The 60948-nt window shown below is 36.1% G+C and overlaps 5 protein-coding genes and 1 long non-coding RNA gene across 6 annotated transcripts; 3 read left to right on the top strand and 3 right to left on the bottom strand.

The window, feature by feature from the left end:
- Positions 1 to 10619: 10619 nt before the first annotated feature.
- Positions 10620 to 12737, top strand: LOC113336920 (transcription factor MYB114-like). The gene is made up of 3 exons (XM_026582629.1): positions 10620 to 10887; positions 11108 to 11237; positions 11551 to 12737. Exons 1-3 carry the CDS (start codon positions 10761 to 10763, stop codon positions 11834 to 11836), a joined length of 543 nt encoding a protein of 180 aa, XP_026438414.1. The 5' UTR covers positions 10620 to 10760; the 3' UTR covers positions 11837 to 12737.
- A 1505-nt stretch (positions 12738 to 14242) lies between these two features.
- LOC113336783 lies at positions 14243 to 17395 on the bottom strand. Its single transcript, XM_026582459.1, has 5 exons — positions 17376 to 17395; positions 16580 to 16655; positions 15703 to 16483; positions 15191 to 15649; positions 14243 to 14398 (listed from the first exon to the last, which is right to left on the bottom strand). Exons 1-5 carry the CDS (start codon positions 17393 to 17395, stop codon positions 14391 to 14393), a joined length of 1344 nt encoding a protein of 447 aa, XP_026438244.1. The 3' UTR covers positions 14243 to 14390.
- Positions 17396 to 17599: 204 nt separating this feature from the next.
- On the top strand, positions 17600 to 22718 carry LOC113336881. Its single transcript, XR_003354040.1, has 6 exons — positions 17600 to 17775; positions 18276 to 18360; positions 20099 to 20252; positions 20315 to 20406; positions 20502 to 20571; positions 22100 to 22718. It is a non-coding gene; the product is annotated as an uncharacterized LOC113336881 (long non-coding RNA).
- On the bottom strand, positions 17934 to 20277 carry LOC113336879 (sugar transporter ERD6-like 7). The gene is made up of 10 exons (XM_026582572.1): positions 20138 to 20277; positions 19768 to 20041; positions 19565 to 19639; positions 19407 to 19450; positions 19267 to 19329; positions 19113 to 19172; positions 18972 to 19025; positions 18826 to 18885; positions 18631 to 18745; positions 17934 to 18338 (listed from the first exon to the last, which is right to left on the bottom strand). Exons 2-10 carry the CDS (start codon positions 19871 to 19873, stop codon positions 18196 to 18198), a joined length of 720 nt encoding a protein of 239 aa, XP_026438357.1. The 5' UTR covers positions 19874 to 20041; positions 20138 to 20277; the 3' UTR covers positions 17934 to 18195.
- Positions 20565 to 22093, bottom strand: LOC113336880 (sugar transporter ERD6-like 7). The gene is made up of 5 exons (XM_026582573.1): positions 21894 to 22093; positions 21735 to 21797; positions 21015 to 21104; positions 20838 to 20897; positions 20565 to 20745 (listed from the first exon to the last, which is right to left on the bottom strand). Exons 1-5 carry the CDS (start codon positions 21900 to 21902, stop codon positions 20659 to 20661), a joined length of 309 nt encoding a protein of 102 aa, XP_026438358.1. The 5' UTR covers positions 21903 to 22093; the 3' UTR covers positions 20565 to 20658.
- A 6887-nt stretch (positions 22719 to 29605) lies between the features above and the next one.
- LOC113336782 (cyclin-D3-1-like) lies at positions 29606 to 30188 on the top strand. The gene is made up of 2 exons (XM_026582458.1): positions 29606 to 29923; positions 30048 to 30188. Exons 1-2 carry the CDS (start codon positions 29606 to 29608, stop codon positions 30186 to 30188), a joined length of 459 nt encoding a protein of 152 aa, XP_026438243.1.
- The last annotated feature ends 30760 nt before the right edge of the window (positions 30189 to 60948 follow it).

Raw genomic sequence — 60948 nt, 5'->3', positions numbered from 1 at the left:
CTAGCTCTTGTTAACTCTTGGCCTCTTAAAGCAATATCGTCGAGAAAGACTTTAGTGTTACGTTGTTTGCACGCGGCGATCTCTTGATGTCTCTGGAAAGAGAGAAATCGTAGAGCCTTTCAAGATATTTGCATGGATGTGAATGGTATAATTGATTCTGTAAAGCTTACGGTGGTTATTGGTTACATAATAGGAGTGTGTTTCGGGGTATCTCCTTAAACCAGTTTGCTATCAGTTGGAAGGAAGTCTTATCCCAACCATCTTGATGTTGTAGTTGGGTATCTATAGGCCTTGTGTCATGTGGTTTTTGTTGTTATTTTTAGGGGCTGTGAGTTTGCGGATCATGTTCTTGTCTTGTTTTCTGTTTTGGGTTTGGAGTCTTCTTCTTCTCATTCCCTTTGGTCGGTCTTCCTTTAGAGTTCATATATCATGTACTTTATCTTTTTCTATAAAATTTTAATTTACCGATCAAAAAAAAAGAAGAGAAACTTAACTTGCAGCACGATTTTTACATGCAAAGGGCTAAAGAAAATGTACTTAGGTTTGATGATCCAAGTACTTAATATTTCCATGATAAAGTTAAATTTAGGAAAAGAAGAACTCGGATCGATTGTATTCAAAATAATCTAGGTCTTTGGTTGACTGAGATTGTTGTTGAACATAGAAAACATTTCTCTAAGATAAGTAAATTTTTTAATCCGCCTGATGTTGTTGATTTTATGAAAATTATTAACCATTGTATCACAGACGAGGAGAATGATTTCCTCATTCATTCTCCCACTGCAGAGGAAATCAAGGGTATAGTATGGCATATGCAACTGTGGACTTCTCCAGGGCCAAATGCAACCGTGGACTTTTACTAAAACAGATGAACCATAGTCTTGCTTCATTTATTCCTAAAACTAGTAATCCTAGGACTGCTGCCGAGTCAGGACGATTAGTTTAAACACTGTGTGTTACAAATAATTTCCAAACTTTTGGCAAGTAGGCTAAAATATGTGATTGATAAGTTTATTAGCCCATATCAAGAAGATTTTCTATCCTCTAGGAAGATCACGGATAATATATATAGTGTTAGCTCTTGAGATTGTGATACTATGAGAAAGAACGGATTAAAATATGGTAATCAAATTTGATATGTCGATGACAGAATCGAATGGAGTTTTCTGGTTTCTAATTAATGCAGCTAGGGTTCCTTGACCATTGGTGTAAGATGATAGAACATTGTATGTCCGCTGTGTCAACCTATATTGCTAAATGGGTCTCCGCAAGACGTGTTTTATCCTTGCAGGGGTCTACGACAGGGAGACCCCTTATCCCCACATTTTTTATAATTTGTATGGATGTGTTATATAGATTACTAAATTCAAGCAGAAAATGACAAATAGATTCTAGACACTAAAGTGACCAAAGTCAGTTTTTCTGTTAGCCTTTAGCTTTATGCTGACGACTATCTCATTTTTGCTAAAGCTTTTGTTGAACATACTAGGAATTTAGAGGGTATTCTTCAGATGTTTAGTAAATTTTCTTGGCAATCTATAAACTTTGAGAAACCAGGTTTGACTTTTAGTCCTACGACAGATAGTAGAAGGATGTCACAGATAGTTGTTAACATTAAATGTCATGGTTTTAGAATAAGTACTTAGGGGAACTTCTTGATTCAACAAAATAATGTGGACTCTTTTAGAAAAGTTTGACAGTACATGCGCTACTTGGAAGTGTAAACACATGAATCAGTCGGGTAGAACAATGCTTACACTATCAGGCCTAGGATCTTTCACCTGTAATGCAAAATTAAAATAAATTTATTGTTGGGGTTTGATAATTGTAGATCAAAAACAATTATTTTGTGGCTGGGAGTTAATCATTTTCCGTCCGTATTGGGTGGTTAACATTTGCGAGTTCTTCAATTCCTAACTGTATGTAGTTTAGAAATTGGTTTTTTCTCCTACCAAAAAGAAAGGTGGATTTTTCAATTGCTTGTCCTTCAAAGAAAAAAATTAGAGGAAAAGGAAAAATGATGACGAAGAAGAAGAAAAGAATGAGAGAAAATATATGAAAAAAATCAAAGGGTAATTTTTATATTTTTTACATATTATATTCCCACTATCCATATTTTGGATATCTAAATTCTACGACGGTCCTCAATAAATAAACTTCAACCTCGATAATACATTACTTATTTTTAGCAAGTTGGGAGAATAGTAACTAGTAAGGATATTCATATGTACCAGTCAAAAACATTCAGTTTATCACTTTGGCACTCACTATGGGTATGGCAAAGTGGCAAAGTAAGTGGTCAAGTGTCAAATTTTCCACTTTACGCATACACGAAAGATACTCTAGTGAGCAACAGAGACTCCATTGCTCGATGGTCTTTATAATGCCAGCGTTAGTCTTTCTATCGCTCGTCGTTATAATCACCGCTTAGTAGTTCATCATCTAACGACCAGGAATTCACCCTCTATAGATACTCAACTTCAAATTCATTTCAACATACACCATCTCAACTTCAAATACATTTCAGTATGGCTAGTACTCGCTACATCAAAGTTGTTAGTGCTCGCAGAAGATGTTTCTCTAGTTAGATGTAGGATATCAATTGCAAGCGATAAAGATTTGAACTTAGTCACTTTTATTTTGTGGGACACTATGTTTCAAAGGTTTATGGCGTTAGGTCATGTACATTTAATAAGAACGGATTCTTAAATAAAGATTTAGCTTTATCAATAACGATATGAGAAAGTATGCGCAAATTTTGTGGATAATAAAGGGGATCATCCTCGGTTGTCCATCGACGAATTAGTGAGTATCTTTTTTTTAACAGCTCAGTTTTATTTAATTTAAATCATATTAATTTATTATTATTTATCTGGTTTTTAGAAAATTAGAGCTCATACCAAATTTATTGAAGACTACAGAAGAAAGTTTAAGCATGTGAATGTTATCAACTCTATAGGATTCATGTGCATGGATTTAATTTGATTAAGTGTTATGTAATGCGATAGCATTTTTTTTTTAATTAAAATGTTGGAACTTAATGAAATGTAAAACTAGTTCTTTGAATTAAGATATTTTTCATTAATAAAAACAATTGAGAAGGATTCATTGAGTATAAAAACCTGGCCAAATTGGGGTAAACCCGATTTTAAGTTGACTCTTTTTAAGGGCTAAGGGGGGTGTCCTATTGGGAGAAGTTACAAAAATACCCTTTCCTATTATAATTAAAAGTAAACCTAATTCATATTCTCATTTCATTTTCATTTCATATTCTCCACTTCCGTCTTCTCCTCTACCATACCAGCTGAAATTGGTCCCCCCCCCCCTCTTCATCAAAAACCGATTGAAAACTCATCGATTAATTCGTTGATTCGAAAATTCCATCGTCGATTACTCTTTTCAAAAATGCATAATACGAAGCGCATGAAAAACACGCATAGAACCTAGTACTGAAGACTCTGGATTTGGAAAAGTAATTCAATACAAACGTAATACAAAAATATTTGATGAAGAAGAAATCACTGAAACTGCTAAAAACCAAAGAAATGACGCGATTAAGAGAAAGTAAGATTCACTCAAACTAGATCGAAGTATCGACGGTATCTTTAGAAATATTTTTAGATCTAAAGACATCTTGTGATAATCTATTATTAACATACTCCATTCTGTGTGTGGTTGATCACAAGAGATTCAAGTGGTGTTGTACAGGTATTCGAAGGCAATAGAAGATTTGAAGACGAAGAAGAATTCTTATTAGTTTTCGTATCTCGTGGATTTGGTGCACAAACCTTGATTGGCTGGGCCAAGTAGAATCGATTTATATTTGATAGATCTGATTGATTAGTTGCGTGAGATCGGCATTTTCTATATTTCTCTTTGAGATCTATATTAGTTGAGTGAGAATCTATACTTGACTATTTAGATAGTTATAGTTAGATTAATCTAACCAGACAAAGGAGTTTATTAGATTAAACGGAATAACATTTGTCAACGACTCATCTATATCTTGTAACAAGATTGATTAAAGTGGTTACCAAACAGATTCTTCATTTGTTGTTTGGAATACGATTCAAAGGACTTGCTATTCACGTGCGTGACTCTAGGAGTCTAAGGCGTAGGGATACTGAGGGAACTAAGTAGCTAGGGGTAGTATGCTTGGTATCAACTATACGAATTTGGTATTAGATTTTGTATATCGGCTTAATTCTGAGAGTACTCAAAACTGGACTAGGTTCCGGGATTTTTCTGCATTTACGGTTTTCTCGTTAACAAAATCTTGTTGTGTCGTTTACTTTACTTTTCCGCATTATAATTGTTTATTATAATTAAAATAAATTTCACTTTACGCTAACTCCGCAATACTTGATAGTGATCCTATAGAGTTTGGTTATTACCGAACCTATTATCAAGTACACACTTTATTGTTGCATTGACTCGATCTTGTATCTATAGTCAATCACACAAGTTCTCTTGTTGTTTTATTGTCTCGATATCGTATCCATATACGATCACACGAAGTGTGAACCGAATTGTCGTATTGTCTCGACTATGTCCATAGACGATCGCATATGGTAGAGGACTTATAGGTTGATAAATAAAAGATTGTGGCGTATTTGGGTACCCTCGTCTTTTCAGACTGATACTCAACTACATACTTCTAAATTTCTAATCCTAGTCAGAGACTTGACTAAATTCAGACTAAAAATCAAGGCATAATTTTGTGCAACTAAATTTGACAAAAAGCTTGAGATAACAAAACTTGTGATTTGATCGAGCAATGCTCTCACACAACCAAAAGGAAAGAAACTAGTTGGTTGCAGATGGGTATTTTCTTTGAAGATTAATCATGATGGTGTTATTGATAGATATAAGGAAAGACTTTTTGCAAGAGGATTTACTCAAACTTATGCATGAAACTTTTGCTACTTTAGAAAAAATGAATATCGTTCGTGTATTGTTGTTTATAGAAAATTTAGGTTGGCCATTGCAACAATATGATGTGAAAAATGTATTTTTACATGGAGTCTTAGAGGAAGAAGTTTACACATCATTGCCAACAGGATTTGGTGATTCAGATCCTAACGTCGTAGATTGAATAAAGTTTTGTATGGCTTGAAGCAATCATCACATGCTTGGTTTGGGAGACTTCGAAACGTAATGACTAAGTTTTGGTGTAAACAAAGTAATGCAGGTCATAATTTGTTCTTAAAGAAGTCTGACAACAATTAGTATTTCTGTTCATGATACGGTGGTAACTACTTATGATGCATATGAGATGCGAAACTTAAAGACATGCTTATTTTCAGATTTTGAGATGAAATATACGGGGTTCTCAAATATATTTTGGGAATTTAAGTTGTACGATTCGATTAAGGAATTTTCTTATCTCAACAGAAGTATGTACTTTATTTACTCAAGGAAACATGTGTGCTAGGTTGTAAACCTATTAGTTTTCCTATTGAGCAAAATCATAAACTAGATGAAGTTTCTGATCAATTACCAACATACAAAGAAATATATCAAAGTTTAGTAGGACGTGTGATTTAACTTTCCTATACTAAACCTGATATTGCTTATGCATTGAGTGTTGTTAGTGGGTTTATACATAATCCTAGTAAACAACATATGGATACTGTCATAAGAATATTTAGATATTTAAAGTCTGCACCTGGAAGAGGTTTGATGTTTTCAAATCATGGAAATTTGGATATTTTTGGGTATACTGACTAGGATTGGGGTGGAAAAGGAGATAAAAGAAGATCAATTACAGGTTATTTCACAATTGTTGGAAGTAACCTTGTTACTTGGAGAAGTAAAGACAAAAAAGTTATTTCCTTGTCTAGTGATGAACCCAAATATAAGGCAATGGTTAAAGGAATCTGTGAATTATTATGTCTTAAACAGCTCACGGGGAGCTTGGTTTATTTATTGAATGTCCTATGAAGTTATTTTGTGATAATCAGTCGACAATTAAAATTGCACAAAATCATGTTCAACATGATAGAACCAAGCATGCTGAGATTGATTGAAATTTCATCTATAAGAAGTTAGAAGTTAACGTAAAATTATTAAAGTACCATTTTATCGTTCTTCTGAGCAATTGGCCGATGTGTTAACTAAGACAATATGAAACACATCATTTTGTGATTCTATTATCACGCTGGACATGTATGATATCTGTGCACCACCTTGAGGGGTAGTGTTGAGTTATATTTCTTGTAATTCAAGTTTGTATAGCTTGTAGGTAAAGTATATGTGTGACTCAAGAATACTTGTAGGACAGGTATGCATAACTATAAATATATCAACATAAAATTGTAATTGTTATCGGCTAATCAATGAAAATCTCTGTTTTCGAGAACCAAAGTTTGTGTGCCTTGTAGTGGAGGATTTTATGAGTTACAAGTTGTCAAGTCCATTAATTTGGAATAGTAAGTCTGATGAGCATTGACAAGATCGCAAGTTAGTGCTCCAGCATTGTCAAGATCAACAGTCAGATAGAGCCTCGCGAGACAGTCTTAACATTGTATATCTTTCATTTTGATCATTGGAATGTAGCTTTTCGACTTAATCTTTCACTCTTCTTCCATGTTTTATATAGTTTGGATTCCTTAAATCTAAAATGTATCAAATTTGATGCAATTGAAACCAGAATGTTGGAAGTTAAACCAAGATATGGTGATTTGGTTCGTGGGTCAACAAGTATTGTTGACACAGTGCATGGATCAACAAACATTGTTGACATATTGTGTCATATTTGTAAGTCGAAGCAAGTTGCCGGTTCTAGAGAGTTCTACAAGAGTTCTATTTAGAGTTTATTATGTTAGGAAAGTGTTCTTTGTTTAGAGTTTTATTTTATTAGGAAAGTACTTTGAGTGATTGTCAAGTTTGTGAGACTATAAGTAGGCTGTTTAAGCCATGAGTTTATGTACACCAAACTGATTATCAATGTAATCCTTTTACTGCTTCCGCGTTGTGCTCTCCTCTCTCTTGCTCGATCATATATATGGTATCAGAGCAAGGTGAGAGGAAGAGGGAGGAAAGAAGATAGAGTTAGAGAAGTTTTTCGTTTTAGGTTTATGAGAGAGTCGTAAAAAAAAGAGAAGTGTTTGAAGGCTTATCAAGTCTTGTTGCTGTGTTGGTTTTTTTCGTCATCAAGGTTCGAGAAGTTGTGATAAATAAGGAAATATTTTGTTGCTGCTATATTATATTGGTGTTTCTCAAAAGTTTGAAGAATTCAGGAAGTTTAAAAAAAAATATAAGTTATTCTCGTGTACGGTGCCATGTACATGAAGAATTCTGGAAATTTTTTATTTCAGTTGAAACTACTTGGTGACGGTGATACCCTAACAAGTTATTGGAGGTTAAATAGCGGATTCTGTGGATGTTTGTGAGCTGGTTGCTGTTAATGGTTTGTTTGATCATGCTTATGTTGTTGTGAAGCTACGATGAGAAAATATCAGTTTGAATGCAATTGGCAGGCTATAGAATTGCTGGTGGTGACTGAATCGCAGCTATTTAGCTGAGATGGAAGACGTGTGAGTTGGGAAGAAGTTTTGGCCGTAAAAAGTTAACAAGAGAGGCTGTTTCCAATGATTGGTGGCATCTTTATCGGCAGTTGTGAACCATCGTGTGGCCGAGATTTAGAAGCTGATATAAAAGAAGGAAACTAGGCTTGTATCTCGGGAAGAAATTGAGCTGCAGAAACAAACTTGTTGCCGTTGTTACATGCTGGAGATATATGTGTATCGGGAGGATATAATTTGGTTGTTCTCGGATTTCTAAAAGCCCGAAAAAAAAAAGAATATGAATCTGATTGTTATGCTCGTGGTCCTGATAGGTATTCTTGAGGGTTTGGTCAGAAGAGTTTGAAGCTGTTTGGTTTGAGCTCGGTTTGGTTCCAAGATATAACTGTTTAAAAAAAAAATCAAGGGAATGTCGTCATGAACAAGATGTTGCTTCTGGTGTTCATGAGAAAGAATAGTTTGAAGCAGTGATGAATTGATAGATCCGCATGGGAAGATGGTGTCTACTGCTGTGGTGGAAGTTAGGGTTTGTGTGATTTAGACTCAGAGAAGGGTTTTGTTCGTGATCTAGTAGGAAGATGGAGATGTTTCCATGAGTTTGATTGTGAAAGAAGACAAGACTGACGGAGTTTGTAAACTGCAAGGAAGAATTGCTGCCATTAATGGTAGTTGAAGTAATCGAAAATATGGAATTTGTGGTGTGATGGTTAGGTTAATAGAGAAGATCGTTGACAGAGTTTTGCCGAGAAGAATTGTTTGCCAGGGATGAAAAATTTTTTGGTCGACATGAAAACAGGAAATAAGATGATGAAACAAAGTTATGATATGACGTTTGCTGGAGATTTTGGTTTCACGATCAAAATCAGGTGAGAACCGGTATTTGTTGTTGGGTGAACTGAAGATACAGAAGTGTTACTAAAGAGATGTCACAGTTGAACAGAAGTGTGAGAGAAAGTGTTATTTGAAGTTTGTAACAGTTTGGAGATTAAAAAATGCTACAGTTAAAAGTGTAACAGAGGAAAGGTCACAGTTTGTGGACAGTAGGCGTGACAAAAGGTTTTATAACAGTTGTGTAAGTTTCTGTCATAGGCGTTACAAAAAGCAGATTTGATGTTGGTTAAGGCATGAAGCTTTGGGTGAGTGGTGTTTAAAGGGTTAAGTCATGAATTAAAAATCAATGAGGATGGAGGATCAACTGATATTGCAGTCAAGAAGGATTGGTACAGTTTTGATGGAGGATCAAAGGTATTTCAGTAAAAAAGGACTGGTATGGTTTGATTAAGTTGACTCGAATTCAGAAGCTTAGAATGACAAGGTAAGTTGGGTGGTTATGTTTGAGCTTAAGGGAGGATGGTATCATATTAAGCTCAAACATGGTGTTTGAAGAGTTTGTGAGAGAAACTTGGAGAACCTACAAAGTGTGGCAGACTTTGTGTTAGTTATTGTTTGTGTCAGAAGCGTAACAAGAGAAAGATTATGAGAGAATCTTAAAGAACAAAGAAGTGTGAAGGTTTCACAACAACAACGTGACTGGAACAAGAGAAGAAGAAGAAGAAACAAGAACAAGGTTATGAAGAAAAAGAAGTTAATCACCAGGTGGTGATGAGAGAGTGTTGAGTTTGAGACGTCACAAGTTTGTGAGCGTGAAACAAGATTGTAGGCGAGTAAAGTCTACAAGTTGAGTGAAGCAATCCCAGTGTGGATTTGGCTAAGAGTTGTGTGAAGCAATCCCAGTGGGTATTTGTCCATAGTTGTGTGAAGCAATCCCAGTGGGTATTTGGCTTAGAGAAGTGAAGAAATTCCAGTGTGGAATTTGAGAAGTGAAGACAACAATAGTGGGTTAAACTCCCATGAGTTGTAAACTGAAATGATACATGTTAATATCGACAAATGAGGTGAGCTGGATCATTACAGTAAACTGAAAACGATACCTGTTAATATTGACAAATGAGGTGAGATGGATCATTATAGTAGTAATAAAAGAATAAACAAGAGTTGAGTTTGAGCTACAATGCTCAGTGAAGAAAGTTGAAGATGATCTATAATGCTCGGTGTTGAGTTAAAGAATTTGGTTTTGTGTTTGGTTAGCAAGTTGTATAGAGCACAGTGAGGTGTTTCTAGCTTGTTAAGGTTCGTGTTCCGCTGCGATAAAGAAGAAGAACGTGAAAGAAGTTTGTGACTGTTGCTATGATATGATAGCAATACGAAATGAGTTTGATAATGATGACAGAATTCCGGTATGAGAAAAGACAAGAACGTGTTAACGTTTATCAATGGAAGAAGAGGAATAGAAAATGATAAAAGACAAGGACGTGCAAACGTTTATCAATGGAAGAAGAGGGTTACGGATTTATTGTTGAATGATATCTTGGTTTAAGTGAGGATGTTGGAAGTTAAACCAAGATATGGTTATTTGGTTCGTGGGTCAACAAGTATTGTTGACACAGTGCATGGATCAACAAGCGTTGTTGACACACTGTGTCATATTTGTAAGTCGAAGCAAGTTGTCGGTTCTAGAAAGTTCTAGAAGAGCTCTATTAGAGTTTGTGTTATGTTAGGAAAGTGTGCTTTGTTTAGAGTTTTATTTTATTAAGAAAGTATTTTGAGTGATTGTCAAGTTTGTGAGACTACAAGTAGGATGTTTAAGTCATGAGTTTATGTACATCAAACTGATTATCAATGTAATCGTTTTATGGCTTCCGCGTTGTGCTCTCTTCTCTCTTACTCGATCCTGCATAGAAGTACATGAAGACTATCTCATTATTTTTCTTTTGTTAAGAAGTCTAGTCTATCTCATATCCGTAATTCATGACTTGCTAGATCTACTAATAAACTTCACTTGCTTAAACAATAAGCAAGAAGAATTTGATCCCAAAAAGTAATAAGTGGGGATGTTTCAACAGTTGCACGTAAGTTGTTGTTATACATACGTAATACTAGCACAAAGGTTTCAACATTTGCACGTAAGCTGTGGCAGCGCATGTACCTACTACCTATCTATATTGGTCACGAGAACAAGTGCACTATTGTAGCCATTATTAATTATATATACACAGATCACTTTCATTCTCTACATCTTAATTTATACTACTCACAATGCATGTCTGTATATGCATTCAGTTAAAACTGCTCTTTAGATTCTAGTAATCAATCCTCTCTCTCTCTCTCTCTCTCTCTCTCTCTCTCTGATATAATCGAAACAACCAGTATTAATACGGAATCTCTTAGCTAGATATGGAGGGTTCTTCATCCACAAGAGGTTTGAGGAAAGGAGCTTGGTCCGCAGAAGAAGATCTTCTTCTTAGGAAATGTATCCAAAAGTATGGTGAAGGAAAATGGCATCGAGTTCCTCTAAGAGCAGGTGCTCGTTAAACTTAATTAGCAGTACGAAAATAGAAAATTGTTCTAAGAAGAGTAAAATGTTTTGTCAGTTTTGATTTTGCTCGGCACCGGACTTTGGTACCTACAGTTGACATTTGAAGTAACTGTTTACCGTTAAAATTTACGTTTACCAACTTTTGTTGCATCATGAATTCTATACTCATATGCCACTCATGATGTCTTTGTATGACGCTTTTCAGGGCTGGATCGGTGTCGGAAAAGCTGCGGGTTGAGATGGTTAAACTATCTACGGCCAAATATCAAAAGAGGAGAGTTTAAAGCAGATGAGGTGGATCTCATCGTCCGGATGCATAAGCTTCTTGGTAACAGGCAAGCATATAATTTATAAATCCCGATGCATTTCCATTTCATGTCCGGTCTACATTCTTTAATTTGATCTCTGTTTCAATTTCATGACATCATGATCAGTTGTTTTAAGGTTTTTAAGGTCAATGGCTGTCCACAATGGGATGTCTGTATATTACGTATAGAGTGATGGCAGCATGCATATATATTGTCTTTGGTCATGCGTAATTAATATAGCACACACAAATAGGGTCCTTTCAATTTAAAGAGCTGGGCAAGTGTGTACTTTAGCCCTTGATAAACTTGAATTCTTTCTTCTTCCTTTTTTTACCGTCAGGTGGTCCTTAATTGCTGGTAGAATTCCAGGAAGAACAGCAAATGATGTCAAGAACTTCTACAACACTCACTTGAAGATGATTTATTTCTCTAAGCATATTAGTAATCGGCACTGTGACAGTCACCGCGGGGAAGCAGTTCCGAAAAGTAGGCGACAACGTTTGAACATCGGCCCCCCTGATGATAAAAGTCATACAACCATGGTGGTAAATGTTGTAAGGCATGTACCTCGAAACTTCTCCGATAGATATAAATCGACTATCCAAAAAAGCAGTTCCGAAAAGTAAGACGTATCCAGCAACCCCCACCACCCTTGTGGCTTGAGATAAAAAAATATCGATCAGCATTTTATTAGGGTTCATCACTTATCGTAGTGCGAACTGAATTTTATCATCGTGTGAGAATAAATGTTACAGGGAAGTAATGATGGTGTAAGATCGGGGGGAAGTGGATATGAGGTTCGTGGTTGTTGTCGTATTCTTTGTCTCTCGACCAATTGCAGATTTCTTCTTCCGATTCCAATAATAACAACAACAGATTTAGGGATTGCAGTGTCAACTTAGGTTTGCGTAAGAGTTTTTCGATTGTTGTAAATTGCAGCAGTAAAGTTTCTCGATCTGGATTTGCTTGGGAGTAATCTATTTAGTTCTGGGGTCGATTGAAACAAGAGCTATTGTTGACTTCGTTGATTTTCATGGATGGGTTCATATTCAATTTGAATTCGAAGTAACAGAAGATGGAATTTGGGGGTTCTACAGTTGAGTTCGAATTTGCAGAAATGAATTTTAGGGATTTCACCGTGTGTCTATTGCTAATTCATTAGTTGGGTAGTTGTAATTTTGAATGAATGATGATTTATGATTTTCTATAAATGAAAACCCAAATTGAATCTCCACCAGAGATTTAAAGGTCGGAGAAGGTACCGGTACCGGAGAAGAAGGAGAGACGTGGTGCAATTTTGGACACCCTTCAAAAGGTGGGTGATCCTAACCATTCATTATCTGGACGGGTTTGCAACCGTATGAATCAACTAGATAGTGTCTCGGGCAATGTAGTTAATATCGGATACCTGTTTGTCTCGGCTGAGGACCGGTACACTGGTACAACATTGTATCGGGGAGATTTCGGTTTTTAATATCGGTGCAATATCGGTTCTAAATTTATATCTATAATTTATATTGTTTCACACAAAATTAAACAACATTAAAATGCATCAATTTTAGAAAAACAAACAAGTTCATTCAAAACATAAGAGCCGTCATATGAAGTTCAAATTGGAAAAACGGGAGAATTCACAACCTTAAAGTTCACAATCTGGAAACATAATTAAACAGGGACATTACAATTTTAATCAAAATCATTTGATTCATCATAGATATCATAATCTTCCGTAGCTCTATCATCTCCACCAAGTAGTCCATAATTAGAGTCCAACATCAAGTCATCAGTATCATATCCACTATATTCAGAGTCAGTTGGATAAGTAGATTTGCGTTGAGAGCTACAAGCACTTTTACCAACAACTGGCGTACCTTTTTCACAAATAATATCTTGCAAATCATCCAAAATAACATTATCTCCTTGTACAGCCAAGTCATCCAAATTCTCTAAAGCCAACCATTCATCATTGTCATCACGCTCATCCAGAAAAATGGGATCATGAGCTTTCGAATCATCATTATATTGACTGATTTCTTTGTATCGACGTTCCAGTTTCTTGTTGTATTGGATAAAGACGCTATCATTTAATTTCTGTTGCTTTATGCGATTTCGCTTCTTTGAGTGCAACTGAAAGACCAAAGGATAATAAGTAAATGCAATGAAACACAAAAGATAAATAGGTTAACTAATTGTTTCATGCTTTGTTTCTTGTTGTGATAAGATGACAAAGGAAACATTGCATTAACCAGGCCTAGTGATGCAATTATGGTGAAGAATGCAACACTAAAACTAGTTCTGTTTTGGGATTTAAGAGCCAGTTGAAAATTGCCCTGCTCTTGCTCATATAGTGGTATACAATGGAAACACATTACACATTCACTACAACTTAATCTAAATTCAGGCATAATCCATGAAACCCATCATCAAAAAACTCCCAAATTCACAAAAACAACAAGAATTATGATCCAAGAATAAGAAAAAAAAACCAGTGAAGATACTTACATAAGTGTTGAGTTGGCGAATGAAACTAGAGAAATTACTGTGTTTAAAGTACTTGGGAAGAAGAGTAGTTGAGAAATCATGAGAATCCCAAACAACAAAACTGTTACGAGCTTTACTCCATGCAACAATTGAATTAGTATGTGGATCTTCAACCATATCATATGTTTTTGTCAAAAATGGTGGGGGACCAATTTCATGTAATCCTTCCATTGGCAGTACCACCATAGAAGAAGAAGATGTTGGTGGTGGTGGTGAAGCTGAATTCAATGAACACACTGCTATTACCATCACCAACTACTGTGGCAATATCATTCTCTTGTTTCACTGTAATCCCTTCCATATTGTTAAAGGGTTTTAGAGAATTTTGTTTGAGAAAGTCCAGAAATGTGAAAATTAGGGTGTGGAAGATATGGAATGCTGGAGAGTGGAGAGGAGGTTTGGTTTCTCTGTTTTTATAGGAAGAAGATTTATATGCCACATATGGTCTAAATACCTTTACAGGAAAATGGTAATACATGAAAAATAATCAGTGCAAGTAAGACTCAACAAGATTAGAATACTTACATTCTGAAATGTGCTCCAGTTTCGCTCACACGGGGAAGCAGAACAAGTAAGACTCAATACCCTTATTGCAAATTTTTGTAGGTTTGGGGTATCGATTCCTCCATATGTAATCCACTAATCATCTGTCATAAACACGGACAAAATAATTATACAAATGCATAGTTAACACAGATGTAATCAAACCTTCAACTTACATAACAAACAAACTTATGAGGTTGATCTTTATATCTTCTTTTTTTTGCAAACCGGAGTTCCTAAGATCCCGTTAGCATCACTGTAGTCTCTCAGTTCAGTTGTAGCCTTCTCAAGTTGTTCTTCATTGGGAATAAGCCTTTGCATTGCTGTATGAAGTCCCCTTTTGATTTCTATGTACTTAAGATCATTATCCATTACATGAGCAGGGACTTTGTAGAATATGGAAGGATTTAAACAATATGCAGCACAATGTAGAGCATGATTGAAGTTATTCTTCCATCTTGTATCTAAGATAGCCTTAATTACAGCCCAAGTATTATCATCTTGACTGAAATTCTCCTCGAGTTGCTCCCTTTCTATCCTCATTGCTTCATAAAAACAAGGCATTGTAGGTTTGCGCTCGATATCCACTAACCTTACAACCTTAACCAAAGGCTTTAGCACTCTACAAGAATAATCAACATCCTCCCAAAATGTACCGCTTGTGACAATTTTAAGTACATTAATTCCCATAGCTTCTTTTGCAAACCTCATTTTCAACCACTTATCATTCACAAACATTATTTGCAAATGGGTTTTATACTTTCCAAGATTTTCTAGTATGTACTACTGAGTTGCAAATCTAGTCTATGTAAACCTATGTAATTCACCACCGATCATATTCCTCATTAAGCTTAATACTTGAAAATGAGAATAAATATATGTAACGAGTCTCTTACCTAGAATGACGGTTGTCCTGATTCGTGGAAGCTTGTCACCAAGTTCTTCTAGCATCAACTGAACACAATGAGCACCACAAGGAGTCCAAAACATATTTGCGTATTCAAGCATTAAATCTTTCCCTGCCTTTTTAAAATTTGAACCATTATCGGTAATGAACTGAACTATATTTTCTTCCCCAACATCATTAATTACCTCCTTTACAAGCCCACGTATGAAATCAGCATCATTGGTTCTGTTTGACTCATCCACATACTTCAAAAAAACTGTCCCTTTCGGACAATTCACCAAAAAGTTAATAAGATGTCTTTTTTTCCCATCTGTCCAGTCATCAGACATGATAGAACATCCAAACCTCTTCCAATGTTCCCTAACTGTATCAATAAATTTCTTCATTTCTACTAACCGGTCCTTGAAAAGATTCGTACGAATCTGATGGTAAGATGGTGGGGGCAAAACTAACAAAAAAACAACAAACATAAAAAGCAAAAAGTAAACCAAATGAATATACGATAAGAAGAACAGATTAAAGCACGTATTATAGCTAAAATCAACTGAGCATATGACAACTGCTTATCTTTGCCATAGTCGCCTATTGCATATATCATTTCTTTGAAACTTGGGCAACGAAAAGTGTTAAATGATACTGAATTCTCAGTCATCCAAGCTGAAATGCATTTCCATGCAGTCTTCATTAACTTCTCTTTCACAGCTGAGTCTCTTTCAAGAGTGACCTGTTGAGTTTTCTGATGGTCTGTCTTCATATATAAATCAATTGGACCTCTACTATTACTTTGGCTTATCCTCTTTCTCTTTGTTTGATTCTGAGAAACTAGTTGACTAGCACCCACACCAGCACCAGCACCACGACTGCCCATATTGCCACCAATTTCAACTTTTTGTTCTTCAACATCGGTATTAGCATCAGAGGCTTCATCTGAGTTGTTTGCACGCCGATACGCTAAATCAATGTTATCCCTATGAGCTTTTTTGGTCCTCTTTACAGAATACACCAAACTAACTTTGTTCATAATGTCAATGGACACATTTGGACATGAAGAAACATTCCCTTTAATATGTAAAAGATGCTCCTTAAGCCTAGTAATTCCACCACCACGAATTAATTTCTTACATAACAAACAAGTAATTATATTTTGATTTGTTGGGTCTTGGCGTTCACCCCATTCCCATGTTGGATCTTTAGTTTGATTAGCCAAAGAAGAGGGCAATGAATCACAGGTAGTGTTTGTGGTATTTGAATTTGATGCATTAGAAGAATCCATAATCACAACCTACAACAGAAATAAAACAAATTAAATCCCAGGAACATACTGATAATGTATGCAACTACATACTAATATTATCATCAACAACACAACAGATTAAACCTCAACATTTCCATCAACAACCAATCTTAAGGAAATCAGTAGCAATAAGTAAAACAGAAAACTCAAATCCAAATCCCTAAAACAGAAAGAAACAAAACAAAAGTGCAATAAGTATGTAAATAGACCTGAACCAAGCAAGAAAGACAATATAGAAAGAATATTATCACATAACTGTAGATTCTTTGGGATTAATATATAAGCAGTGAAAATCAATACACAAAAATTAAAATCGTTGTAATCTGTAAAGACATGCAGTTGTCTATTTTAATACCCAGTTGCTAGATGAACTGTTTTGATGTTTCTTCAACGACTTTCCCTTTGCTGGATATGCATATAAGATGTATCTTCCCTTGGACCTAAATTGCAGAAATCTAGCATCAGTTTTGGGTACCAGACTACCAGTATTTGTTAATGATCAAAACCAAATTACATTCCAATATTTTTCTTAAAAACCCTAAAATACACCAAAGTATGAATAAAGATTGACATAATCCATTTGAAATAGTTGACATAGATTGACATAATCGATTAATGATCAAAACTAACCTCTTGTTAAGATAGAATCAACTAAATCTCGCCATTAAGAGGGAGAAGAAGAATTGCAACGAAATTTTTGGAATTTAATCTCTTCCCTTTGCGTATCGATGGGATTTAGGGATTAAATCTCTTCCCTTCTCTTATAATCCCGAAAATACCCTCAGAAATTACAGCAAATGACAAATATCGCCGATAATACCGATATTATCGGTGTACCGTTTTCCCCGTATCGGACGGTATTATCGATAAAAAATCGTACCGCGATATTGGAATTTCCATATCGCTCAGCGTCCGATACCGGTAATATCGCGGATAATACGGGTTAACCAGGTCCTGGTCACACAATTCAGGGGCTTGAACGTCTTTTCTCAATCCTGAATTATGGCCACGTGCACAGTAACGTCCGTTAACCGTTTCTCGGAAAAAACGGGACGGAAAAGTTCAAACGATGGCCATTAAATATATAATGAAAAAAATGTGGGTATTTTCTTAATTACATTTCCTCACATGGGCATTTTATTATAAACCCCTATTATTATATGATAATGGCAGAAACACCCTTCATAGGAAATCAAGGGACGCCTACCTCCATCTTTCTTTCTTTCTTTTCCGTCTTAAGAGTTTCTTACAGTTCTCTTTCTCTCCAACCGAAGCTACAGGTACACCTCTCTCTCAAAATGGGGTTTCATGATGAACTATGAATTCAACTTTGATCCTTAAAAGTTGATAGAAATTCGGCATCTATGAAATTCTTAATGATAGAATTTAGGGTTTAGTTTAGTTTGTGTCCTACGACATTCATGATTCTCAGAAAAGATCACATTTGAATCTCACAAATCCCATTTCGTTAGTTTGTGTCCTATAATGTGCAATCGAAGTTATAATCTTGATTCAACTTGTATCACCAATATTTCGAGACCTATAGTAAATTGATATACTGATACTCATCACGCTATGATGAAACTAATTGCATAACCAAATGTTTATAATCTGTGAACTTGTATCATCCATATTTTAAGTCCTTTAGAATGAGCCGAATATTTGTGATTTTGGCCTGATTGTAATTTAAGTTCATCAGCTTATTTCCTGTGTCCTTGATCTTCTTCATGATTATTGATGGTAGCTTGAATTTCTTTTAAGGTTCTTCCCTTTGTTTCAGGCACCACCCTCGCTATGAAGATAATAGCTAGTCCATTGATCAAGGCATATATCGTAAATGTACCTGAAAGCACACACAGTTACAAGTAAGTTTTTCTACTCTCCTAATGGATATATGATTCTTGTCCTAGGAGGCCAAATTTTGAAATAACTCCCAACTCGTGACATCCAACTTTGAGCCATCAGGTGATTAAAATCAGTTAAACAATGACTGGGAATTTTCTTGCAGAATCTTTCAACCAAGAATTATAACAATAATCAGTTTAATTGTAATTGGCTGTTTTACTTAATTTCCTTGCTCACACGCTGAAATATGAATAAATGTTGGTATTCTATAGATTGAAAAGAGTAGTTACCGTAAGTGCTCCAGCTCATGAGATAGTTGTACGTATAGGAAGCCACCCATGTACCAAACCAACTAACTAATGTTGCTAAACTTCCTGCAACTCCCTTTACATTTATCGGGAAGATCTGCATGAAAGATAGAGTAATATCTGAGTTTTGGCTTTACAAGCTAAAGGCGTAAACATTTTTTTTAAATGTCGAAGTACCTCAGACATTACAACCCATGGTACTGCTCCCATTCCTACAGCGAATGATCCTATGTACACCTGAATTAAGAGGGAAAGATGATTAACCTAATACCTCGGCTACAAATAGATTTACTTTGCACAGTGTATAGTTCTACCAGTCTTACCAGGATTCCTGTTACAGTAAGTGCTGGTACTGCGTCGAGTAGCAATTCATGATCCTGATTTCTTTAAGTGGTCAGAATATGAAGAAAAAAAGTTTAACATGGAAGATGGGTTTCTTGTTGTACAAACTGTTTGGTAACTACCTTCATAAAGAATGCAGCTCCAGCTAGGAGGCAACCTAGAACCAGACCTGTTGCCGAGACCTAGAAAAGAAAAAGAATTCAGGGCTAATATTTATCTCTAAAGGTATAGTATTGTGATGTTTTGTAAGATAGCATTAGTGATTTGACACCTTACCAATAGAAGTGCTCTTCGTCCAGCTCTATCTATTAAACTTTCACCCAGGGCGGTAACGAAGATCTGCATAAAAGGATAACCTATATCGTTAGTGGACGGGAAGGAAAATATTCATATTTGTGAAAGGGGAGACTGCAAACCCGAAGAATGGCACAGATAGTTGTTCCAAGGTCTGGTGGAAATCCTGAAATGATACAAATAGTAGTACCAATAAAGAGTCAAAATACAAAGGTCGAAGCGATAAAACTGGCTGGAGGATTTGCTGTACAGAGCATATATTGCTACGTAATTAAGTTACCTGCAGAAACAAAAGTTTGTCTTAGGTAGAATACGACTCCATTTATTCCTCCAAATTGTTGACAAACCATTAATCCTACTCCAATCAGATCATCAATCGGAAACAAGAGTTGAATCAAATTTCCGGGTCCGTCGAGAGTGAGTAACCAAAATAAAATTTGTGCTTGTGAAGTTCAGTATGAGATATGCAAGAGAGATGCTTACCGCGAATGAACGTAAATATCTTATTTGAAACAAGTCCCTTAATTTGGCTTGTGGGAGTTATTGAAGAGATTTTGTACAATCCTGACAAACCACAAAAAATCGCCATTTCATGGTTCTTCACATTTACTTATAGATACCTCTTAGAATTTTCTTATGCTGGGAATTTAGGATTAAGACTAACTTGGATTTCAGCTGCTTCACTAGAAGTATCAGCTTCTTTTCCCCGAAGCTGTTGTAGCGCTGCTTCAAACTCTTTTTGTTTTCCTACTTTCACCTGCATATATATTTTTAGCTAGGTATAACGAATCATTTCGCCTTGCTTCCAACACAGAATACACAAGAAACAATCTCAGTAACTATCATTCCTCACCAGCCATCTAGGAGACTCTGGAATGAAGAGAAGACCCACAAGCATAATGGCACAAGGGATTGATGCTGCAAATCAATTCACTTAGTCCATCTTCACAGTTCCACCCTACAGAGAGGTACATTTTCTCTGTTATTTATAACTAAATCCTTGAGTAGCTAAGGTTTTTCGATTTTACAGAATAATGCTAGGTTGCGCCATGGTAGAAGTGGTCCTATCAAAAATGAAGTAGAAACTCCGCAGGAAATCATAAGCTGTTGAAAAAGTCGAAAGTAAGTAAACATCTCGTTTGTATCATTTCTCTTTTCTATATTTATAATTTTTATCTTTCATCTTACTAATTTTAATGATAAAAATGTCTGCCAAGGTCTGAACCTGATTCAATATTGTCAAGGCTCCTTGAAGATTCTTAGGTGCTATTTCAGCTATGAAAATAGGTACCTGTTTCATCCATTTGCTTGTTATGCTCTGATAATGCTTATTCGATCTTTAGGTTGGACTTACCAAATAAAATTATTCGATATTTAGGGAACTAAAGAGTGCACCATGTAGGAAAAGACTCCCATTCCATATCCCGTAGCAAGTCTTCCAACATCGAGTGCCAGTGCGTCCTTTAATAAAAGGTCAGGCATGAAAATAGTAATACAGAAGCTGATATTTCTGACTAGCTACTTCAGCTTAAGAATCATTGGAGATAACCAACCTTAGCAAAATATATGGAAAGCCATCCTGTAATGCAAAAAGCACTTGACATTCTCATTGCCTGTTTGCGGGAAATCAAATGAAGGAACCATTACTTCATAAGAGGGTCATACTACCCTCAGAACCCATAAAAGGAGATGGATAAATGACTCGAGTACTGAGACCTTATTATTCTTACCCCTTTTCGACCGATGAAATCAGCAATTGATCCACTTGTGATTGCACCAACCATTGCACCAATAGTCAATATAGAGCCAAATACTGAGTACTGAGAAAAGAATAAGCCATTTTTTTATAAATTGAACTTGTAAAAGTCCATATAATCATAAAACGGCATATGTAAAAATACAATTACCCACAGCTTATTTATCCACCATTAGTCATAATTTGATACCATTTACTTGTTCTGTTACCTATGAAAGAGTTTTTTGTATAATTAGTGTGTAACAATAGTATTCACCTAACAGTCTGCTGACTTATTATCTTAACTGTAGTTAGGTTGTTTTAAAAATATTTTCCTTCTTTCATCTGAATGAGTTGTTATCAATCTGTACATCTGGAAATTCATTCTTCAGCTATTCATCAGCCAAATCATTATTTGTCTTCCTAGCTGTAAAGCTTATTTTGAGTCCCCTGTTATAGATTGCAAAAACCCCATCATCAATTTCTAGAAATGAACATTGAGTGGCAAGTTTGGATTCGATACTTGATAATTCAGTGACCTATCACGGTATCACCTATGTTTGAAACTTGTGGGCATTCTCATTCTGACCGATCACAAAACAATCCAACAAAGAGTTTTATGTTTCTTCTATCAAACCTCTACGAATTCTAAAGATAGAGTAGTAATTTAGGCTATTTAGCATTAGGAAGGGAGGAAACTTTTTGCAACTCAAACCTCTGCTAGAGATAGATTAAGCTCCTCTGTGATTGCAGCTTGAGTAGGTGATGAGTACCCTACCTACAAACACACACACAGTCACACACACACAATGAAAAGACTTGCTCAGATGTACATAGAGTAAGTGAAGACTCCCGAGTTATGTGAAATACTTACACGTACCATACTCAAAAGAGCCCCAAATCGAAACAAAAGTGCTGAAGTATACCATCCATAGACTTTCTTTGTTTTCTTTCAATAACCCACCTTCAACTTGTGTTTGTTGATCTGAAATACTGTTTGTTTGCTTGATTATGAACGGTTTCCTCATCGCTCCATCCATATTGCTGTTCTCACTATTTTGCTATACACTCATATGACAGAATGAAGAAGAAGAAGAAGAAGACATTGAGATTAGCGAAATTGCTGCTTATATAAGAATTAAAGAGAGTCAGTAACTGTCAAGACTTTCACGTGTGTGTACGGACACATAGTATTCTTAAAATATAATTGAAATGGACCCCGACTGATATACTCCAAGCCTCTTGTAAGACATCATATGTGGAAGTCTTGGCGACAGGGGTGAGCCATTTTGGAATCATGAATTCTTGTGGGTGAATGCAGTCCCAAGGGTTAAGAGGGGTGGATTCCGGTTTCAGGTAATTTTTTACGGAATACAGTTGATATCTGTACATCCCAGACATGTATGGCTGAATATGCCCCACGTTTGGAGTAACCTTTTTGAATCTTGACCTACTCATTGTAGCTTTTTGTACACCCGCTGTCTTATGAAATTGAACAAAATTACTGTATGAGTTGGATTACTTTTAGGTAGAATATGTGGCTTCTGTCTGACCAGTACTGCTGCTTTGGCAAAGGCTCTTGGTCTACCACAAAGTAGTGTACAGTGGTTGGGGTTTTAGTGTTGTATTGTTGTTATAGCAACCAGCTTAAAATGTCGTTTCTTAATCAATGAAATAATATCTCCATGGAAATTGATTTGATATTGCTGGGGCAGGAGCATTGGGTTGTTCTTTGTTGTATTCTTTGTATTAAATAGATATAGTTGGGCAGTGGTGCATGTTTTTCTTATCCTTTTTGTTGAATAACATCATTTCTTGGTGATTAGTGTCTTAAATAATTGATTAAACTTGTTGGGGTGCCATAATCAAATGCAAACATTATGGGTTCCGTTCCTTATAAAAATAAAATTAGGTAAAAGTATCTGTTTGAAAGATTGTATGATATGAAGTCACATAATTGAAGACAGGACAGGAGTTGAAGATTGGGTACAAAGGCAACATATTGGTTTGATCTTTTCTGCTTTCTTTATTAGATTCACTGGGCCAACTCCACTACTATCCTTTGCTGAATCACCACCGGAAATCTAAAAAGTGATAAAATCAGGGGTCACTGATTGCATTCTCAAGTTCATATGTAACTCCGCACTAGAAGAATCCGTGCTTTAAATAGTTTAGCTTCAAAAATGAACTCTTATCTTCAAAACAAATAACAACTCCACAGCATTCTCAAAACTATTACTAGGTTTTTTAAACAACAAATGGAAATTGAGCCTACAAACTCGATGCACATTCAGATCTAGGGTGTTAGATTAGGACCGGGCGAGAGGCCGAGTTAGATCCGGTTACTTAGTGGTACTTTTTGGATAACTGGCTATGACGCATAAAATTTCGTTCTAGATAGCGTCTTTAGTAGAATGAGATAAATCGGATCCTCCACCTTCGAATTTGTTCATGAAATTAGCCGAAGCTTTTCTGTATTGCGAAATTAATTCATTCTTGCAAATGAGCAATTAGTATCTGTCACATTTAATTTACATGTCAGGTACTCTAGTTAAACTAACCTTAACCCATATGATTTGTCGATTTGTGGCATATAAATTCATGGTCTAAATCGGGAGCAGATGATTAGAAATGCAAATGATCCATTCTGTTAGTTTTGATGATTATTGTACTTACCATACCAAGATATATACTTCCTCCGTCCCACTATTAAGTGATCTAGTTCAAGTTTGCACAATTTTTTAAGACAAGTAAGGGAAAGGAGTATATTTAAGCATTTTTTATAATTATACCCTTATGGATAATAACTAGTAAAATTTTGAAATGATTTATCTCTCAAACTACACCAAGGGTGCTCGCAAATTTTATACCATTGAAAAACATTTTAAAACACCTACGTAGCGAATATGAATATGCCTATCAAATTATGCATATTTCTTATAATCAGTGAAAAGTATAATTTTAGAAATATCTCCTTGTTTAGTGATATTTAGTGATATAGGTCACTTAATAGAGGGACAAAATCTAAAAGTAAATAGGTCACTTAATGGTGGGACGGAGGGACTATAAACGGAATCTGAAAGATTCCCACCGATGCCAATGCAATTTAAAGTGAGCCTAGGGCACAATTCAAACCTAACTGTGGCTTTAAGCACAATTTCAAATGCCACTCGGTTAAATAGACAAAATCACCTCCATCTTCCAACGGAGATGGAACCATCATTGGATGCCTACGTATCCTCAATAGGAATCAAACCCAATCGTAGTTCTCTTAAATGACCTTGCTAGAAGACCTCCACCAGGTTCATAAGAACCTTTACCCCAAATAGGGCCTTTCACCAAACTGGGAGGATGTGGATCAATTTCAAACAATGTCGAACTTGATCCCAGATACTACTTTAGTCAACATATCAGTTGGATTGTCTTTGGTATTGATCTTCACAAGTAGAATGTCTTCTTCTTCAAGAATTTATCTCACAAAGTGAAATCGTACATCTATATGTTTGGTTCTAGCATGATGCACTTGATTCTTAGCCAAATAAATTGCACTTAGACTATCACAATGCACAAGCAGTTGCTCTTGCACAACTCCTAAGTCATCTAGCAAACCTTGTAACCATATAGCCTCATTAAATGCCTCAATCACTGCCATATACTCCGCCTCCGTAGTTGAAAGCGCCACAGTAGACTGCAAGATTGATCTCCAACTTACTGGTGCCTCTGTGATAGACACATTTATGTGTCTAATATGTCTCAATTGCATGTATTGTTAGTGCTCGATCTGGTATTTATTTTTTTATTTTATGTCTTTGTAGGTATTTTTAGAGAAATAAGCCCTTGCGGCGAAATGGGCTCAAAAAGCAGTGTTTTACACCCCAGAGAAAATTATTAAAGGCACCCCAGAAATGCAACGGAAGCGTCCCAGAAATGTGCCGGAGGAATCCAGAAAATTTACTATTTCCACCCAAAAATTACTATTTCCATCCCAATTGTTATTCGCACCCCCAGTTTGGATAGGGGGACACCATCTTCTTCATTTCAAATTTCAAAATTGGCGGGAAAAATTGTTTATCAAAAGGGTTGAAGTTTTGATCATGTTCTAGGGAGATTCAAGTGTTGAAACTCATTGGGTTTGTTTGTTTTGTCTCAACAGAGCTGGTAATGGCTGTGGTTTATACCAGAATTGGCTAGAGTGGTGGATTTAATGTTTGAATGGGTTCTCGGGTTTTCTTCCTGCGGAAACCCTGATTAGAGAATTTGGGCCAGTTTGAGTTAGATTCGGTCACTGGATTTGGTTGATTTGGGACTATTTGGACCAAACAGGATTGATATGGGTCTTTGTTTAGACTAAATATGGCTGGAAACTCGAGTTGAAGACATCAGGAAGACAAGATAAACACGGTGTTGAGAATATGGGTCGAGTTGAACAGAGAATATCACGGGAAATATTGTGTAGCTGGCACTCCTGCACGAGTTTGATTCCACCAGGACTCTTTCTAAACGTGTTTGGAGCGTGGAAATCCCAGTTGACGCGTGAAACAGAGGAGAATAAGGAATTATTTCCTTAAAATGGAAGCCGGAAATATCTTTGATCAAGGGAAGATTATTTGCAGTTATGCAGAGGTACGATCGGTCTGGTGTGTATATAAAGGCATTTGAGGGGCAATACAAGGGGATGAAGAGTTAGGGGAGGACAGAGAGCGTAGAATAGGAAGTTGCAGAGCTTGTCTCTGCTGCTGCCATTAAAGGAGAGAACGGAGAACTATAGACCAGCGGAAGCAGTCGTTCAGTCTACAGAAACAACGACTGTCATTCATGGGTCGTAGTTTTTCAAATACTACCGCACTTAATAATTATCGTTCTTTGTAACGGTGTTTGATTTTTTTATAAACGTTGCAAACACCCGATTTTCATTATTTTCTCCTTTTCATCATTTGTACACCTTTTTGAGCAATGAAAAATTCCTTTGAGCGTGTTTCCAATATGCGGAGCTAGAACCCATCACTGGGACAACGGAGGAAGTAACTTTTCATGATTGTGGTAAATGAATTAATTCTTTATACGACTTTTTGTATAGATTTAATTGTTTAATGATTTCTATTAATTATTTGTTATTTTGTCTGATGTCGCATGCTTAGTTTAAATTACTTTTGATGCGTCATACTCACGACTTACAGATAATGTTTTAAGAAATCTAGTTTTGGCAAAGAATTAGAGTCACAACTTCTTTTGTTTGAGCTATATTGTCTAGAGTTAATGACTGAACCACAAGAATATGAAAAGTAGTGAAATCCTGCGTCCTAGTGTCTCTTCACCATTGTTAATATTTTTGTATATATTTATTTTCTATTAAGTCTAAAAAAATTATCCTTCACAAGTCCGAGAGTTTGAACCTCATTACTACAACCACAGAAAACCTTCAATCACTCTGCTACGGTAAATACATACCCTGTAATTGAACGTCTTTTGTCCAAATCACCAGCATAGTCAGAATCCACATACCCAACACACAGCTGATTGTTACTTCTATCCTTCACAAACTCCAAGCCAACATTAACCGTACCATAAACATACCTCAAAATCCATTTCACAACATGCCAATGTCCCTTACCAGGACAATGCATATAACGGCTGACCATACTAACTGCATGTAAAATGTCTGGCCATGTACATACCATCGTATACATCAAGCTACCAACAGCTTCAGCATATGAGACTTGGGCCATATACTTTTGCTCTTGTTCAGTAGTGGGAGACATACGAGCATTCAACTTAAAATGAGTAGCAAGGGAAGTACTTACAGATTTAGTTCCTTCGTATAAACCAAACTTCTGTAACACTTTCTTCAAATATGCCTTTTGAGACAAGCAAACTTTACCCTTCTCTTTGTCACGTTGAATCTCCATGCCAAGAATCTTCTTAGCTTCTCCCAGATCTTTCATCTCAAACTCAGATGACAACTTTTTCTTCAAACTATCAATCTCTTTCTTGTTATTCGATGCAATCAGCATATCATCGACATACAAGAGCAAATATATGAAATACCCATCACGTATCTTCTTAAAGTATACACAATGGTGATAGTGACTTCTTGTGTATGTTTGGCATATCATAAACTGGTCAAATCTCTTGTACCATTGTCTTGGAGACTGTTTTAGCCCGTACAACGATCTCTTCTGTCTACATACACAATCTTGTTTTCCAGCAATCTTGAACCCACTCGGCTGAGTCATATAGATTTCCTCTTCTAGATCCCCATGTAAGAACGTCGTCTTAACATATAGATGAACTAGGTCTAAATCATATTGTGCTACCAAGGACAACAAAATACGAATTGATGAGTGTTTTACCACCGGAGAGAACACCTCATTGTAGTCAATCCCTTCTCTTTGGGCATAACCTTTTGCAACTAACCTTGCCTTGTAGCAAACTTGATTCACCGAAGATCCTTCTTTCTTAGCATATACCCACTTGTACCCTATGGCCTTCTTACCGTTCGGAAGCTTCATAAGAATCCATGTGCCATTCTTGTAAAGAGACTCCATCTCGTCCTGCATTGAACCTTCCCATTCTTTACACTCTGCACTACGTACAACTTCTAAATAGGAAGTAGGAGTACCATCTTCAACAACTGGTAATGCATAAGTAATGTAATCATTCATCCAACCAGGATTCCTGGTTGATCTTCTTGGTTTGCTGGTTGCTATGGTTTCCGTGACCGTAGCTTTTATATCTTCTACTGACTCTTGTTCCTGTTCCTCAACAGCGTCCTATCATTTGGAACTTCAGTAGATACTTCTCTTGCGGACCCAATGTCTTCAGAAGTATTCTCAACAGATACATACTTAACTGGAATTGGCGGAGTTGCATCAATCTCCACCTGCTGCAAAGGCTCACTAGTACTGGTGCTTCTGTTCTCCACCTGCCGAGAACCCCAAGACTTTACCATAGACATCTCATCAAATGTGACATATCTACTCATGAATATCTTCTTCTCAACTGGATTCCAAATCTTGAACCCTTTTACTCCATTCTTCATACCCACAAAGATTCCTTTCACAGCATGGCTATCAAGCTTGTTTTCACTAACATGATACCACGCATGACAACCAAAGATATGAATTGAGTCATAATCATAAGCTGGTTTACCAAACCATTTCTCCATAGGAGTTTTACCTTCTAATGCAGCTGATGGAAACCTATTAATGAGGAAGCACGCATACGTAACTGCCTCAGCCCAAAATGCCTTACCTAATCCAGCATTAGATAACATACATCGTACCTTCTCCAGCAAAGTACGATTCATGCGTTCAGTTACCCCATTCTGTTGCGGTGTCTTCTTAACTGTGAAGTGCCTCTTTATCCCGTCATCCTGACATACTTGCAAGAATGGATCACTCTTGTACTCTCCACCATTGTCCGAACGTAGTACTTTGATCTTTCTGCCAGTTTGAGTCTCAGTTGCCTTTTTCCACCTCACAAAGATTTCTAGGACTTAATCCTTATGCCTCATGGTGTACACCCATACGCGCCTATAATAATCATCAATAAACGACACAAACCAATGTTTTTCTCCCAATGATGCATTCTTCGGAGGACCCCAAACATCTGAGTGAACATAGTCAAGAACTCCACTAGTATTGTGGATAGCTGTGCCAAAGCTTGTTCTTGTTTTCTTTCCCTTAACACAATGTTCACAAAATGCTACTTGCAGGCAATAACACCTTTCAACAAGTCTTGTTGAATCAACCTATGCAACGACTTTTCACCTGGATGTGCAAGTCTCATGTGCCATACCTTTGTCTTCTCGGTAGCTGCACTCTCGATGTGTTCAGAAATAGGCACATCCCATGTTGTTGTACTCCCAATCAAGTAGTACAAGTTATGATGACGTGTGCCCTTCATGATTACCATAGATCCATAGATTACCTTTAGAACACCATTCAGCGACTATCTTATAGCCCTTAGCTTCCAAAGTTCCGAGTGAAATCAAATTCTTCTTTCTGGTAACTAATAAAAATGATGATGTTTTGGGGTTTAACAACAGGTTATTGACTATTACGACTTTGGACCGTTGACGGCCTATTTATCTGCAAATTATTTGGATCGATCCGTCAATCAACTTCCTGTGAGCACATTCGGATAATGTTCAGTCATTCAATAATTTCATATTTTACGGTGTCAATCTTCAGTTATGGCTTCTTGCATAATGTGCCACTGGACTGGGTACATATAACAGTATCAGTGCCTTCTTGGCCATATGGACTGGTTATTTTTTCTTATCATGTACAAGCTAGCTCGAAGGGGACATTTCAACTAACTGTTTAGTTATGGTGATGAATTTGCAGGCCGATCCATGGGTGATGCAGTTGTTAGCTGTGACCTGTTTTTCTCTAGCTGCTAAAGTGGAGGAAACGCGACGCCCCCCATCTTTGTATTTACAGGTTAGATATCAAACATTAATTGACTACAAAACATATTTTTTTCCTGTCTCTAGCAAGTTTCTCTTGCATATACCTGAATGCTAATTTTGATGAAAACGTGCACGCACAGGTTTGCGAACCGAAATAAGCCTTGAACTGGAGAATGGTATCAGTGACACCTTTCTCATTCATAGACTACTTCCTTACAAAGATCAATGGACATAAGCCTTCGAGAACTTTGATCTCGAGATCGTTTCAGCTTATTCTAAGCTCAATTAGAGGTGCGTTGTCTCTTGTTAAAAGTAAAACAAGTTTATCAATGAAATATAGCCGGTTTCATAATGCTTTGGAAATGATTTTAGGAACGGAATTCTTGAACTTTAAGCCTTCGGAAATTGCTGCAGCTATAGCAATCTATGTATCATCTGGAGGAACCCTGGCAGTGGATTATGCATCAACCATATCTTGTTTCATTCAACATGTAAGAAACAAAAAATCTCGATCATTCTTTCTTTGTAAAAAAAACAGAAGCAAATGATCGAATTTGTGAATTTTCTGGAACAACTAAATTTATTTATTATTGATTTTTTTTCTGTTGTCTACAGGATAAATTGCTAAAGTGTCTTGAGATGATCCAAGAAATGCAATTAGAATGTGTCTTTTTACAGAATGAAAGTTCCTCGCTGTCATCAGTCACTCAAAGCCCTAATGGGGTGTTAGATGGTGCTTGCTGTTTTAACTACTAAGAAAATCATGACTTTGATATTTTGTTGTTACAATTAGGCTGACTCCTTCTACGGTTCAGTTGTCCATAGCTCCCGATGCCTACCCCTCATCAGGTGTCTGAGTTCTATTCCACATGCATCAGTTGTGTCTCCAGAAAACACCATAAGAATCCTTAAGATTAGTCCAATTCCTGCAATATTTGTTGTCTCGGCCCTGTCTTGGTTTCATTTTTGTTTGGGATATGCAAGCTGATTTGAGTTTATGTAAAGTGTTTTTTTTTTGTTCTTGGAAATAACCGAAGTTTACCACCATCTTGATCTTTATTTCTTTCACAAAACCTGAAATAATAAAACTTCTATAAAATAATATGCTTGGATCACCCTAATCCTATTATTTTAACGTGACTATTATTGTGGCGTCACATTCCTAGTGGGGCTTCACTTGGATTCTTAGTGTCCAAAAAAGAGGTTATGGGATATCCTAACACATAAACTATATGTCTAGATTACCCTTGAACTAAAATAAAAAATTTAAAACCTAATTTTTTCTATTCTAATTCACAGAAAAACTGCTCATCTTCCTTCTCAGTAATTTCAATTCAACTTCAATTCACTTCATCGTTGCGATTACGTCTAGGTTCGCCAACCGTAATTTCAGTTTTTGAAGAACTTACGTCCAGGTTTGGATGAATTCAAACCCTAGAATTATGGTTTGCGTCCTGGTTTCTCTTCATTCCAACCGTAGAAATTGAAATCACGTCCACGTTCCTTTTAATTCCAACCGTAGAAAATGAATTTACGTCCAGGTTCCTTTTAGTTCAAACCTGATTTTACGTCCAAGTTTGGATTGATTCCAACCGTAGAAATTAGTTTTACGTTCAGGTTTGGATTGATTCCAACCGTAGAAAATGAATTTACGTCCAGGTTCCTTTTAGTTCAAACCGTTGAAATTGATTTTACGTCCAGGTTTGGATTGATTCCAACCGTAGAAATTGGTTTTACGTCTAGGTTTGGATTGATTCCAACCGTAGAATTTTATTTGCATGTAGTTTTACGTCCAGATTCCTTTTAATTCCAACTGTACAAATTGATTTTACGTCCAGGTTTGGATTGATTTCAACCGCAGAAATCGGTTCTACGTCCAGGTTTGGATTGATTCCAACCGTAGAAATTAATTATTATCTAATTAAATTAAGTTAAATTAAAATTAACTTAAGGGTTATTCGGTCATTACAAAATCATTTGAGATAAGGGGTTTTTGATATTACTTCTGGGTGACTCGTTTTTGTCCTATTAGGTGACGCCCCTCTAATGGAATGTGACGCCCAATACTAGCCTTCTATTTTAAAGAGATATATATTATTATATAATCATTAGGTTTCCAACTAGTTTCATGTAATAATCGTTATATAATTGATAATAAGTTTCATGTAATAATCGTTATATAATCGATAATAATTTATTATTTTATAATATATTAATAATTTATTAATAATTTATTATTTTTAATAACATATTAATTTAAAAGAATAATTTACATTTTTTTTTGAATTGAACATTGTGGTTAAATAAAAAATACCTACGATGCGCAACCATTAACAACTTTGATAGAACTTTCTAGATAATGACTGCAAGTTGTAAAAACATTTAATATTGTACTACATATAAGAATGAAATATCAATTGATTTGAAATTTAAAGAAAAACAAACCAATATTGGATCATATTTTGAGAAAATATGATTTGTAAGAAAATTATGTTTTATTTTTCTAGTGGATTTATTATTTTATATAATATTTTGGACCTGCTAACGTTCAAGGGGAGCTTTTGGAATGTATTATGTTATGATATCATCGATTTTATTATTTTAGCACTAAGCGCTCGAATCGGGACCATCGAATTTTATTACTTTTGCGAGAATATTATATTATCGAGTATTATATTAAAAAAAAATTATTGTAGTGTACTGTTACAGTTACAAAGACTATAACAGATGACTAAAAAGGCAGCAGCTTAGCAAAGCATCAGTTCAATATTGGTCATTATTATAGCAACATCTAGCTAGAGAGCTGATGATAAGCGGAAGCTTACAATGAAAATAAATTGAAATTGATAACTTGAAAAGGATAAATAATCAACCAATTTAGTTACTTCTACCCTTTGAATAAAGGAAGAACCTAATAAAGGAGATTCTTCTCAAATAACTTATAACTTCTACCCAATTAAATTGGAAACTATAAGACTATGAGAGGCATCTAGTTGATACTCTAGAATTAGATGATCTAATTCCCCCTAGAGATAACAAATAGGGTCTAAAGAGGAGAAAACTCTCATCCTCACACAATATTCTAAAACAAAAACCTCCTCCTTTAGCCTTATGTATACTAGCATCAAGGCATACTTGGCATATTCAAAGTAATTCTAGGATGGACTACAAATGGTTCTTCAGTATCGATATGGGACATCCACAATACATCATCATCCCATTCTTTAAACAAATTCGTCCTCGAATTCTTCAAAGCGTATTCTCCACTTGTGCTCTAACTTCTTCCTTGCTTGAAGACTATTCTACCTCTACACCTTCCATTGTAGTTACTCACCAAATGTAGCACTTTGTGGTCATAGTAGAGAGCATCCCCAAGTAGTAGTGACACATCAAGTATTTCTTCGTTTGTAAATACATCATCCTCCCCTTGTTTGAACAAATTCGTCCACGAATTCTTCAAAGCATATTCTCCATTAGTGCTTGAACTTCTTCCTTGTTTGAATACAATTCTACCTCTACACCTTCCATTGTAGTTACTCACCAAATGTATCACTTTTTGTTCATAGTAGAGAGCATCCCAAAGTATTAATGACACACCAAGTATTTCTTCGTTTGTAAATACATCATCCTCCCCTTGTTTGAACAAATTCGTCCACGAATTCTTCAAAGCATATTCTCCATTAGTGCTTTAACTTCTTCCTTATTTGAAGACAATTCTGCCTATACACCTTCCATTATAATTACTCATCAAATGTAGTACTTTGTGGTCATAGTTGAGAGCATACCAAATAAATAATTAAACATGAAGTAGTTCTCTCAACCTTGCACGGTGAACAAATCCATGGAACTTGTCTTTAATGAAATCCCAAATTAGATCAATATATATTGACTTTCTATTTTGTTGTAGCTTGAGTGAAGGCTTGCTTCCAATAATTGTTTGTTCACATACTTGAAATTTTTTTCGAGATCTCCTCGATATGGTATCTTTCAATTTGATATCATACAATGGTTTCTCATCTTGTATTTCGTCACCAAATACCTTGCCAAATGTGGGACACAATAATGATTATGTTCTTCTTCTTTCTCTTTACTTCTACTAGATAACACTTGCTCCATAGTAGTGAGATAATTAAAGATTTGATCCACATTCATGCCATCTTGATAGATTGGAAGATTACCCACTATTTCACTTTTCCCATGACTCAAATAACTATCAAATTTTGGTGGAGACATTTCATCAAACATCTTGTGGGAAATGTGTTCATCCTCATATCCACCATCCAAAATTGATATATCTAGTTCACTTACATCATCACAATAATTAGGTAGAATCCTTTCTTGGTTATGGAGACTTACAAGTTTCTAATAATATTCTTCACAAATTTATCCCATTCTTAGATACATATCATCAAACACTTCATGTACAATATTCATTAGCACATCCTTTGAAAGAAACATACACAAATTAACTTCTCTTTTGTAAACCATAGTGAAATCAATATAAGATTGAAAAACTCAATTTGAAAATACTATCAAAGAACATAAAATAAACCAAAAATACTTGATAAAGAGATTAGTAGTGTTCACCTCAAGAGCAAGTATCTTCACCAATCACCACCTTTTTCCCTTGAGAATCAAACCAAAGCTCTGATACCAAATGATGATAAGCGGAAGCTTACAATGAAAATAAATTGAAATTGATAACTTGAAAAGGATAAATAATCAACCAATTTAGTTTCTTCTACCCTTTGAATAAAATAAGAACCTAATAATGGAGATTCTTCTCAAATAACTTATAATTTCTACCCAATTAAATTGAAAAATATAAGACTATGAGAGGCATCTAGTTGATACTCTAGAATTAGATGATCTAATTCCCCCTAGAGATAACAAATAGGGTCTAAAGAGGAGAAAACTCTCATCCTCGCACAATATTCTAAAAAAAAAACCTCCTCCTCTATCCTTATATCTTCTAATTTATACTAGCACCAAGGGCATACTTGGCATATTCAAAGTAATTCTAGGATGGACTATAAATGGTGCTTCAGTATCGATATGGGACATCCACAATACATCAAGAGCTTCTGTTACCATTCTTGTTCTTGCAAAACAAGTATATGAAAATGCAAACTTGGAAGTTCTTGAAACCAGGTGTTGGAGCCAATACACACTTACGGATGAAATATGCTTTTGCTAAATGCTTATTTGTAGAGAAGATCCAGCAACTCAGCATAATTGTCTTCATATTTGAATGGGCTTACCAAAGCCCTGCTTACTTGTAATTGGCTCTAATAACTATTAATGGGCAGCACACGATAATGTTTTCCCAAACCTAATACGTGCTAGACTAGGCAAGAGTTTATTAAAAAAAAAAGATTGATAATAAAGAAAATTTCGGCTACAGATAAACAGAGATCTGCATTACATTAAACCAACATCCGGGTAGAAGTTCAAAATAGCCCAGATATGCTAAGTTACAGATGTCTTTAAACCTTTTGGAGATAAACTCCTTACAAAATATACTATTGAAGTTATTTTTAAGTTTGATAATCTTATAAATTGTGCAGTTAGCCTTCCAACAGGTGTTTCTGGCCCTTCCTTTTATTGCTCTGGAGAGATTCATGTTTCGTGTGTTAAGTTTATTCCTCTACACTTCAAAATGTTTGCCTATTTTAATGTTTCAAGGGAATCTTGGCTGTCTCCTTCATCCTTTGTGAATGCTATGATGAAAGTAACTTCTCCTGACAACAATATTTCATGTAGGTGTTTGAATACAGATGTCAATTCCTGTAAGTTCTGTAATATTATCATACATATTCATATAGGAGAAAGTTAAAAAATTATTATTGCTATTATTCTCAATGTGGTTGCTTCTGTTGGGTGGTTTAGCAGGGACCACCATGTTGTTGACAAATTCCAGATGGTCTATGATATGATTCCCAGCAAATATTGAATTAGGTTTCTTCTTTTGGATACCACCTCGCATCTGGATTTCTAAAAAAAAAAACAGGATGTTATAGCACATAAAACAGCCCAGTCTCCCTAGTAAGATGGGCAATTGTTTTTCCTAAACCAAGTTAAGCACCAGTTTGAGATGTTGTCAGATCCTAAAGTGGTTCTTTGGATGTTGATATTGCATTTAGCCCAATGTTTTTAGTGAAATCACATTACATGAGTATGTGTTTGCTTGCTTCAGGATGATTATTGCAGAGAGTATATAATGAGTCTATACTTTCTATGAAATATGAGAGGTGAGCACTTTTTCCCATGTTTATTTATAGGCATAACGACACAATTATTAACTTTTTGTTCTTTTGATACTAGATTTTTGTTCATTTCATATTAAAAGAAAATTGTTAATCAACTGACTATAAAGATTACATAGTCTTCTTCTATCCATTTGACAATATCTTTCGGGTAATCACGAACAAACTAGAATAATACTACCATTTTTAGTGTCAGATATATACGAAGCATCCAAATTAATCTTCACAAAATCCTTGTCAGGTGGTAACCTTTGCTTTATCAGCATAGAAGGGTTTCTATTAAGTGACTAGTTGAAATAGAAAGATCATATTGCTAAATTAAATTACGTATCCTGATCAGCTATAATTATTAAGTTAATTAATTTTGATACAAGTGGCGAGAAGGGTATAAAATTTGTACTCTACTTTTGTATTGATTATGCAACTGTGACATGTTCACAAAAAACCAAGTAACTAAACCAAATAGTATACAAAATTGAAAAGAGAGGGTGCCAAGTACACCGCCAACTTTTTTGTTTTCCAAACTGTATAGACAAAAATCAATATAATTGCAAGTAGGTCTATACCAAAGACCCTTGAACAAATATGTATGAAGAGTTTTTTTTTATCTCTTCCAAAATCAATTTGTTTAGACTAAACCTTCGTAAACCTGATTGTGTAAAAGAGTTCTTGGATGATATCAAAAATCGATGTCCATCACCAATCTTGTTGTATCTGAATCAATATGATTTGAATTCTAAAAAGTATGAAATTTGCAGTCTATCTTTCAAGGTACGAATTCAACAAGAACGAGTCTAAATTATTTTTATCTCAATTAATGAGAACTTAAACAATCTAAATTGATCAATACTACTTGTGTTATTCTTATTATAAAGATAAAACAATATAATGCGGAAAAGGAAAACACAAGACACCAAAAAATTTGTTAACAAGGAAACTATACCTACAGAAAAACCCCGAGATCTCTTCAATCTTTGGACACCATACTGTATTAAACCGCTACAGACACTAACCTTCTATCATATTTCGAACTGGAATGTATTTGATACCTAATTCACCCTCCAAGCAATCTAGCGGCAGTCGTGTTCCTTACGTCTCTTGAACCTCGCAAGGTTTCTCCCACTTGATTCCCTTAGCTGACATACTTTAAATCCAAAGATTCACTTCAACTTCAGTGAAGAATTTTAATACCTATTTCCTCTAACACATAAGCATATTTGATTTTCCAATATGGTTTTGGAAATGAAAAAGTGGGGGTACAACAACCTCACCCAATATTTCGCTTAGCAATCTGTATGAACTAACTCCAATATACTTTAAAGAGAATCAACTAGACTCAATCTTAATAAAGTATATCAAAGAGTTATATCTCTCTTTCTCGATTCAATTCTTACTCGGGCAAATATAAATCTACGAGTCTAACTGAATACAAGAGAAATCACTTGAACGGTACCACAGATCAATGTTCAAGTATCAATCAATGTAAATCAACAACCAAAGGTTGGATATTCTAATTGATTGATTCAAACGCACAATCTGTGATATTTCAATTATAAAGATAAACAATATAATGCCGGAAAGAAATAACACAGACATCAGAAGTTTTGTTAACGAGGAAACCGCAAATGCAGAAAAACCTCGGGACCTAGTCCATATTGAACACACACTGTATTAAGCCACTACAGACACTATCCTACTACAAACTAACTTCGGTCTGGACTGTAGTTGAACCCTAATCAATATCACACTGATCCAAGGTACAGTTATGCTCCTACGTCTCCGATCCCAGCAGGATGTTACATACTTGATTCCCTTAGATGATCTCACCTACAACTAAGAGTTGCTACGACCCAAAGTCGAAGACTTTAATAAAAAAAATTATATCACACAGAAAAGTCTACGATAATAGATAAATCTGTCTCCCACAGAAATACCTCGAGTTTTATTCCGTCTTTTGATAAATCAAGGTGAAAAGGAACCAATTGATAAACCAGACTTATATTCCCGAAAAATAGCTTAATATTATGAATCACCTCACAATAATCTTAATCGACGCGGTGAAAGAAGATATTGTGTAATCACAAAAAATTAGGCGAATATGTTTGTGATTACTTTTATATCTTGCCTATCGGAGATATCAATCTCAAGCCAATCGTTACGATTGTACTCAATACGATAGAATCAGCAAGATCAGATCACACAACTACAAGAAAGTAGTATCGGTATGGCTTCACAATCCCAATGAAGTATTCAAGTGGCTAACCTACAGGATATCGGTAGGAACCTAAGGTTAAAGTAGAATCAACTCTAGCTTATACAACTAGTATCACACATGAAGTGTGGGGATTAGGTTTCTCAGTTGCTAGAGTTCTCTCTTATATAGTCTTTTAAATCAGGGTTTGCAATCAATGTTAGCTTAGTAACAAAGCATTCAATATTCACCGTTAGATGAAAACCTGATTAGATTCAAGCTAATATCTTTCAATCGTTATATCGAAAACTTAGCTTGTTACACACAAATGAAATGCACGTTTTAGGTTTGTCTAACCGTACCCAAACATGTACATTTGTTGGTTCAACAATAGTTAATTAAATGGTTATCCATATGAGCACTTTCATATCAATCGTGTTCTTCTTCACCATAACTAGTTCAAATGACTCAAATGAAATAGTTAAAGAGTTGTTCAATTGCTTATATCTTATAGAAGTATACAAAACACAATCGAATAAAAAAAGATTTGATTCACTTGAATCAGTTCATGAACTTTATAGCCACGATTTGCAAAATTGCATTCCTTAGTTTATATAAGTATAAGCTCACCGAATAATCGTTTTTAGAAATAACCAACTTAAGTTCATGGACTGAGTTTGCGGACTTAAGTACCCGGAATAAGTTTGTAAAAGATTACAAACTTCAGTAGATTTTCTCGGGAAGATAACCTCCGACAGTTCGCCGACTGGGTTCGCGGATTCTTGTTCCGGTTTTCTTGATCAACAAAGTACGCATACTTTGGTTCAAGGAATAATGACTTATACATATATGTGTTTCTGCACAATGCTTATATCCAACAATGGTTATATAATCTAAACTCTCATTTCAATCATTGAAACATTCTTAGAGGACGTTATATAGTTTTTATTCACAAACTACTTTTCGTCAAAGCCATTTTCAAGGGATTGAAACATAATATGACTTTCGTCACTAGGTAAAGATGAACTTGGCCAAAGAGAAAGCTTACCAACACATATTTCGAGAAATAGATAAGCGAGATAAACTCGGCTCAAAATATCAAATGTGCATAATCAAAGTCTATATAACAAAAAGACTTTTGTCTCAAGATAGGAGATAGAGTAGATAGACTTTTGAGTGATAGATAAGTTCAAGTTTCCACATACCTTTTAGTCGATGAAGTCCCACTAGTTCCTTGAGTAGTTCTCCGTCTTGTATGATAATCTCCATGGAGTTCTTGAGCTCAACTACATTTTCTATCCTAGTCCGAGACTTATCTATAGTAGACTAGAAATCAAGATTTATAGTTTTGATCACTAACATTGACAAACATGCTTGAGATAGCAACGCATGCGAGTTCGACCGAGCAGTGCTCTAACAATCTCCCCTTTATCCATTTTAGTGACAAAACTATTAATTCAAATGGAATACAACAATAAATAAATAAACTTTTGAAGCTCCTATTCCACATGCCTAATCTTCAACATTACTCGAAATATTCGTCACTTCCAATTACTCCAATGATTCCAAAGGTTGTAAGTTTATCATCATCGTTGTTGAAAATCCGTAGCTATAACAATGAAAAAACAAGAATTCTTAATCATTGTTATAAAGTGTCATAGTATTATTATACATCATCAAAGTTCAATTGTATCACAACTTAGACAACAATAATATGGTGATATGTATCGCTCCCTCTTAGTCAATACTCCATCTCACATGGAAACCACTCCCCCTTACATAATGATCCGAAAACCATATGTATTTGTAGTGTGAACTACATATTAATTCTTCCCCCTTTTGTCAATAAAATTGGCAAAGGTACGAAAACTGGATCCTAATGAAAATTGCCATAGAGACATTTTATGACCAAAAGTAAGCACATAACAACTTATTTATATGCAACCATAAAGCCGAAGTTGAATGCTTTCATCAAGTAGTTTATAAAGATACAAGATAACCCCTATAATATTTCACAACCGCACTCCCCACAAAGATTTGGTAATTAAGCACAAGTTCAATTAAGAACTCTCCCCCATAAAATGTCATTCCTGAAAGAATAACAAGAGAGACCTTATTTCAAGAGAAAGGAAGGATTTCTTTGGACATAACGAACCACATACGAATATGAATTTGAATCCAAAAATACTCAATTAAATTAACCACAAGAAAACCCATGATTAACTCAATCGGAATACACAACTAAATTACCACAAGAGTGTGAACAATTTAAGTGGTCATGCTCGGCATAAGAGAACTTACGGAGCTGCACAATATATACATAAAATATGGATCAGGGAAGATCAATACTGCAAAATAGACAAGGATCCATTCTATTTTCCATCACTATTTGCACAATGACATAATCCTTGTAAACAAAAGTTCATCCTATCTTCCATCAATATTTGCATGATGACATAATAGGTTTCAAACTTTTGTGATGTCAAAAGAGCATTCATTCTTTTATCAATACATGCATATCGACATATGAAAGACTTAACTTTTGACAAGGTATGGGACATTCATAGTTTACATAAGCAAACACACATATCCCATAAAAAATTGCAATATATAAAACCATAAAGATTAATACTGCAAAAATCATCTTCCAAACAACTTTAGAATTTAATCAAATAAACCTAAAAACATGAAGATGAAAGCGTTGGACATAGCTATGTGTATTCACAATAATGGATATTCCAAACTCTAGTTATTCTTCTAAATAAAACAAGAAAATAAATTCTTATAAGATGATTTCCTAGATGTATAAAGTCATAATTCACTTTATCATCTTCATCATTGGAAACACTCCAAGATGCTTGAATCATTTTCAATTCTTCTTTGAGCTCGGGAATCTTAGTTGCAACCAACGACAATTGTTCTTACACACACTTCACACTTGAATTGACCTTACACACACCCTTGTGAACTTTTTGAAGAAGACTCAAGGTGGTAGAGTCACAATCGTCAAGGGAATCGTCTCTTTGTCTTTTGCATACATTCTCCCTTATACGTCTGAAAGTACAGGGACGAACAGGTTTAGGAACCCCAAGAGAATCGCCAATTGAATCAAAACCACGATCACGACAAATTTGACTAATCAAGCAAGGGTAAACTAACTTATTGATGGGTGAAGTCATTGAGGTCATTTGAAAAATGATGAAACCACAAATATCGAGACTCGGAACACCCAATTCAAGGAAATAGGCCAATTCCGCAAACTCGCGACTCTATCGAGAATTCTAGATTGTGGACGGACAAAGATTAGAGATACCAAGTTTTCCAAAAGCCATCAAAGCAATACTAAGAACATTAGTAGTAAACTTCCCTTGATTACAAGCAACCTTCTTTCCACAAAGACCAAGAAAAATATCTTCATGTGATGGTCGTTCATATCTCGTCCTAGGTATACCAACATTACCCAATAACATGTTGGTAATATTCGAAATCAACTCTCTACTAACAAGAAACCTTTCTCTATTTATCATGGTTTTGAATTCCATTTTTACGAGATCAACATCATGAATGTTGTGATAGAAAATTCTTGTGAGAGTATCAAATCCTTGACCAAGAACATCAAAGATGTTTACAAGATTTAATTTTTCAAAGCAAACTAAATCCTCTTTATGTCCACCAGAAAGATCAAAGTTTCTTACTACAATAAAACCCATAGATAAAATCCTTTCAAAAACATTAGCACAAGAATCATTAACAACCCTAATCCTAAGAGAATTTTGGTTCAAGGGAAGATTCATGCTAGAAGAATCCAAGCTTTTTAAATTCTTTTTGAACCTTAGAATTCATCTTGAGATCTAGAAATTGGAAAGAACCAAGAGGAAAAACTTACTTGGAATGATCCTTGAACACCCTTCCTTTTAATATTTCTCCAATGAAGTTTCAATGGAGGAAACACACGAACCATAGAGCATTCACGTACGCGGACTGATGGGATGAAGAAGAAGGTGCACGTACTTCTTCTTTATATGTCCCACTAATGGGCTTGGACCCGATTATGAACCGCGACCCACAAAAGGAATGTGGAATTTTCTTTGATGTTCGCACATCAATGTTGTGCATCCCCTGAAAACATAATTTGAGAGACGGATGCAGTAGAAAGCTTTATTTGAAACTCCAAGAAGGATAGAATGACATCTTAACCCAACTGTACACAAATCAAACCCTTTCTTTCCACAAGAGGCATGATGTCCATAGGAAACCTCATGCAATATTTCTGGTTGATATTTGTGAGCAGTCCCAGTGGTAAAATCAAAATAATGATGATAATCAGGGTTATCGGAGCTTTCTATCTTCCTTTTGATGTGACTATAAAGAAGATTATTTTGATTCCTTGGCCTTGTGTCAAACACATGAGAATCCTCTTTGGATCTACTTATATTGACAAGGTGTTCAGTCCGTACATCATTATTCCATGGTTTTATATGTACAAAGCTTTTATCGGTTCGATTCTTAATCTTAACAGAATTAAGTTTTTCTAAGAATCTGAAAACGCTTTCAGAAGATCTAAAAAGATCATTATCAATTGATCCATTACGATAGTATTTCTCGAAAAGATTAAGAGTTAATGTAGTGAGAGTCCATATATTTGAGTGAAACGAACGTTTTCTCAATCTTCCCTTATTTTTATTTTTTCATTTAGATTGTTTCTCATTATCTAAGTTTTCCAAGTTCTTAGATGAAATGAGATTATTATGAAAAACAGAAGGTTTTGTCCATAATAATCTTTGAACTATCTTTAAGGATTTTTGGCATGCGTTACAGATGCCAAGAGCAAGTTTTCCAAAGAAATTTCCCATGGGGAAATTTTTAAGGATCAAACAAACACAAACTTATCAGGTTTATAGTGTTTGCCTGCTCTGATACCAATGGAAAAAGTGGGGTGCAACAACTCACCCAATATTTCGCTTAGCAATCTGTATGGACTAACTCCAATATATTTTCAAGAGAATCGACTGGACTCAATCTTAATAAAGAATATCAAAGAGTTATATCTCTCTTTCTCGGTTCAATTCTTACTCAAGCTGTAGATGGGGGAAAACGATTTGCTGGTTTTTACGGAATTGAGGAGACGGCCGTGCGTGGGAGACTCCTTTAACCGATCAAATGCTCAACCTCACATATATGCACTGCAAGAAGTGAGTGTTTTAAGTTCGAGAGATCAATCTGTAAGACCCCGGCCTAAACCAAGACAATGTCGTTCCAGAATTAATTCGGTCACAAGAGAGGATGGGTCGACCTGTAGAAGGGAAGTTCAGAAATGTGTGAGATCAATGGTGATCAAATATTGTAGGTGTGTATTCTGCGTGAAGAAGATAAGTTCTGATTAATTGAATGATGAGTTCTTAATATATTTTTTTTTCTGCTTGACGAGATATTTTCCTCTGTATCATGATTCAGAGACTTATTTATATTGCTAGAATTGTAAATACCTTGATCCCATGAAGTGTGACAGTTGCTGGAGTCAAATAGTGGGGAAGTGGAAATCGTGTTAAAACCAGTTGCTCATCATGCGGAAACTTGGTTAATTTTCCACCCACTACTTTGTTAACTCATCCAACTGATTGCATGAATTTCTCACATTCTCATCGTGTGTATGAACACACGTGCTGTAGACCGACAGATCGAAACCCTAGTTAATATCCCCCATGTAACACGATTAACATCTCGTGATTGTGGAGTCAGTTGCTGACTTTATGGGACGACGAGTCCTTTTATTTTTGAGTCGAACGTGATTTGCAAATATTCTGAGACTCATGAATTGAACATGTCTGCTGAGACAAAAGTATATTGTCGAATAAATGTTGATAACTTAAGGTTATCAAATGTTGTTGAATCGTGAGGAAGGACAGGCTATATGGGATGAGGAGTCTACCATGTCACGCCCATATGCTCAAGTGAGCAAAATACCCAAAATCTCTTGAAGATCAGTTAGTGAAAGAATGATTAAATGCTGGTTTAATCATTTATTAAAAATAGTGCTCGTGTGAGCGTCAGGTAGTAAAACCTGATTATGGAGAGATGAGGGACCGACCAAGGGGGCATGAGACCGGATCTTAGTGGTCGTGGGACCAGCTGATGGTCGTTTGAGCAAACTCCAAGTTGTTTGAGAAGAGTTTGGACCCAATATGAGCAATTGAGAAAATTAGGTCAAAATTGTTAAAACACGTAGGAACGCCTCTTTGCAAGCCTTAGGGCCGGACTTGGTCGGTCAAGTAGACATGCTCGTATCACCATAATGCCCGCGTCTCAATTCTGAGAGTTTCGGTATTTGCTGATGTGCATTTGAGCAACATTTTGAGAAAATATAACGGATTCAGGGTTTTGCTGAAACTGAGGAATCTTCATGAGATGATGAAAAATAATTAACAAAATGGGAAATTGTAAGATGTGGGACCGACCACGGCTAGGGCATGGTCGTCCAGCTAGCAAGCTCGGTCCCGCACACCTTTCCCAATTTTATGCAATTTTATGTATTTTCCCTGATGTGAGCGAAATACCATAAAACTGAGGAATTTTATGAGATCAAAGAATTTCCATAAGATTATGGAAATAATAATAATAAAATATGGAATCATGAAATGCGGGATCGGCTATGTCCAAGGCATGGTCGGCCGGCCAATGGGCACGGTCCCATGTCACTTTCCCTAATTTTATAATATTTTCATGATTTTAGGGAAATATCATGAGATCAAAGAATTTGTTGAAACTAAGGACTTTCCTTGAAGTGAAGGAATTTCCATGAGATGAGGGAAACAAGTAATATTAAAATAATAGGACGAGGGCGTGTGGGATCGTCCACGGCTAGGGCATGGCCGGCCGGCTAGTGGGCCCGGTCCGTGAGCTTTTCCTTAATATATATTATTTTTCATGAGTTGAGGGAAATATCATGAAATCCGGGAATTTTCATGGGATGAGGGAAATAATAAAATATGATAAAATACAAAATTGGGCGTGGGACTGGCCACGGCGTGACTGGCCGGCCGGTGGACCCAGTCCCCTAGCGCCTTTGCTAATATTTTATTTATTTTTTTCTTTCTATTTTGCATAGGTTCATCGTTCCTTCGTGATTTGGAATGCTCGTCCGTGCATTCAGGTGCTCCTTTGTGCATTATTTGCTGAGTACACTTGCACTATTTTAGCCGGGGCTTACTCGATAGCTGCTCAAATGCCCGTACGTTGAATATTTATTACTAACCCATGAAATTCTGCTGGGAAGTACCACGAATTCAAGTAATGAAATATTATGAAGAACGTAAAATATTTCTGAATATTCAGTTAATGAATTTAAGGATTATAGATAATTAATTGATGGCTCTATACTAGCAGGCATGCTGTCTATGAGCATTAGTTATCTAAGAGTTGATTAACATGAGCTTGTTGAAGCGTCATATTTCCTTTATATAGTCAGGGAAAACCATGTTGCATCCTGAAGACGTTATTTCTCTATACTAGCAGGAAAGATGTCTAGGAGCCGTCCAATCTTTCGATTATATATAGATGTCTTTTATGTAGTCGGGGAAAACATTGTTACATCCTGAAGACGTTATCGCTTTATACTAGCAGGCAAGCTGTCTAGGTCCGTCCAATCGTTCGATTCTATATAAAAGTGATTACTAAAATTGCTCAGTATTCACGAAATATGTCGTTGCCTCAGTTGAGAGGTTGCATGCATACTCATGTATGCTCTGAGAGAAGTATACTCGGTCAGAGACTCTTGTGGCATGAGCTTTCGTACTTCGATAAGATACATGAGCCTCAATACTCATGTGATTGCAGGATCAGGAATTATAAGATTATGGTTTTACGATTTTAGCCTTTGTCGAAAATCCACCATCTATATTAAGTCCCATGCTTAGTGAGGGACAGTCATGTTCCTCAGTCAGCATTGGATGGTGATTTTCTAGTTACGGACGCAATAAGTAATTGAACTTAATCGTAAGATAGAATGTTACCGGATTTTCGATTGCACGAACGAACCATGACTTGAACGAAGATCCCAGTAGCATGATAGAGCATCGAGCGCAAATTGGTGTAGCACTGCTGATTTGGTGATCGAACCTTGGTTGATTTAGGATTCATGGATCCGGGCCCAAGAAAAGAAATCCTTGTTTTAGGAACAGACGCTCGTTCGTTTGTTAGTTTAAGGAACAAACAAAATAGACCTCAGTCTGATGATATAAAATTTTGCCTATGAGCTTTCACGAAAACCAAAATTTTGTTTTTTAAATATATGAGATTTCAAAAAGTGGAATAAACTCTCGTTTCAAACGTGGATGCTCGTACAAGAGATTTTTTTTTAATAGACGTGCGTCTGTTAGTAATAAAAAAAAATTTATGAGCTTCCATGAAATTTTTTTATCTTCGAGCTTTTAGAAATCTTTGAAAATATACTCTCGCTTCAAAGACAGATGCTCGTGCGAGGGAACAAAAATATATAGATATATTTTTCAAATTTATGTGAGTTTCACGTTAAACATTTATATATTTTGCAAAATCATGTTTTGATTTTGAACAATTGTCGAAAGTAGACCATTATACATGATGAAATAATGTCTGTATGTAAGTTTTCACAATTGTAGAATGGACGTCTGTCCAATTTTTGAAAAACCAGTGAATGTCCACACAGTAAAATTTATGTGGTTTGTTCATGATTTTATGAAAATCAAGTCATGATTTTGAATATGAATTTTGCTCGTCTTTGCAGGTTTTGAAGGAACGAGCAAATTTTCGAAATTATGACGTTATAATCACTTCAACTAGTGAAATTGTAAATGGGTAAGAGTTGGCGTGTTACCATTTTTGTAGACGCTGATGTGAGCATCTTTATTACATGATTCATTGTTTCATTGAATACTGCGCTTTGTATGAACGCTGAAGTAGAAATGTTATAAATCTGTCACAACCAGTTTGAGCGAATGACTGACTCCCATGATGACACTTTCAGAGATGATGTTTCCAGAGATGACATCTCCTCGATGCAACTTCGAGATATGGTACTTCCGGTACCTCTGAGTAATGGTGAGATATCCTGAGATGTACTCCTGGTTTTTTCATTAACTTGATCATAGGATGATGTGTAGTGAGATCCCGGATTAATCTATACTTCAAGGAAATTGAAGAAATTCTTCAAGGCGGAGAACCCAAAAGCAAGGACTACGGGATGTTAGCAAATGACGTGCAGTCCCCAGCCGTTTCTTTGATGAGTTGTCGATGTTTCCTCCATCATGACTTTTTTGACCCGTATAATTAGGATCACGAGACTAAGGTTTGTTATTTCTTTTCATACCTTTGCTCCATCAATCCCTGTAGGTCTTCAATTATCTGTGGTGAACAAATGGTCACTGAATCGAGTGTCGAAGAAGAAGTCGATGTGAGTACCTATTCGTATAATCGTTTATAGAACTCTTTGAATGAAATATCAGTAATTGTTGTTGATGCATCCATGAGGATATTTATATGGAACCATGGAGTACTGATGATGCTTGTTTATCCTCGGAGGTTGGTGAAGAAGAAAACCCCGGATTTCGAAACCGAATGAAAGCAATGATGTTTCCAACGGTGGTGTCGGCAATTCTGGTCCTTTGAGCGCTTTAGTGACCACTCCATTAAGTATCCATTGTATATTTCTTCATAGAAGTATGAAATTTCTGATTTGTGAATGAATGAACGAGGACCATGAAACTTTTGCCGAAATACGTCACCAGAAAATTCAGAACTCAACCCTTTAGCAAAGACGCCATAAAATATTCGTCCGACGTCAGATTTTCGCGATCTACCCATGTATCCTCAAGCCCGGGAAATTTCCAAGATTTTTTTGAAAGAAGCTTTTCGGGTTTTGAGCACGTCTGGAGTCCGAAATTAGCGAAACAGAAAACTTCCAGGAGATTTTCAGAAATTTCTCAGCTTGTGTGTAGTTGAATGTTACGGCCACATCTTTTTACTCGTTAATCCAAATGCTATGAAATTTTTATATCTTGTAGATAACATCCGTACGAAGAGAAAGGTATGTAGCTTAAACCTTATATTCTTCACCAATTGCTCCCAGTTGATCGTCTTATACATATAAGTCAAAGACTCTTCAGACGAGCTCCGCTGTAAAACGTGTTTTCATGACTTCCTCGTTATTGGATCATGTTGTGAACGCATAATGATGAAATTTGATGATGTTAGATCACTTACATTCTGAATTTGACGATTTATTTGGATTTCCTTGCTTGGATTGCTCTAATCCCATGTAATCTTCGTACTAGGTGTTAATTGCCGAAGTTGGGAATAATAAAGACGTGATGATGATTTAAGCAATTGATGATGTAATGATGATGTAATGACCATGGTTGCATGTCCCGGTTGTATCATTTGTTTTATGATGAAGGATTATCATAGGAGATCTTGGTGCCTTGGACCGTGGAATTGATCGTCATGACCAGTGGACCGTCAGTCCCCAGTATTTTTTTTAAATCTCTCCCTTTTGTTTTCTCTTCTTCTGGAGAGACCTAGATAGAGTACAAAGTAGAAAAATTGATATAAAGACCTAGGTGGTAGAAGTTGGAGGTACCTTGATGAAGAACTTATCAGGAAGACCTAGTGGACACCGATCTGTTGTAGAGGTTATGAATCCCGTCTAAGAATTGTTGCTTGCATGTTGTATGCTCTGGAAGCTGTAGGAACCTCATATGATGTCGGAATTCGACGATTGGCCCCAAATTTTGAAGCTAAGAGACTGAGTTATCATATGAGAAAAAAAAATCTTCAGTTTGGAGATATCTAGGGCAGTGAATGACGCATAAACATTCATAACTTGTAATCCAGTGTAAATTTTCAGATTCCATAAACTTGGAGTGGAAGCCATATATTTCTTCTCATACGCCCGATTGATGTGCCCTTTTGGTATGTTGTATCAGAGACATAGACGAACATATTTCGTTGAGGAAGTATTCTCCCATTACTCACTCATTTGTAAAAGTGACAATAACTTCTTGTACAAGACTTGGGATTGTTCCCGCCTATCGTGCAAGATTCGAAAATACTTTCATGTGAACATATTTCATGTCTACATACACTTGATATGAATCATTAGTGCTAGGAGAAGTCCGCTTCGTCGAGCAATACTTCAGAGAATGGTTAATTGATGAAGCCCTGTCATGAAGATGTTGCTCTTGGGACCGTTGTTGAAACTAGATCACGATTGAAATTCCTCCAGAAATTCTTGTTGATGCTGAGACCATGAACGGAGTTCCTCCTCATATCCTTGTTGATGCCGATACTATGGTTTGAATTGCTCAAGAGACCGAAAAAGGCTAAAATCATGATTGTCGATATAACCTTTGCTCCTTCATCCAATGAGCCTTTACGTTCACGAACTAGTTAGTGAGTTGAGCGTCTCTAAGATGAGGGTGTACTTGGGTTTAACCCAAATTCTCCTGAACCTTTACTGTGAAGTGCCTTGTTAGGGAATCGATGTTGTTGCGGAAGATAGTAGCGGCAGTCTCCATTCTGTGTGTGATCAGTGAGAAGAAGAAATTCCTTAGTCATGCAAGGTTGCGATGTATAGAGGTTCCGTTGATGACGTTTCATGGAATCACATCAGGTTTCCATGACTTGTTATGTGGAATACATTTATTAAAATTGATATGCATTTATCTTTTCAACAAGATCAAGTCCCCAAGTGCACCCCAGAGGCGTTCATCTGGTTAATAGAAAAATATATGTTGAAGGAGTTTGTGCCATCTATGGATGAATGAAGTTGCATCTGCTTCAGAAGTCTTTTCATGGGGATAGTGAAGACATCTCGATTATAGTTCATCTATGTTGATCGTCTTGGTATTGAATCAGTGTATCACTAATAATACTCTTGCTGAAGTTAGAGGTGTCAAATGTACTATTTGATTGGGAGTACAATTTGAAGGCTTCAAAGAATAAGGCACCGATAGATGAGCGGTTCTTCATTTTCAGCTGGCCTTGGAAAAGTAGGCGATTCACAGTTGTAGGGATTTTCTTTTGGTTTGATAAAGATTTTCATTTAAATAAATTGATGTTGATTTCTGAAAGAGATTCAATTTCTTAATGCAAGTATTGCATATGTTTTCGAGGGATTGATCAAACCACGAAAAAATTAAGAAAATACTTCTTCAAAATTCAGATTCTTGAGGTTCAAAGCATCAGATCCATTAAGAGAACGTCTTAGGAATGATCTTCTTGGCCCTGAATATCTTCTTCTGTTCGACTTTTCCTTCACTATTCCTCCAGCGTGTGATATTTAATGCTCGTACAGGCATCATCACTTTTGCATAATTCGGCGGTGGACATTCCTGAATGCGGAACAGGAGTACATCCAATACATTCCTTGTCATGATTGCATATCGTCTCTAAAATGAACATTCAAGTGAGATGCTCGATTCGAAGAGGTGTGGCCACTTGTTAAAATATTGTTGTGGTGAAGATATCTATTCATGACGTCTTGCAACGGCTGAGTTGTTAGCAGAATTGAGTCTCCATGCTAGGAGAGCATGTAGAAGAATATATGATATAGACATAGGAGGAATGAGACTTTCCTGAGTGCAGAATATTTTGAGAAATGTCGATGCACCTTCTTGAGGTTCTTGTTTCAACCTCATTTGAATTTTCACCCAGTGTCATGACGACGGAGGGCTCACAAAATCCCCTGGATCGAACCTTCTTCGTTGGAGAGATATGAAACCAAAGGAGTTTTGTCAGTAGCCATCTTTTCAGCATGGATCCACGTTCGTCCGAGGATCATATCATATCCTGGATCTTCCTTGACTATTAAAAACTTGGCTTCTGTCTAGGTTGAGCCTATTTTCATCTTGAAAGTAATGTATCCATAAACATCTTTGAGCGTTCCTTCATGATTCTTAATTGACATGGGAATATGAGTAGCTTCTTTTCGAGTGATGCATGCGGCTCTAAGAGTCTTCAGTGGAATTATGTTTATGGCGGATCAACGTTCTTCCAAATTTGTTTCCTTTGAGATCGACTATGATAAACAATCTACGGTCGTGCATATCCTTGTATGTGGCTGAAGGCCCAGGGAGTATTTTCGTAAACTGACATTCGCCTCCCTGGCACGATGTGATTCAGTGTTGTGAACATGTCTTTCCTTTGTGCCTTCGATGGATAAAACATTTCACATATATGTTAGACCATGAACCGCTTCTTTGACAGGTTGTTCATAGAGAGAAAGTCTTGAATGAGAGAGGATGCATGTGCACCCCTTCAGTCCCCATGTAAAGTTCTCCTGATTATACATTTTCCTTGAAGATGCGGTTCAAAACCTTTCAGTCATTTGTTTGGTGACTGACGAACCTGTGAAAGCGACAATAACGAGGATTCTCCATTTCTTCTTCAGTCGGCTATTTCTTGACGTATGGAAATTTGACTGCACCACCTTGGATCCAGACCTTCTAGAAACTCGACCACTTTTACAATGGGAAGAGGGAAGTCCGGGTCTGACTGGTCATTTTGTTGACGTTGGGTCGACATTTGTGCATTTAGGGTTTGATTATTCTTACTTTGAACTGAAGAAGCATGTGTGTGCTGTTGTGCCTCGGTTTTCCTTTTACTTCCTTCAGCAATAACGTTCATGGAAGGATAGAGGTTGAGTTTCGAATTGGAAGAATACACTTTTTTCCTTATACCCTTGCAAACTTCTTTATTGTGGAATGGCTCGGACTGGCTGAGTAGAGCATCAGCCGGTCAGTCAGTTGCTTCGGCTACGATCCGAGAATGTAAATCCTCCAAAAGGGATTTATAAAATAGCATTATCCCTTTATCGTAAGAGTCTTTATTGAAGCTTTCCAAAACGGATGGATCTTATATAGGAATTCGTGAGAATTGTATCGAGGTTTCACGAACGTCCAAGCTACATTGGTGGAGCCTTTTGCGCTTAACATGAGTATGGACTTTGTCTTCGTCGTCGCTGGTGGAGGTATGGATCTTAAAACATAGATCAACACCACTGGTAACATAAGAAGGATTTTCAGCAACATTTTTTTAGAAAGATCATATGTTGGTTCCCTTGATAACTGATCTGTAAGAACTTTCAAAAGGGCGAACACCTCCTTCTGTATCTTGAAAATTTCTGCTTGATTTGTTACTACATCGTTTAGGATTTTCATCAGATCAGCAATGGCGGTTGATCTTTGAGTGTTCATAGCCTTTGTGTGAGCTTGACCAAGCAAACCAAGTTTAGTAGTAATTGGAAGAAATTCTCCAGTACTGGGAGATAATAAATTGAGATCAGATGTCTCTGAGACCTCCCCATAATCTACCATATTTGATGAAATTGTTAGTTGCAACAAAGAGAATGATCTCCCACTGTGGTCGCCAATCTGTAGATGGGGAAAAAAGATTTGCTGGGTTTTACGGAATTGAGGATATCACCGTGCGGAGGAGACTCCTTGAACCGAAAAAATTCTCAACCTCACATAGATGCACTGTAAGAAGGGAGTGTTTTAAGTTCGACAGATCAATCTGTAAGACCCCGTCCTAAACCAAGACAATGGTCGTTCTAGAGCCAATTCGGGCACAAGAGAGGATGGGTCGCTATGTAGGAGGGAAGTTAAGAAATGTGTGAGATCAATGGTGATCAAATATTGCAGGTGTGTATTCCGCGTGAAGAAGATAAGTTCTGATTGATTGAATGATGAGTTCTTAATATCTTGTTTGTCTGCTTGACAAGAGATTGTCCTCTGTTTCAATCATGATTCAAAGATTTATTTATATTGCTAAAATAATAAACACCTTGATCCCATGAAGTGTAACAGTTGTTGGAGTCAAAGAGTGGGGAAGTGGAAATCGTGATAAAACCAGTTTCTCATCGTGCGGAGACTTGGTTAATTTTCCACCCACTACTTTGTTAACTCCACCAACTGATTGCACGACTTGCTTACATTCTCATCGTGTGTATCAAATCACGTGCCATAGACCGCCAGATTAAACCCTAGTTAATATCCCCCATGTGACATGATTGACATCTCGTGATTGTGGAGTCATTTGCTGACTTTATGGGACGATGAGTCCTTGTATTGTTGAGTCGAACGTGATTTGCAAATATTATGAGACTCATGAATTGAACATGTCTGCTGAGACAAAGGTATATTGTCGAATAAATGTTGGTAACTTAAGGTGATCAAATGTTGTTGAATATTTATAGTTGAACCAATATTCCTTAGTCTGAGCAAATATTGTTCGTCTGATGAATTGTTGATATTATCGTTGAATATTGAAAGTTGAACCAATATTCCTTAATTAGGAAAATATTTCTCGAGAAAATATTGCTCATTTGAGCATCATGCTAATTTAAGATGTTGGCATCTGAGCAGAACATAATTATTAAAATGTTGATCAGGGGATCAGCGTAAAATTATTAGTGTTTGAATCTGCTCATAATTATGTTTTCGCGGAGCTCTGGATTTGAAACCCTAATTTTTGATCAATTAATGATTTATTTAAAATCAACCACAGAGTGAGGAGGGACCGGCTACATGGTATGAGGAGTCTATCATGTCACGCCCATATGCTTAAGTGAGCAAAATACCCAAAATCTCTTGAAGATCAGTTAGTGAAAGGATGATTAAATGTTGGTTTAATCATTTATTAAAAATAGTGCTCGTGTGAGCGTCAGGTAGTAAAACCTGATTATGGAGAGATGAGGGACCGACCAAAGGGGCATGATACCGTCCCTTGGTGGTCATGGGACCAGCTGATGGTCGTTTGAGAAAACTCCAAGTTGTTTGAGAAGAGTTTGGACCCAATATGAGCAATTGAGCAAATTATGTCAAAATTGTTAAAACACGTAGGACCGCCTCTTTGCAAGCCTCAGGTCCGTACTTGGTTGGTCAAGGAGACATGCCCGTGTCTAAGTCCTGAGAGTTTCGATATTTTCTGATGCGCATTTGAGCAACATTTTGAGAAAATATGACAGATTCAGGGTTTTGCTGAAACTGAGGAATCTTCATGAGATGATGAAAAATAATTAATAAAATGGGGAGTTGTAAGGTGTGGGACCATCCACGGCTAGGGAATGGTCGTCCAGCTAGCAAGCTCGGTCCCGCACACTTTTACCAATTTTATGTAATTTTATGTATTTTCCCTGATGTGAGCGAAATACCATAAAACTAAGGAATTTCATGAGATCAAGGAATTTCCATAAGATTATGGAAATAATAATAATAAATACGGAATCATGAAGTGTGGGATCGACTATGGCCAAGGCATGGCCGGCCGGCCAATGGGCACGGTCCCATCTCACTTTTCCAAATTTTATAATATTTTCATGATTTTAGGGAAATATCATGAGATCAAAAAGTTTGTTGAAACTAAGGACTTTCCTAGAAGTGAAGGAGTTTCCATGAGATGAGGGAAATAAATAATATTAAAATAATATGACGAGGGCGCGTGGGACCGGCCACGGCTAGGGCATGGCCGGCTAGTGGGCCCGGTCCGTGAGCTTTTTCCTAATTTATATTATTTTTCATGAGTGAGGGAAATATCATGAAATCAGGGAATTTTCATGGGATGAGGGAAATAATAAAATACAAAATTGGGCGTGGGACTGGGCACGGTGTGACTGGCCGTCTGGTGGGCCCAGTCCCATGGCGCCTTTGCTAATATTCTTTTTTAATTTTTCTTCCTATTTTGCATAGGTTCATCGTTCCTTCGTTTTCAGAATGCTCGTTTATAAATTTAAGTGCTCGTTTGTGCATTATTGTTGAGTACACTTGCACCATTTTAGTCGGGGCTTACTCGATAGCTGCTCAGATGCCCGTCTGTGAATATTTATTACTAACCCATGGAATTCTGCTGGGAAGAACCACGAATTGAAGTAATGAAATATTATGAAGAACGTAAAATATTTCTGAATATTCAGTTAATGAATTTAAGAATGGGAGATAATTAATTGATGGCTATATACTAGTAGGCATACTGTCTAGGAGCATTAATTATCTGAGAGTTGAGTAACATGATCTTGTTGAAGCGTCATATTTCCTTTATATAGTCAGGGAAAACCTTGTTGCATCCTGAAGACGTTATTGCTCTATACTAGAAGGCAAGTTGTTTGTGAGCCGTCCAATCTTTCGATTCTATATAGATGTCTTTTATGTAGTCAGGAAAAATATTGTTACATCCTGAAGACGTTATCGCTCTATACTATCACATGCAAATTACTTAAATTTCTCAATATTCATGAAATATGGCGTTGCCTCAGTTGAGAGGATGGATGCATATTCATGTATGCTCTGAGAGAAGTATACTCGGTCAGAGAATCTTGTGACATGAGCTTACATGCTTCGAAAAGAGACATGAGTCTCAATACTCATCTAATTGCTGGATCAGGAATATGTAAGATTATGCTTTTACGATTTTAGCCTTTTTCGAAAATCCACCATCTACGCAAGCAAATAGAAATCTGCGAGTCTAATTGAATACAAGAGAAATCACTAGAACGGTACCAAAGACCAATGTTCAAGTATCAATTAATGTAAATCAACAACCAAAGGTTGGATATTCTAATTGATTGATTCAAACGCACAACCTGTGATAATTCAATTATAAAAATAAACAATATAATGCGGAAAAGAAATAAAACAGACACCAGAATTTTTGTTAGTGAGGAAAACGCAAATGTAGAAAACCCCGGGACCTAGTCCAGATTGAACACACACTGTATTAAGCCGCTACAGACACTATCCTAATACCAACTAACTTCAGTCTGTACTGTAGTTGAACCACAATCAATCTCACACTGATCCAGGGTACAAGTATGCTCCTACGTCTCTGATCCCAGCAGGATGCTACGTACTTGATTCCATTAGATTATCTCATCCACAACTAAGAGTTGCTACGACTCAAAGTCGAAGAATTTAATAAACAAATCTGTATCACACAGAAAAGTCTATGGTAATAGATAAATCTCTCTCCCACAGAATACCTGCGAGTTTTGTTCCGTATTTTGATAAATCAAGGTGAACATGAACCAACTGATAAACCAGACTTATATTCCCAAAGAACAACTCAGTATTATCAATCACCTCACAATAATCTTAATCGGAAGCGAAAGAAGATATTTTGGAATCACAAACGATGAGACGAAGATGTTTGTGATTAATTTTATATCTTGCCTATCGGAGATATCAATCTCAAGTCAATCGTTACGATTGTACTCAATACGATAGAATCAGCAAGATCAGATCACATAACTGCAAGAAACTAGTATCGTTTTGGATTCACAATTCCAATGAAGTTTTCAAGTCGTTAACCTACATGATCTCGGTAGAAACCTAAGGTTAAGGAGAATCAACTCTAGCTTATACAACTAGTATCACACAGAAGGTCTGGGATTAGGTTTTCTAGTTGTTAGAGTTCTCCCTTATATAGTGTTTCAAATCAGGGTTTGCAATCAATGTTAGCTTAGTAACAAAGCATTCAATATTCACTGTTAGATGAAAACCTGATTAGATTCAAACTAATATATTTCAACCGTTAGATCGAAAACTTAGCTTGTTACACACAAATGAAATGCACGTTTTAGATTTGAGTAACCGTACCCAAACATGTACATTTGTTGGTTCAACAGTAGTTAACCAAATGGTTAGCCATATGAGCACTTTCATATCAACCGTGTTAATTTTTCTTCACCATAACTAGTTCAAATGACTCAAATGAACTAGTTAGAGAGTTGTTCAATTGCTTATATCTTATAGAAGTATACAAGACACAATCAAAGAAAAAAATATTTGATTCACTTGAATCGATTCATGAACTTTATAGCCACGGTTTGCAAACTTGCATTCCTTAGTTTATATAGGTATAAGTTCATGAATAATATTTTTTAGAAATAACCAACTTGAGTTCGCGGACTTAAGTACCCAGAATAAGTTTGTAAAAGTTTACAAACTCCAGCAGATTTTCTCGGGAAGAGAACCTCCGACAGTGCGTGGACTGGGTTCGCCGACTCTTGTTCCGGTTTTCCTGATCAACAAAGTACGTATACTTTGGTTCAAGGAATAAGGACTTATACATATATGTGTTGCCACACAATGCTTATATCCAAAAATGGTTATATAATCTAAACTCTCGTTTCAATCATTGAAACATTCTTAGAGGACGTTATATAGTTTTCATTCACAAACCATTTTTCGTCAAAGCCATTTTCAAGTGATTGAAACATAATATGACTTTTGTCACTAGGTAAAGATGAACTTGGCCAAAGCAAAATCTTACCAACACATATTTCGAGTAATAGATAAGCGAGATAAATTCGGATAGAAATAGCAAATGCGTATAATCAAAGTCTATATAGCAAAACGACTTTTTTTGTCAAGATAGGAGATAGTGTATATAGAATTTTGAGTGATAGATAAGTTCGAGTCTCCACATACCTTTTAGTCGATGAAGTTTCACCAGTTCCTTGAGTAGTTTTTTGTCTTGTATGATGATCACTATGGAGTTCTTGAGCTCTACTACACTTTCTATCCTAGCCCGAGACTTAGATATACTAGACTAGAAATCAAGACTTACAGTTTTGATCACTAACTCTGACAAACATGCTTGAGATATCAACGCCTGCGAGTTCGACCGAGCAGTGCTCTAAAAGGAAATCTGTTTGCAGTAGACGAACTCCAGCAAACCTCACAATTACGGTAACTTGCATTCAGTCATATGAGAAGCTTAGAGTTGTAACCACCTCTCAAGAACAATCTAAACAAATCAAATAATATCTTATATATATGTTAGATCATAGCTCGGTTGAACTCTCCAAGCGTTGCTATTTCAAGTTTGGTTGTCATATTTTAGTATCAAAACTCATCTAGACTCGCTTGATTAAATACTAGAGTCAATTTCGTTTAGGTTAGATGAGAAAGTCTAAGAATGTTGAGACATACAACTATTACTCTGAAGACCTGAATAATGTGAAGAAGTAGCGAACTATAACGACAACATCATCCTGACACTTGAAGTTAGTTTTAGATCATAGATCGGTTGAACCCATCAACCGTTGGTATGTCAAGCTTGGGTGTCATATTTTGGTGAACCAAAACTCATTTTAAGAGTCGCTTGATTATGTACTAGAGTCAACTTCGTATATGTTAGCTTGAAAGTATTAGGATATGAGACATTACACGTATTGCGAAGAAGTGAAGAAGCAAGGAGTTATAAACACAATATCATCCTTCCACTTGATGTTAGTGATATTTGTCTTGAACTATTTCATTCCCTAACGTATCTTTCAAGTTGTGCATATTGAAAACAAAACTACGAAGCATGAACACTCTAGATAGACATAGTATTAAGGAATACAATACGAGGTTTATTGCTTAACCATTAAATTTGTAGATAAGACATCGACATAATCGTTTGAATGTTATCGTGATTATGTATGGGTATGAGGTGAGGATGTCATCCTAGAAAATAATGTTTTACATGTGTTTTTGAAGGAAGTAAATTCATGAACTTGTTTTGTGAATCGAAAAGGAAATCGCCAGGCGTTATTGGTATTGTTATTCATTGCATATCTTTTGAATAACAAATATGTGTGACTAGTATAACCGCTCATGACTTGTTTGTGTTCTTGGTAAAACTATTCACAAAGGCCTGACTTATGCAATGGTATGACTTTTATTAGTGAAACCGATCTTAAGTAATCACCTAAGATGGTATGATTGAGTTTGTGTTTTGTGTATGACCAACTTTGAGTAAAGGGGAACCGATCCTAGTAAGAGGTGCAACACATCACAAAGGGGAACCGATCCTATGGACATGTGCAACACATACAAGTTAGATACCTTATATATGTGGGGAAATGATCTTAGTACGTATTCAACCGAATCTTGAAAAGCTATTGTGACTATGCACAGTACTCACATGGAGGTAGAACCAAAACTTGTTTTGGTAGAACCGTTAAATCCATGATTTTTGATTGAGTATTCTTGATAAATCACATAGTTCTTGAAAGTCAAATGAACCAATTATAAGCTTGTTTGGAAGTGTGGAAAATCCGTTTCAAGATCGTAAGTATGAAAAAGGACTTACAAAGTAAGGATGTCGACACACTTTGAACACGTGCAGTAAAGCTTATATTTTATTGTTCAAAGTTATTCCTTAATAGATAAAGGAAGAAAATCCATGGATCGAAATTAAATAAGTATATATGGAAAATAATAGTTAGTAATGTGCATTTACTAGTTAGAAATTTTCGGTCAATATTTTGGACAGAGCATTTCCAAGAATTATGAAAACTGAATCTGAGTTTTAATGCATATCTTGAGAATATTTTCGGTTTTGGAAATTCCTTGGTGTCCAAACTTCCTTGTCTATAAATATGTAAGTTTGCATTTCTAGCTAAGCAATCCTTCGTGACAAAAAAACTTCCTCGGTTATGTTGTTACTGGTGAAGCCGCCTATTCAGAGAGGAGAGTAACCTAATTAGGCGAAATATCTTACGGCCGCTCAGTTTAAAGTCTTCTTTGGGATTGAGAAGCTATATTAGTACCGTTGGTGGGAAACTAGATAATTGCAGTTTATCTTTTGTTTTTGATTGATTTGATTGACTAACGGTGGTTGAACTTTGATTGCACCTAATTTGTTTATGCTTGAGAATCTTCTCTTCAGATATAAGATTCACTCAAACTAGATCGAAGTTTCGACAGGGATCTTTAGACTATTGTTAGTGCTAAAGACGATCTTGTGATAATCTATTTTTAACAGACTCCGATATGTACATGATTGACCACAATAGATTCAAGTTGTTGTGCGCATGTGTTTATTGAAGATCTAAGAATATTTGAAGACAAAGAAGATATTGAAGATTCCTGACTTGGGTTTATAATCTTTGGTGTGCACAATACTTGTTTCGGTAATAGAGGATCCAACTATAATCGGTTTATCCTTATGATAAATTGATTTATTAGTTGTGTAGATCGTCATCAATACAATTCTTTGTGATTAAAAGTATTGATTGGAAAATCTTAACAACTACTTCGGTGGTGGAGAATAAGATAGATCTAGGGACCTGACGAAGGAGTTTATATGAGATAAATAGAAGAGACTTTGTCAAACTCACATCACTTGGTTGAAGAGGGTTGATACAGAACAGATTTGTTGTTTTGTTACTGTTTGGAATACGAACCAAAGGAATTGTTCCAAGTACGTGACTTATTCATAAGTTGGAGGCATGGGAATGAAGACGGAACTAGGTGAACTATAGGTTTAGTTGATTGGTCTCAACTATACGAAGTTGGTTTATTTTGTATAGCGGCTTAATCCTGAGAGTATTCAATTATGGAAAAGGTCTGCGGTTTTTCTGCATTTGCGGTTTCCTCATTAACAAAATCTATTGTGTCATTTACTTTTGTTTTTTGCAATTATAATTTCCTTTATTATAATATAAAGTAAAGTACACAAATGATAACTCTATTTACTTGATAGTAATCCTAGTGTGTTTGGTTAAGTCTGAACCTCTTATCAAGTAAACATACTTCGTTGGTGTAATGTCTCGATCTCTTATCCATAGACGATCACGCGAAGTGTTAACCGATTAGTTATATTGTCTTGACTCAGTCCATAGGCAATCACTTTCGGATAAAGGACTTACAGGTAGGAAAAACTTTTAGCTTGAGCTATATTTGGGTATCCTCGCCTTTTCAATTGGTATCAGAGCAGGCAAACACGAAAAGATCTAACAATCTGTGTTTGATGCGATCCAACCTATAAGACATGAGTCAAAGTAGAGTTAAGCGAGAGTGAAAAATTAAGAAGTAATCGCAAGATTGTTAGAGCATTGCTCGGTCGAACTCGCATGCGTTTCTATCTCAAGCATGTTTGTCAATATTAGTGATCAAAACTATAAGTCTTGATTCCTAGTCTATTATAGCTAAGTATCAGACGAAGATAGAAAGTATAGTTGAGCTCAAAGACTTCATGGCGATCCATCATACAAGTAGAAGAACTACTCAAGGAACCGGTGGAACTTCTCGACAAAAAG

Source organism: Papaver somniferum, unplaced genomic scaffold (assembly GCF_003573695.1).
Source record: "Papaver somniferum cultivar HN1 unplaced genomic scaffold, ASM357369v1 unplaced-scaffold_154, whole genome shotgun sequence".
Lineage (NCBI taxonomy): Eukaryota > Viridiplantae > Streptophyta > Magnoliopsida > Ranunculales > Papaveraceae > Papaver > Papaver somniferum.
This window is presented reverse-complemented; position numbering and strand designations above follow the sequence as displayed.

Coding starts and splice junctions, on each gene's coding strand:
- LOC113336920 (XM_026582629.1), top strand. CDS start 10,761: ATGGAGGGTTCTTCATCCACAAGAGGTTTGAGGAAAGGAGCTTGGTCC. Junction 10,888..11,107: donor TCGAGTTCCTCTAAGAGCAG/GTGCTCGTTAAA, acceptor GACGCTTTTCAG/GGCTGGATCGGTGTCGGAAA. Junction 11,238..11,550: donor CATAAGCTTCTTGGTAACAG/GCAAGCATATAA, acceptor TTTTACCGTCAG/GTGGTCCTTAATTGCTGGTA.
- LOC113336783 (XM_026582459.1), bottom strand. CDS start 17,395: ATGGAAATTCCAATATCGCG. Junction 16,484..16,579: donor TTGTTGATGGAAATGTTGAG/GTTTAATCTGTT, acceptor TTTCTGTTGTAG/GTTGTGATTATGGATTCTTC. Junction 15,650..15,702: donor TTTAATCTGTTCTTCTTATC/GTATATTCATTT, acceptor TTTTTTTGTTAG/TTTTGCCCCCACCATCTTAC.
- LOC113336879 (XM_026582572.1), bottom strand. CDS start 19,873: ATGGCGATTTTTTGTGGTTTGTCAGGATTGTACAAAATCTCTTCAATA. Junction 19,451..19,564: donor ACAAACTTTTGTTTCTGCAG/GTAACTTAATTA, acceptor GTATCATTTCAG/GATTTCCACCAGACCTTGGA. Junction 18,746..18,825: donor CATGGGTTGTAATGTCTGAG/GTACTTCGACAT, acceptor TCTTTCATGCAG/ATCTTCCCGATAAATGTAAA.
- LOC113336880 (XM_026582573.1), bottom strand. Junction 20,898..21,014: donor ATTTCATCGGTCGAAAAGGG/GTAAGAATAATA, acceptor TCCCGCAAACAG/GCAATGAGAATGTCAAGTGC. Junction 20,746..20,837: donor TTTCCATATATTTTGCTAAG/GTTGGTTATCTC, acceptor CTTTTATTAAAG/GACGCACTGGCACTCGATGT.
- LOC113336782 (XM_026582458.1), top strand. CDS start 29,606: ATGGTATCAGTGACACCTTTCTCATTCATAGACTACTTCCTTACAAAG. Junction 29,924..30,047: donor TATCTTGTTTCATTCAACAT/GTAAGAAACAAA, acceptor TGTTGTCTACAG/GATAAATTGCTAAAGTGTCT.